At 39.6% G+C, this 58054-nt stretch overlaps 2 protein-coding genes across 2 annotated transcripts; both read right to left on the bottom strand.

Annotated features, from left to right (window-relative positions):
• Nucleotides 1–24207: 24207 nt before the first annotated feature.
• On the bottom strand, nucleotides 24208–50951 carry LOC135465619 (lipid scramblase CLPTM1L-like). Its single transcript, XM_064742897.1, has 18 exons — nucleotides 50844–50951; nucleotides 46403–46615; nucleotides 45340–45437; nucleotides 44554–44740; nucleotides 42794–42924; nucleotides 40952–41024; nucleotides 36928–37045; nucleotides 35512–35606; nucleotides 34056–34140; nucleotides 33174–33277; nucleotides 31994–32059; nucleotides 31614–31664; nucleotides 30783–30865; nucleotides 30365–30399; nucleotides 29610–29665; nucleotides 29082–29126; nucleotides 27686–27801; nucleotides 24208–26282 (listed from the first exon to the last, which is right to left on the bottom strand). The coding sequence occupies exons 2-18, from the start codon at nucleotides 46553–46555 to the stop codon at nucleotides 26174–26176; spliced, it is 1605 nt and encodes a 534-aa protein (XP_064598967.1). The 5' UTR covers nucleotides 46556–46615; nucleotides 50844–50951; the 3' UTR covers nucleotides 24208–26173.
• A 3998-nt stretch (nucleotides 50952–54949) lies between these two features.
• Nucleotides 54950–55372, bottom strand: LOC135465933 (uncharacterized). Its single transcript, XM_064743315.1, has one exon. The coding sequence runs from the start codon at nucleotides 55370–55372 to the stop codon at nucleotides 54950–54952; it is 423 nt and encodes a 140-aa protein (XP_064599385.1).
• Between the last annotated feature and the right edge of the window lie 2682 nt (nucleotides 55373–58054).

The following is a 58054-nucleotide window of genomic DNA, read 5'->3' as shown; positions in this document are numbered from 1 at the left end:
GGGCGGTTTGAATACTCTCAAGGAGTGTTACAGGTAGAAACCACTGTCGAAATCGTTTTCACATGTCACACGGAACACGCTACTCTCAAGGACAGTTGGCCTACACGCATGAAAACTGCAGTCCAGTGGATTAAATGGACATAACAGCATTATTTGCCTGAGATTTCCATGCACAGAACACTGTTACCTCTGAAGCATGCATGCATTCGGCGAGAGCGCTGTAGTTATTTTTGTATGTTGTCAAAACTGACTACCTCGTGCTTTGATGTTATTAGTAAATATTTGAAGTGACGGAAAAGATGAAATACGATTCTGTCTTATTGCAATTAGGATATATGTACTGGCTATACGATCCAGCAATATGAATTGTTGGTCTAGAGGTAGACAATGATCTTATAGGTCGTTAATTCAAATCTCTTCGTTACGTTATGTACGTCATCGAGATTAGTCTCTGCCATGACGTCGAGATGTCCAACTATAGCGTCTGTGAAATGACATCAAGGTGTCCGTTTATAACGTTATGAAATGAATATATATGCATTTGTATCGATGTAGCGCTTAGGACACATTGCACGTAGTATGTTTGGACGTCTGCGTTCTCAATCTTGTAATGCTGTACGTCTGAACGTTGTACGTTTGTTGTACATCTGAACGTCACCGTTTCGCACGTTGCACGTTTGGATGTCTGCGCTCCAAATGTTGTATGTTTTAGATCATTTATGAGTGTTATCGTTTCTGTTGTTAGATGAATATATTATATTCCTTAATAAATGATTAATCCTTGTAGTTTCAATTTTTTTTCATTTTGGTTCTATTCCCTTTTATCACACTCTTTGGGTGTGAAATATAGAGTGATGTTGAGCTGAGCTCAGGACCTGTGATTACAGAGAGTCTGTAGTCCACGTCTAACACTCCAGTCATCTAAACCATGACCAATTAATGAGTCGCTTGTTCAAATCCAGTTTTTTTTCCTTCGGCTGAACAGAGTTGTTGTTAAATTATCCTTAATGCAGTCGATAAAAGGAAAGGTAAGGTCTCAGATTTGTTTGCTCTCTTGACACTAATAAAATCATCGGAAGCATTGTGTGCTACATGATGCAGTCACTGCTTTCCTAAACATTAACATTAACCCGCATAACTGTGGCCGCAGGTAACTTCTGAAGCCCGTTTCTAAAACGTTTCTGTTCCGTGTAAGTTTGGTACATACCTTTGCAAAATACATCATGTCAATTAAGTTGGCTCGTATATGATTATCCGTTATTTTAAATGCCGAAGTTAATCCTCCCAGCTGTTACCTTTCATAATGGTCAAAAATGGTCATCTTGGACAAATAAGCGGCAAAACTTATTTTAGTATGTAATTCCTGTTTAACACCGTGGTAAAGAATCTTTCCCTGATGAAATGACGGTCAGTTTTATGGCTGGCGGAAACCGGAGTGCCTCAAGCAAACATCGAAAAATGCCTAGCTGCTAACGAGCATCCCTATGTGTGACTTACTGGCGGAAGACAAGTGGTCTTCCCTGAATCTTTGAAACTGCAATTAAACGGCCAGACGGGTGTGGTCATGTGCTTATTGTCACAAAGTGTCTACAAATTGCGAAAGTAGGAGAAAGAGATACATATACATTAGGGAAATTCCAATCATTAATTTGAAAACATCTGTAGGCTTACTACTACACTATCGAGCATGGCATGAAAAATATATACGCACTAGGAAGAGTTTCGATGGCGAACGTATAGGTCAAATAACCTGGCATTTAGTGGATTAAGAGGATTCAAAATAGATACCAGATAGACTGTTTGGATTGTATAGATTGCATAGATATATAGAGATCTCAGAGGGAACCGGAATTCCTGGCACTAGAATAACGGGACATTTGTGGCTGCGGGATATCTAGGAAGACTGGAAAGCAATATACCCTCTGTGTTAGCATGAAACTTCGCTAGCTCTCGGAGGTGTTGGGGCGAACGAGCGCAGACTGACAGCAGTGTTTTCGTAATATCACAGCGAGAGAGCGCTATACTTCACTTCTACGGAAGGAAAAGTGTTTAGATAAACCTAACCCTTGTGTTGTTTGCTTTCTTCCAGACACTGATACCCACGCACTCAACACCTTCTCCTCAACGTTACCGCTTTCATCTCGCTTTGTCCCACGCCGTGTTATCTTCAGAAATCTCTTTTCGTAATGCCACATTTAGCCAAGCTTTGGTTAAGACCTCTTTGTGAGAATCAAAGTCTATTTGAACCACATTTGCCTATGCACGGGCTTCGAGAAGATTCCAACAAAAAAGCCGACAAAAGTTGTCTCCCTTCCATAGGTTTCACATTTTTTTTCTCATGAAACTAAATCGAGTGATTTGTTACCTATTCCCGGTTCTGAAATGTTAATAAATCTCTTTCAATGTCGTGTGTCTTGTTCACCCGCCCAATTTAAGGCGGAACAAATGGTTTATTTCAGGTTAAAAAATGAAGTCCTTCTATCAATTTATGGAAAGCACACACGATTCACATATTTGTTTAGAAAAGACGGGAGTCTAATATGTGCAATGCTACAATATCATTGGTGACAAAATTGCCCTTTGTGGTGCACTAAAACATCATTGCTCACTACAGACTTTCAATACGTCAAGGCTACATCTCATTTTTGGGGGGCCTCTGTGGCTCAGTCGGTTAGCGCCCTAGCGCAGCGCAATGACCCAGGAGCCTCTCACCAATGCGGTCGCTGTGAGCTCAAGTCCAGCCCATGCTGGCTTCCTCTCCGGCCGTAAGTGGGAAGGTCTCCCAGCAACCTGCGGATGGCCGTGGGTTTTGCCCCGGGCTGTGCCCGGTTTCCACCCACCATAATGCTGGGCGCCGTCGTATAAGTGAAATATTCTTGAGTACGGCGTAAAACACCAATCAAATAAATAAATAAATAAATCTCATTTTTGGCGGGGAAATACGGAATCTTCATGTTCTCTATGACCTTTAAAAAAGGCGTCCCCCCTGTTCCCTCGTCTCCATTTAAAAGCATGAATCATACCAGACTAAAAAAGCGTTTTAAAATCATAGTGGTTGTAATTTTGCCGTTCAAAAATGCTATTAAACGTATAATCGTTAATAGGATTACACTTTCTGAATATAGCACAAATTCTAGTGCTAAAATGTGGCTAAGACAACTGCAGGTTTCGAACCAGAGACCTCAGAGTCAGACAACAAATCGCCAGTAATAAAAGTCAACCGTCTAGACCACTCGGCCAACAGGCCTCCCACTAAAATAGAACCGCAGAGAGTGTAATCCCTAACCGAAGTCTGTCAGCCTTAGTAATTAGACAATAACCCATTCTGTCTGCCTTAAAAGACAGAAAAATACAGACAATAACCCTTGAATTGTCCAGTATTGTCTCCAGAGACAGACAGAAACACATGAAAAACCTTGGTTGAGTAGTCAAAATCCGTGATTAGTTTGCATTGTCTGTGGAGAGCTATTACCATCTGGATTTTGTCTCTCTCAAAAAATAGAGAAAACATGGCAACACATGAGACCTACATTGCGGTGTTCTTAACTTTCGGGGAGTAAATAATAACCCTCCATTAACTTAACATTGTCTCCAGAGACAAAAATTTAAAAAAAATAATATAAAAAACCACATAGGAAAACATTAATGTCTAGCTCATGAAATATACATCGCAATGCTGTCAACGTTGGTAGAGTAGACAGCAGTCCTTGGTTAATTTACCGTTGTCTAGAGGTATACTGTTTTCTGGATTTTGTCTTTCTGGAAGACGGAAAACACAAAGCAAGATGTTTGATGCCCAATACATAAAACCTAAAACGTAATTCTGTCAACCATGTAATGCACTCAACCTTGGCAGAGTAGACAGTAAAACTAGATTTACCATTTTAACGTTGAGACCTATGTTTGTTAGGTTGTTGTCTCTGAAAAGATAGAAAATTACATTGCAAGGTGTCTAACACATGGAACATACATCGTAATGCTCTCAACCTTCCTAATAACCCTTGAGTTTAGACTTGTCTCCAGGGACCAAATATTTGACTATTTTCTCCCTTTAAAGAGAAAACTACATCGCTATGTGGACATGTTTAACACACGAAACATATATCGAGGATTCTTTTAACCTCCAGTCTCTTTACCTGTTGTTATTTGGATGTTACCTTTAAAGAAAGGTATATAACTAGGTGTTAACATGACGCAAACTTCCTGAATTCCAGTTGGTCTATCTATTACTATCTCCAAACAAAGACAACTTCATATACATTGCGATCTTGAGGTAGAACCTCCTGTTCTTGACACTTGGTTTGAGCGAGTGAAGAAAAGTGTTGCCATATCTACTATATTAATACTAATGTTCATGGAAAAGCCAAACAATTTCTGAAGGATTCTACCGTGTGATGACCTTCAGAGCAAATACATTATTATTCCAGCGGACAAAACTCCTGATAATATAATATTTATCGACAAGAATTATTACAATCAGCTTCTTGTTAGAGGCGCTAAATATGACTACAACTGCTGCAACATTAACATATTCGACAACGAGCTATACTCTGGAGGAACTATTAACAAAAAACATCAGTCCTTTCTCAAACAGAGGAGTATGTCCGTACGCTCCCGTCTCACCGACATAGCACAACTTCACTGGATTTCATAAATGCATAAATCCCCAAACAAAGCTTGATTTATTTCGGGCTCGAGAAGCCGTACTACCAAACTTATGTCTACTCTCTAAACGAAGGCACTGCAAGAAGTCCAATCATTTTGGAAAAAGTACTTTTGTGCAATTGCAAAAATTCAGGCGTGAACTGTATGTGGATTCTTAAAGGCGCCAAGGTCTCACTGAAGAACTAGACGCTCTCTAAAGGCTTACGGTTATCTAGACGCTCTCTAAAGGCGTCAAGGTCTCTCTAAAGACTAGACGCTCTCTAAAGACTTACTGTTATCTAGACGCTCTCTAAAGGCGTCAAGGTCTCTCTAAAGGCTAGACGCTCTCTAAAGACTAACTGTTTTCTAGACGCTCTCTAAAGGCTGGACGCTCTCTATAGACTTACTGTTATCTAGACGCTCTCTAAAGACTTATTGTTATCTGTTTTTGTCTCTCTTTAAAGACAGAAAAATACATAGCAACATATCGATGTGCACCACATGAAACATACATGATAATGCTGTCAGCCTTGTTTTCGTACGTAGATAATATCTTTGGAGTAGATAGGAATTATCTCAAAGAGACCTATTATTATCTGTTCTTTGTCGCTCTATAAAGACAAAAAAATACACAGTATTATGTCTTTGTCGAACACTTGAAACATACATCGCAATGCTTTCAACTTTGGTACAATAGACAATAACCAATGTTTATAGTTTAGCATTGTCTATAGAGCCCTACTGTTACCTGGATTTTGTGTCTCTTAAAAATGAATTCTATTAAAGTAACTTATGCTGGAAACACCATGCTCTCTGACCTCTTTTGGTGGTCATTGATTGGTTACTAGCCACAGTCCACACATGATATCATCCTGTAATGTTTACACCACCCCCAAGGACAGCATTCTTAAAATAAACGAATTACTGCACATTTTCCAGAGCCGACCAAACCTCAACTATACTGTCTCGTCTTCTCACTGATATCTTGATATGTAAAGGCTCAAGTGGTAGACGTATTCTGTACTGCTCACTAGTTTTTCATGTTTTAGACTTTTAATATATCTAACTGTACAAATGACTGTGTTAGGCCACACCACTGAGTTTTCACTTATCCACTGGATGAACCTCATTTTACTTTTTAGCATTTTTTTCACTTCTATATTCTATATATCTTCTACATAACAATCAACATACTAGTATTATTGGAGAAAATATGTCGATGTGAAAATCGTTATGATAGTGAGTGAGTGAGTGCTTGGGGTTTAACGTCGTACTCAACAATTTTTAGTCATATGACGACGAAGGAATCCTTACAGGTTATGGTAGTGACATCACCAAAATGCGTAAGGTCGCTTTTTCAAAAGGCTATCGATTAAAACTCCCGTTACTTAGAGGTTTAGAGAATGTCCGACTCCATAGAGCGAAATGGCTCAAATGAAACGTTTTTCATCTCGTACAAACAGTATTTGTAACTGGATTACTTCTTGCTTCCGTTAAGCCTGTGAATTCAAGCCCAGGCCATGTTCCTTTCTTCTCCGGTCGTACGTTGGAAGGCTCTGCCCGGTTTCCTCCCACCATAATGTTGGCTGCTGTCATATACGTGAAGTATTCTTCAGTATTGCCAAAGACATCAATCAAATAAATGAATAAATTGTTCAATTATTTGCCAAAAAAAAAAAATTCTCTAATGCAAATCAGGCAATTAGAAGAGATTCACCAAACAGCTATAGTGGGAAGGTCTTCTAGTAACCTGCGGATGGTCGTGGGTTTTTTCTGGACTCTGCCCGGTTTCCTCCCACCATATTGCTGGCCGCTGTCGTATAAGTGAAATATTCTTGAGTTCGGCGTAAAACACCAAACAGCTATACATTTGAATATAAACATGTATCCACACAGAACTTCACGACTCTATTGTACAACTATATTGCTCATCGAGATATTATCAAAAGCTATAGTAAGTTTAAATGTTTTGGTGTTTAAAAACACATGACGACTACCGCTTTAAACGTCAGATTTGAATACTGGCATACTGAATGATTCATGACGAGCTATAAAAACGCAATCTAACGTTTGTTGGAAAACACTTAACCACTTCCATCAAATATGATGTGCATCACTAACTCCCCAACGGCTAACGGTTGGCCCCGGGCGCTCCGGTTTCCTGTGGCAGTATCCGTTATATAACATGGAATATATGCTGTATATAGTTGATATGTACTGTATTGTATGGAAAACGGATGCGGCCACTCGCGTTTGACTTTCGGCCTTATAAATAAAAGTTAGAAAACGCGAAAACGCGAAGCGAAAATACGAAAGAAGAAATTGCGAAGCTTACATCACTCTTTCGCCCTTTAATCGAAAAGGTCAAAAACGTTAAGAGCGAAGTTAACTTCCGATTTCCGCTATTTTTATTTCCGGTCTAAGAGTGTGGGCGGCGTGGTGCATCAAGCTGCCACTAACCCTTAGCGTGCCGCTACACAAGCCAGTTCAAGAGGGTAAGACTAAACATAAAAACAAACGAGGGCCAACTCTTAGCAAATTATGCTTCTATCCCTAACCTGGGATGACTTGGGATGTGTATGTCAATGTCTTCCTTTTATACTATAGTTGGTTACTTGAGAAGCAAAAAGGCCACCTTCTTAGGACCTTGAAATAAAGACAGTAGGTCGGCATATGGGACAATCAGTTTTAATGGGTATTACACTCAGTATTACTATAATACAACTAAAATACATTTGACGTTCGAAGCCTTTTTTTTTCATTACCGTACAACTGACCAATTCCCAGCAGAGGTAACCGCGCCCATACGATTTAAGAAGGATTACTTGTGTTATGTGTGACATTTAATGTTCCACCTTAGTAGACAAAGGTCGATTGGCAAACGCTGTCGTTTCTCCCACGTTTTGCCCTATCACTGCTACAAAACACAGTTTATGTTACATTTAAGCATGAATTTGAAGTTTTTGCTGATACTAACAAATATATACCGTTCACAACATACAATATACACAATATCTTGTGAAGTTGTAGTTTTAATTCATTTTATTCACAAGTACAGAAGACATTAACAATTCATCTCTGCAAAAGCTAAATGATTGTTTTATATAATCCGACCAGGACTATACCAGGTAAAAAAACAAAAAAAAAACAAACAAACAAACAAACAAACAAAAAAAAACAAACAAACAAACAAAAAAAAAACGGAAAACCTGGATATATGCGGTTTGTTAGCCCGGTATACGTAACTTTAAACTATGTATACATGTAATACAAGTATGTACTATCAGTCACCCCACCCCCCAGCCGAGTCAACGTAACTCAATTAAGCTGGGCGGAGAGACTTAGGAAAATGGCACTTGTTGCCTCGCTTGGCGCTCTGCACGGAGAGGTTAGGAGCAAGGACTGGTGTCAGTATAATGTAACTAGGTGGGGTGTCATGTCTGGTGACGTTGGCATGATACTTCAGTGGCCACGCCATAAGAAGACACAGACACTGTACACAGACCTAATGACTCCTCGTCGTCATATGACTGAAAATTGTTAAGTACGACGTTAAACCCCAAGCATTCATTCATTCATTCATTCATTCATTCGCATTGAAACCGCAGGATACCTTCAGAAGATTCATTTTATACAACTTCCCACAGTCCTGTCTATACAACTTACACAACTTTCCACAGTCCTGTCTGGTTTTGGGACTGAGTCAAATGCTGACCCACAGGTTAAACTGCTTGGCTACACTAGTGATTCAACGTTGCACTCTGCACAAGTGTATACACACAATTCTGCTATATTTGAGAATAGAAGCCGTGGAACTGGATAGAGCCTGGGGGAAATCCACGACCATCCGCTGGTTGCCGACAGATCTTCTCACGTACGTCCGGAGAGGAAATCATCATGAGCTCGGGTTAAGAATATAAATGAACTCATATATAATTCTATCATTTATTATGGGATATGCAAAAACTATGTAAACTCAAAAACTACACCATTTATTTTTAATTTCGATCAGTTATACAACAATGAAATAGAAAGGATTTGAATTTCCCACGTGTTTTTGTTGTATTACGCTAAAAATGAAAACATCTTTTATCGAGCTTAATTTCTTAATCAGTCTCAAAAAGGTGGCCCTTTTTATATCTTATGTAACGAACCATAGACTTAACGGAAATCGGGGACAACATGCTTAGGCTTAAACTGTTATGTAGGTATAACATGATACGAGTTGGTCCTCGTTCGTTTTTTATTTTTAGTTCTACACTCATGATTTTGCTTCTGCAATGACGCCCAAAAGGGTTAGTAGTAGTTTGATGCAGCACGCTGACACCACACTCAGACCAAAAAAATGAACAGCAGAAACCGGGAGACTCTTTCGCGTTTTTGACCTTTCTAAAAGGGCGAAAGAGCGAAGTCACATCTTCGTATTTTCGATTTGGGAAAGGTCGAAAATCCGAACGTGCGGGGCAAAAACCCAAAAATGCGGAGGGAAAATTGGAAAGTGCGATGCTGAACCAACTTCCCACTTTGGTTTTTGTCCTCGTATTTTCTTACTTTCGCATCGCATTTTCGTGTTTTCAACATTCGCACATTCGCGTTTTCGCCCTTTGTTCGTTTTTTCGCGTTTTCGACCTTCTCCCTTTCGAGTTTTCGACTTTTCATTTATAAGGTCGAAAGTAAGATAACGTGAGTGGCCGCACCCGGCTTCCATAGCACTGTGTGTTACGACTGATGCATGGCGCCTGGTTGTTGTTTTTAGACTATAGTTTCAGCGATTGAATAAGCTCAATGAAAGAACGCACTTAATTTCCACGGGTATTATGCCCAATATGAGTGCTACGTTGCTGTTTTGCCCCTACAGTCCATTAGAAACGCTGAACCCGTCCGTATCGCAGCAGAAAATCACTACACGAGGATTGAATATTAATAAAGAATCTGACTGCGATGACTTCCATTGTGTCGGCCAATTAGCTTCAATTTTGTTTCGCACTGTTATGAATGTTTTAGAGTTTCATACACTCCATCAGGCTAAGAGCTATATGTGATGAAAATTTAACGATGATTTTTCCAGGCAGAATTTCTTCGTTCGTCACTCTTGTATACTGAACTTGGATTCAGTTGTACGGTTGGATGCCAATTCGCACACATGGATTTTCCGTGGATTGTCCTCGCGCTGTGTGGCGAAATCGTAGCCTCCATGACGAGTCTTGTGCAGATTGAAGGCCACTCGAGACTCAACTGTGCGCGTGAGAGCCTGACCGCCCGCTTGGATCTAACCCGGACCATTTGGTGCCCGGAGAGGAAGGCTTGCTACACTTACACCGGGGACACCCCGCCTGAGTTGTTTGCACCCAGCTCCGGCTGCAACCACTTCCATCGGCCCGTGAGTATCCTGTATGAGTTTTTGGTGAGGTTTGGTTGTTACAAAATCTAATGCATACTTGTAAGTATTAGATGCATACGAATTTTTATAGTTATATGCAAAGGGTTAAAACAACTTGATAGGAAATGCATAACTCGCGTGCGCCCTCAAAAGTAAAAGAGAACGAAAATTAAGTGAAACGCATACAAAAGAAAAATTGCGATAAATTATGAAATAAACGTACATAAATGACTACAAACCTATGTTGTATCTTGTGAACGATACGTAACTGTTAGTATCAGCAAACATTTCCAATTCATGCTTAAATGTGATATAAGTAAAACCAGTTGAGGAACGCGTCACTCTGTGTTTCGTGGCAGTGGTGGATTATGTGGAGAAATGCCACTTTGCAGCTCTGCCAATCTGACTGTGCCTATCAGTGTGGCACAATCGGTGTCAGACATAAGTAATAATCCTTGTTTCGTGTGGGCGCGGTTAGCTCGGACCGCCAGAACAGTATAAGTGAAATATTCTTGACTACGGCATAAAACACCAATCAGATGAATAAATAAATAAATAAATAATACTGAGTGTATGGTAAAACTGATTGTGTGATATGCCAATCTGTTGTCTTTTTTGTAAGGTCCTAAGAAGATGGCCTTTTTTGCTTCTCAAGTAACGAACGTATAGTCTAAAGGGAAAACAGTGACATGGACTTTTTAAAGCCATCCAAGGTTATAGATATATGAATAATTTGTAATTTAGTCCTCGTTCGTTTTTCATACTTAGTCCGCGGGTCGGATCATACCAAATATTTTAAAAATAGTACTTGTTTTTGGCGCTTGGCTCTCAGCACTGAGAGGTTAGGGCAAGGGAAGAGGATTCGTTGCCCTTGTGTCAGTATAATGTGACTAGGTGGGGTGTCATGTCTGGTGTCTTCGCCATGGTTCTTCAGTGGCGGCAGCATTTTGACTCGCCCTGCCATAAGAAGACACAGTATATGTGCACACACCTAATGACTGCCCGTCGTCCTATGACTGAAAAATTGCCAAGTACGACGCATACATACAGTGTAAATATATGCATACGTTAATTCCAATGAATCAGACGTGATACCTAATAGTTGCTACTGCCATTTATCGAGATCAAAATATTTAGTTTTGGCTTTCTCAAATATATAAGCCTATATACAGTTGAAGGCGCAATTTTTAGAAAACGCTGCTTTCTCCTTTTTTATTTCCCACAGATCTGCATGAATCCGGGAATTATGGTAGGTATGTAGAACTTTTATAACAAAGAGAATTAACAGATTAATGTTTAGTAGATTAATGTTTTCTGATATATCAATAAAATGTGTAATCTGCCTTATTTTAATTATGGTCCTATATGACAAGTTGCCCTCGCACCCATGTTGGATCTGGAAAGACGCCGTATATCAAGGACTAACGTGCAGGTGCAGTTGTGCATTAATGGGCATGCGCAAACTGAAAATCGGTCGATTTTGAAAATTTCATAAAAGGGGTCAACCAGATTTTTCAACGGCAATTCTTTATTTCATCACAAAATTCGTGTTACTAGTCCTGAAATATTCGTGCGAGTGAGCATTAAGGACATGACACACACCACAAGAAATTCATGCGGTTAAACATAACCAGCATCAGGTCCGAGATGGTCAATAAAAGTTTCTCGGGCCTGAATCGCCCACATTACTGTCTACAAGTCTTGGATTATGCAATACGGACAGAGCCATTGCAATTGGCCGTTTGGAGGCTAACACTATTGGGAATGTAGAGCGAAGTTTCTCGCATCAGGAGATGTTAAGAACCTATCAAGAAGTGGAAGGCCCAGGGCAACCACACAAGATCGGCGAACCGCAAACGTCGCATTAAGGAACAGAACGACATTAGGTATAACGGTCTGGGTGTGCCAGAAAAAAAAAAAAACGAATGCCATTTTCGACTCTAGCGCGTCGTTCGTCATGTCACTTAACATCCATTCTGAATTTCAGCACCAGAGGTTCGAGATCATCTTAGAGCAGATGCTGTGTCGAGGCGAGACGGTTGAATGCCCAAACAACCAGGAGACACCTAAAAGCCGTGGGAATACGTCCCAGACGGCTGGTGAAGAAAGCCTTGTTGCTCCACCGTCATAAGATAGCGTGTCTGCAGTGGGCGACAAATCACACTCGATGGACGAGACGGCAATGGGACAACGTTCTTTTCACCGACAAAACGCGTGGGTGCTTCCGTTAAGTTGAGTTTGGGAGACGTGTGTGGCGTCCGCAGAGTGAACAGCATGCAGAGTATTGAATGCAGCCAGTAACAGCCTTTGGTGGTGGGACCGTAATGGTCTAAACAGGCATCAGTTTGACAGGCAAGACCGATCTGGTTCCTACTGAGGGAAACTTGAACCCTGCTGGCTACGTTGCTCAAGTTCTCAGACCCCATGTTTTGCTCTACGTAGCCGCCGTTGGAGATGGATTTGTCTTTATGGACGACAATGCGCGTCCACATAGTGCAGGGATTGTGAATGACTTCTTCCAGGCTGAAGGCATTGACCGGATCCAATGGCCCGCGTGTTCTCCGGATCTCAACCCCATCGAACATCTTTGGGATCAGTGAAAACAATCAGTCTATTGTAGAGCTGGGATGTAGTCCACTCTTGACGATGTGAGACGCCTCCTTCAAAAAGAGTGGTTAGCCACTCCGCAACGTCGGATCGCACGCCTCATCAACACAATGCGAGCGCGTAGTGGAAATTTGATGAAATAAAAAAGAATTGCCGTTGAAAAATCTGGTTGACTCCTTTCATGAAATTTTCAAAATCGACCGATTTTCAGTTTGTGCATGCCCATTAATGCACAACTGCACCTGCACGTTAATCCTTGATATACCGCGTCCGCCTGATTACTGGAATAGTGTGTGCAAAATTTCATTGCGATCTGGTACATATCACGGGAGAACACCAAACAACATTTTGGGGAAAAATTACTTTTGTTGCACTATTTATATCCCACTGTCGTCACTGTTCCATGTTTAGGCCCGCTCTCCATGTTGTAGTCATGTATACTGATCAACCTCTTTTATGCAATACCATAACATTAAGAGTCATGCTAATGACAGAGCTTTTCTTGGCTTGACAACATAACAGCATACGCCATGTACTGAAGCTGACCAATATAATATATATAGATGGTATCATCAAACATTTATTACCAGTCAAAGTCCCCACGTAGAAAGTCCCATCGATCGCTTATTACCAGCCAAGTCCCGCACGGAAAGAGTCCCACCGAACGTGTATTACCAACCAAAGTCCAGCGTAGGGAGTCCCATCGAACGCTTATTAGATGCCAAGGCCCTCACCGACAGATTCCCACCGAACGCGTATTACCAGCCAAGGTCCCAACAGAGAGAGTCCCATCGAACAAGTATTGCCAGCCAAGTCCCCAACGAACAAGTCTCATCGAACGCTTATTACTAGTAAAAGGTCCAAGAACAATGGAAGCTGAGCAATTCACCGTCCGAAAATGATAGTGAACTCCAACCCAATGTGACCTACAAGTAGACATCTTAACCACGTGGATATAACCCACTTCACACACTGTCCTTTGGGGAGTGAACGGTATATCCGCTAGGCTAGAGCTATACTAGACATCCAATGAGGTGATGTCATGCGATGACCAGGTCTTGCGAGCATCATAAACACGGTATAGATTTGCTTGATGTTTTGCGCGGTACTTAAGAATAGAATAAAGCGGCAATCAGCATCATAGGTATGGTATTGACTTTATGATTTCCAGAATTCGTTGTTACCGGAAACCCAAGTGGAACAGCAGATGATACCATTTCCTCTGTCACATGCACCGATGGAAGTGTTGTGGTTGACTGTATATGCAGCATTTCGGACAAGACCTGCGATGGTGTCCGTGTTGACGGGCGAACTTGTATAGCTCAGAAAAGTCATTATGATTCAACGGCTAGAATCCAGGTGAGATATCTTTGAACAAACTGTAAGTTCGCTCTTACGTGATACGTAATTGTTTAACTGATATTTATTTATTTATTGACGGTCAATTTCAAGAGGTTAAGGAAACCAGAATGCCTAGCGTAAACCACCGGCTTTTGGTACAGATATGCAAAGCATATAGGTAGAAGACAAGTGGTCTTCTATAAACGTTAGATTGTGCAAATAGCGAAAGTGTCTTCCTCGGTATTGAGACACGGAGGTGTGAAAGTCTTGACATTGAACGATTGTGGAAGTGTCTCCCTCGGTATTGAGACACGGGAGTGTAAGTCTTGTCGGTGAACGATTGTGGAAGTGTCTCCCTCGGTATTGAGACACGGGAGTGTAAGTCTTGACGGTGAACGATTGTGGAAGTGTCTCCCTCGGTATTGAGACACGGGAGTGTAAGTCTTGACGGTGAACGATCGTGGAAGTATCTCCCCCGGTACTGAGACACGGGGGTGTGAAAGTCTTGACAATGAACGATTGTGGAAGTGTCTCCCTCGGTATTGAGACACTGGAGTGTAAGTCTTGAAGGTGAACGATCGTGGAAGTATCTCCCCCGGTACTGAGACACGGGGGTGTGAGTCTTGACAGTGAACAGTGGTCAATGTACACTTCTATTCCATTATGCGTCTAAATGAAATATATCTTACTCTAACTAAAAGAAATATCTGAATCCTGTCCTACCTAAAGGAAATATGTACTACACTACCTAAATGAAATACTTGAATCTTGTCATTTATCAGTTTGAACTGTTCTGCCTAAATGTAATAAGTACTACTCTACCTAAATAGAATAAGTACTATTCTAATTCAATGAAATATCTGAATCCTATCATTTACAATCTTGTCCTACCTAAATGAAGTAAGTACTATTTACTGCACCCCTCAACATTATTCACTACTTCCCTACAGCCGAAGCAGTGTAACATATACTGTATATAAGTATCATGCGTTGATGTAAACTCGATAGATCACACAAATGTTTTTCTCTTGCTGGCTTTTTTCTTTATTTCTTGGTTTATTTATTTATTCATTTTTTGTGAGTATCTTCTTGTCTTTCGTGTGCGCATGGTATAAATAGGCTTATATCTGTATGGATATATGTGTATATTTACATGTGTATACATTTGCCCTAAACTGTGTGATAGGACTAAGTTTAATCATGTAACTTTCACTGATCGTGTAGAGGACTTTTCATTGCAACATAATCAGTTGTAACAATAATTGTCACATAAGATGCATTATTGTAGGTTGATTTTTAACCATGGTGATCGACTATTTGTCAGTCTGTTCATGTTATCTGCGATTATATTAAATAATTGCTGTGTAGAATATGAAATTACAAACCGATCAAATGAGCAGCGTCAATGATGATATTCCCTTCCCGAGTCTAGTATCAGCACTTCCATTTCATGATGATAACACACTACATAAAGATCAAGTGTCACATAAGATGCATTATATTGAAGAATTGAATATTCTTTTAACAGAGAAGAATTAGAAAATAATAGTTTCGAAGCCGTAGAACTATTTGATATTGTTAAGAATCATACTCCTTTGGATGATAATGGATATGAAATATCTTATTGGAATGACATTAGTTCTCAGCAATCCAGTTATTCCACATCCAGTGCTTTCAACACTGAAACACTTCTACAAAACTGTAGGGAGGGAGGAGGGGCGGTGGATTGGCTTTATATATTAAGAACACCATAGAGTCATGCACGGTAAGGGAAGACCTAAGTTTTTTAAAAGATGATGGCAGCTGTGAGACACTTTTTTCGTGGAAAATGAACTTTCTGGCAAGGTCTACCACTTTGGAGTCGTGTATCGCCCTCCTGGTAAGGATTTAGCTGAATTTAATGCCCATCTATTATCAACCGTACAAATCTGCCAAAGAGAAACGAAAAAATGCGTAATCATGGGCGACTAACATTAATCTTCTTAAAACTGACCACCAACAGTTTAAAAATTTCCTAGAAATCATGACCTCACACTTTTTCTTTCGTCAAATAACCAAGCCGACAAAGGTCCAATCCCTCTCTGCCACTTTAATCGACAATATTTTTACTAATTTTCACACTGATCACTTTCTTTCTGGCATTCTCCTAACTGACATCACAGAGCATTTTCCCATATTCCATATTCTAAAAGTCAAATATAAACAAAAATCACACGTACATGAAACCAGCTTTCGCAAATTCTCCATTGCTAACAAAGACACATTTTTCCGGTGAATTCAATATGTAAACTGGGATTTTGTTCATCAAGAAACTACTGATGTAAACATAGCAATGGATGTATTCTTTGAGAAGTTTAGTTCACTGTATAATGAACGTTTCCCATTAACTACGATTAGCGTAAATAAACAAAAAATAATCAAACCGTGGGTAACCAACAGCATCCTGATATCGATCAATGAGAAAAATAGACTCTACCGTCAGCAGCTAATAAATAAAACTGATCGAACGCGAAAACAATATAGAATGTACAGAAATCGGCTAAATTCCACTCTTAGCGTGGCCAGAAAAAGTACAACAATGATATCAAGAACACGTGAAAAACATTAAAGGAATTGAAAAACAAGGATCACTTACCCTCGTGTTTTGAAATTGATGGGCGCCAGTCAACAGATAAAGCTGAAATAGCTAAGGGTTTAAACGAATATTTTAGCTTTTTGTCCTCAAATCTTGAGTCTAATATACCTTCAGAGGAGAAAATTTTTTCAGATTATCTTGGAAATCCTGATGACAGTAATTTTTCCTCCCCATACATTTCACCAACAGACATCTTTAATGCCCTAACATCTTTGAAATGTAATGCTGCTGTTGGACTAGATGGTATCCATATGTCTACTGTGAAACTTGTTTTTGACTTTATATCGACTCTTCCAGCTCACATTATTAATCTGTCGTTCTCATCAGGCGTCGTCCCCGATATTCTAAAAAGAGCAAAAGTGTTTCCGGTTTACAAAGCTGGTAGACATGACCTATTAGAAAACTATAGACCAATATCTATTCTTCCATGTTTAAGCAAAATATTAGAAAATCTTGCTACTTATTCTATGACTGATTATCTCGAGTCATATAACATAATTGACATTAACCAGTGTGGTTTCAGAAGGAACCATTCCACTCAGTACGCCGCCTGCTCATTATATGACAAACTTATAACCGCTAGGGAGAACAAGCATTATACTGTGGCTACCTTCCTTGACTTATCAAAGGCTTTTGACACTGTCAGTCATAACTTTCCTCTTTCAAAACTAGATCACTATGGCTTCCGGGACCTTTCACTAAATGTTAACAAAACAAAGTATATGTTAATCTCGCCCTCGAGTAGACATAGACCACAAATTACTGTTCCCTTGACTGTTTCTGGGACAGAGGTTAAACGAGTCAGGGAGTTCAAATTTCTTGGTTTTATGTTTAACGAAAAGCTAAATTGGACGTCACACATAGATTGTATTCGTAAAAAAATCTCGAGGAATCTAGGTATATTAAACAACATTAAGGACTCGGTGAATAAAAAAACACTTTTTATCCTTTATTATTCTTTGATCTACCCTTATTTTTCATACGGGAGCATTTTGTAGGCAAACACATACAAGTCTCACATGCAACCTCTGCAAATATTGCAAAAACGCGTGACATAGTCACAATTTGAATTGTGACTATGTCTAGGCCTCTAGAACACACAAATCCACTTTTTTGTCTCATGAAATTCTGCCTTTATCTGAATTGAACATTTTTTCTACTAATATGATAATGCATAAATTTTGTTATCACCCCGAAGTATTACCACCTAGCTTTAATAATTACATTATTAAAAACATTGACGTACGTCACTATCGCACAACACGTCGGCCATTAGATCTGCAATCGGTCCTATCGTTCACTTATAGTAGCTGGCCCTCGGGAATGGAACAAACTCCCTTTGTACTTACGCATTATCCAGTGAATTTCCTTATTCAAATCTAAACTGAAATCGTATATGCTGCAGCACTTATTCTCCATTTAGTCTAATACACAATAATATACTTGATAGTCGTTACTATAAACACCTGTATAACCTGCGGATCGTCGTGGGTTTCCCCCGGGCTGTGCCCGTCTTCCACCCACCATAATGCTGGCCACCGTCGTATAAGTGAAATATTCTTGAGTACGGCGTAAAACACCAATCAAATAAATAAACAAATCAAATAAACACCTGTATATATTATTTATTTATTTCCTTTTTTTCACAGGAACAGATAATCAAGATGTTTATAATCACCATAGTTCACATGCCTGTGTTATATACAAATTGTATGTTAATGGGATAGAGCAAGCTCCATGGAGCTTTATTCCCGCCAGTATGTTTCTGTATGTTTATATGAATCTTATGTTTTGTACATTATATTGGTGAATAAACAAAAAACAATAACAACAACAACTGTGGAAGTGTCTCCCCCGGTATTATGACACGGGAGTGTGAGAGTCTTGACCGGCGAACCATTGTGGAAGTACCTCCCCCGGTATTAAGACACAGGAGTGTGAAAGTCTTGACGGTGAACGATTGTGGAAGTGGGTCCCCTGGTATTAAGACACGCGTATGTGAGAGTCTTGACAGTGAACTATTGTGGAAGTGTCTTCCCCGGTATTGAGACAAGGGAGTGTGAAAGTCTTGACATTGACGCGATTGTGGAAGTCTCTCCCCCGGTAGTAAGACACGTGAATGTGAAAGTCTAGACGTTGAACGATTGTGAGTCAGTTCTTAGGGTTTAACGTCGTACTCAACAATTTTTGAGTCTTATGACGACAAACGAGTCCTTAGAGTGTATGTACGTGTAACGTGTCTCCTTGTAGGACGGATTTCCATTGCTCTTTTATCTAGTATTGCTTTACTGAGACGACTAAGCGAAGGCGAGTAAGCAACCTCATCCAAGAAATTTTACTGATACGGGTCAACCAGTCGTTGCACTATGCCAAGCGAAGAAGCTACACCTTCCTCTGTTAGGGTCTTAGGTGTGATCTGACCCAGGAATGACCCTGGGTCTACGGCCCCGAAGCGGACGCGCTACCGAGCCATCTGATCCGGTGAACGATTGTGGAAGTATCTCTCCCGGTATTAAGACACGGGAATGTGATAGTCTTGACAATGAACGATTGTGAAAGTATCTCTCCCCGTATTAAGACACGGGAATGTGATAGTCTTGACAATGAACGATTGTGAAAGTATCTCTCCCCGTATTAAGACACGGGAATGTGATAGTCTTGACAATGAACGATTGTGGAAGTATCTCTCCCCGTATTAAGACACGGGAATGTGATAGTCTTGGCGGTGAACGATTGTGAAAGTATCTCTCCCCGTATTAAGACACGGGAATGTGATAGTCTTGACACTGAATGATTGTGGAAGTATCTCAGAATGTTATGCTTCTTAACCCCATGGTTGTAGGGTACAAGTGACACGACATCGCCTTTCTCAAACATGATGGATCTCATGGTCGAGTAAGAATTCCAAATTAAAAGTTGATTATTACAGTTACTAAACACGTAAGAATAAAATGAATGTTGCGGTATAGGTCTGTTTTCACCCATCTTCCGAAGCAATTAAGTTACCGTACATTACTTGTTTTTCTTTTCTTTTAAGTATATTTGTGTGTTGTATAGGCTATTGCTACGTGTAGAGAGGCTGATCCTGGAGGCTTTACCGTCATCAGTTCCGTGTCAACATACCCAGAGGCTTCATGTCCAGCAGGAACCAGAGTGACGGCCTGCTGGTTCTTATACCGGTCAGTGTTTCTCACTTACAGTGAATGGCAAACCATTTTATAAACAATTTCTGTCAATAACTGCGTCATTGTTGTATTCCTATAACCCCACGTCCCGAGTCCCAACCCAAAACATCGAAACTGCAAATTGGTTATAAACAAAGCCCTCTTTAATTTCACACAAATGAGATCAGGCGATTTCAGACCATCATTCATCATAATTAATAGAATAGAACAGTGTAATCCCATCGTCAAAATGTCACTGAAAATTTCATCTCCAACAGCACGTCGGAAATTCTGGGTGGTTTGTCGTTGGAAAATGTGGGCAGTTTGGAGTGAGGAATTGTGAGTGGTCTGTCATGCTGATTTCTTGGCAGTCTGTCGTTGGGAATTCTGGCGGTCTGTCGTAGGTAAATGTGGATGGTCTGTCACGCCGATTTTTGGGCAGTCTGTGGTGAGGAATTCTGGGAGGTCTGTCGAAGGGAATTCTGGGTTGTCTGCCGCCCTATTCTGGACAGTCTGATATGGTTAATTCTAGGCGGTCTGTAGCGGGTAATTCCTTTGGTCTGTTGAGGAGAATTCTGGATTGCCTGTGCTGGGTGATTACTTTGGTCTGTTGTGGAGAATTCTGGGTGCCCTGTAGTGGGTAGTTCGTTTGGTCTGTTGTAGAGAAATCTGGGTGGCCTGTGGTGGGTAATTCGTTTGGTCTGTGGTGGGGGATTCATTTGGTCTGTTGTGGAGAATTCTGGGTGGCCTGTGGTGGGGAATTCGTTTGGTCTGTGGTGGGGGATTCATTTGGTCTGTTGTGGAGAATTCTGGGTGGCCTGTAGTGGGTAGTTCGTTTGGTCTGTTGTGGAGAATTTTGGGTGGCCTGTGGTGGGTAATTCGTTTGGTGTGTTGTGGAGAATTCTGGGTGGCCTGTAGTGGGTAGTTCGTTTGGTCTGTTGCGGAGAATTCTGGGTGGCCTGTGGTGGGTAATTCGTTTGGTCTGTTGTGGAGAATCCTGGGTGGCCTGTGGTAGGGAATTCTGGGTGATCTTTCGTAGGGAATTCTTGTCAATCTGTCGAGGAGAGTTCTGGGCGGTCTGATGTAGAGAATTATGGGTGGTTTGTTGTGGGCAATTCTGGCTGATCTATTGTGGGAAATTCTGGGTCGTCTGTTATGGGGAATTCTGGTCGGTCTGTTGTAGGGAACTCTGGACGGTCTGTCGTGGGGAACTCTGGGACATCTGTGATGGGAATGTCTGGTCGGTCTGTCGTGGGGACGTCTGGTCGGTATGTCGTAGGCAACTCTGGGACGTCTGTGATGGGTAATTCTAGGCGGTCTGTCGTGGATAATTCTGGGCGGTCTTTGTGGGAATTCTGTACGGTATGTCGCGAAAAATTCTGGGTGGTTTGTCGCACACCCTAAGTTTTATTTACACAGTCAGCATTAAGGTGGGAAGACAACGGGCTCGGGGGAAAAACAGGACCATCCGCAGATTGCTGTCAAACCTTCCCACGATGGGAGAGTATACCGAAATATGTTTAACCTAATTTTGCTGGAGTAGCGATGTTGTAGCGATCTCTAATCTTATGTGAAGATATCATTCATGCTTACTTCTGAAGTCTGAATTTAACATCTTATACTCAGCTTCGCGTATTATCTTTCTTCAGAATTGACAATTTTTCACCAGTGTTTTATAATTGAAGACAAACTTAAATTTAACAGGTGTGTTGGAGGATACTTAAAGTGAGCAAATTTAGCAGTCACACATTTCCACACAAGTCCTAGCCAGTAGATATCTGCTGTCAAAGAAAAGCTATAATCGTCAACAAACTTACGTCATGCCTCCACTCGAACCTCACCTGCAAGCATTCTGTTTTTACTTTCAGCCGCATGCACGATCAGCTGATACGAGGGACTGCTGACGAAGCCAGCAATTCCTGCAAGCCATCGACTACATGTCCGCATCCATGCGATATGCTAGCCCTTTGCATGTCGCTGTAGAACGGCAAATCAACGAAGTCACATCGCGGATTGGCCCATTAGAGGATACCCGATATCGCGCAGGGTTGGGCGTCATTTCGAACCACGCGTCTTTTGGTGGGCATAAGTTGAAATATTGGCGGATGCACACACTTAGAAACGTTGTGAGAAGACTGGGTCACTCTTGTCAAGGTTACACCACCAGATTTTCACACCGAGCACAGTTCACCGAATTCTTTACAACTGCTAAAATAACTGCAGCCTGCAAGTCGGGTGGGATGCAGTTCATATGATCAAAATCTCGCTTTTCAACATGAAAGTAAAAACGATGGGACTGACATGTTAACATGATTCTATCGGATGAGAAGGAAATATGGCTTTTAAGCATCTCTACATTATCCGTCTTCACTTACAGAAGTACAGCAGCCAGATTCTCCAGGTGTGGACATGCAGCAAACATGAACGTCACAGAATATCAGCGAAAAGTGACAACAGTACACGAGGAAACAGAATTCATGTACAGATGTTAATTAAAATAAGTCTGAAGAATCCGGCCACGGCCAGAACTGTATCTTTATATCTTATGTTATGTTAAGTTATGTTTATACTTGTACAAGGACGGTCATTATACTGTATCCTACCTTTCTTCTACTGCTTATGAAGCAGACATTCTAACCTTTCTTCTAGTGTTTATGGGGCAGACATTTTAACCTTTCTTCTACCGCTTATGAGGCAGACATTTTAACCTTTCTTCTACCGTTTATGAGGCAGACATTTTAATCTTTCTTCTACCGTTTATGAGGCAGACATTTTAACCTTTATTCTACTGTTTATGAGGCAGACAGTCTAACCTTCCTGTTAGCGTTTATGAGGCAGACATTCTGATCTTTCTTCTACCGTTTATGAGGCAGACATTCTAACCTTTCTTCTACCGTTTGTGAGGCAGACATTCTAACCTTTCTTCTACCGCTTATGAGGCAGACATTCTAACCTTTCATTCTTCCGTTTATGAGGCAGACATTCTAACCTTTCTTCTACTGTTGATGAGGCAGACATTCTAACCTTTCTACCGTTTATGTGGCAGACATTCTAACCTTTCTTCTACCGCTTATGAGGCAGACATTCTAACCTTTCTTCTACTGTTTATGAGGCAGACATTCTAACCTTTTTTCTACCGTTTATGAGGCAGACATTCTAACCTTCCTTCTACCGCTTATGAGGCAGACATTCTAACCTTTCTTCTGCCGTTTATGATGCGGACATTCTAACCTTTCTTCTACTGTTTATGAGGCAGACATTCTAACCTTTCTTCTACTGTTGATGAGGCAGACATTTTAACCTTTCTTCTACTGTTTATGAGGCAGACATTCTAACCTTTCTTCTACCGTTCATCAGGCAAACATTCTAACCTTTCTTCTACCACTTATGAGGCAGACATTCTAACCTTTCTTCTGCCGTTTATGAGACGGACATTCTAACCTTTCTTCTACTGTTTATGAGGCAGACATTCTAACCTTTCTTTTACCGTTGATGAGGCAGGCATTCTAACCTTTCTTCTACCGTTTATGAGGCAGACATTCTAACCTTTCTTCTACCCCTTATGAGGCAGACATTCTAACCTTTCTTCTACTGTTTATGAGGCAGACATTCTAACCTTTTTTCTACCGTTTATGAGGCAGACATTCTAACCTTTCTTCTACCGCTTATGAGGCAGACATTCTAACCTTTCTTCTACCGCTTATGAGGCAGACATTTTAACCTTTCTTCTACCCCTTATGAGACAGACATTCTAACCTTTCTTCTACCGTTTATGAGGCAGACATTCCAACCTTCCTTCTACCCCTTATGAGGCAGACATTCTAACCTTTCATTCTTCCGTTTATGAGGCAGACATTCTAACCTTTCTTCTACTGTTTATGAGGCAGACATTCTAACCTTTCTTCTGCCGTTTATGAGGCAGACATTCTAACCTTTCTTCTACTGTTTATGACGCAGACATTCTAACCTTTCTTCTACCGCTTATGAGGCAGACATTTTAACCTTTCTTCTACAGCTTATGAAGCAGGCATTTTAACATTTCTTCTACCGCTTATGAGGCAGGCATTTTAACCTTTCTTTTACCGTTGATGAGACAGACATTCTAACCTTTCTTCTACCACTTATGAGGCAGACTAGCCTTTCTTCCACCCCTTTCATATGTGGCTGACACTCTAACCTTTTTTCCACCGCTTATGAGGAGGGATATCTTAACTCTTCATAATTTTAAGAAGTGCAGTGAGCAAAGCCAACATTTCATACAATATGAGAAAAAAAAATACAAGGATGAATCCAGAGCCCAGAAATGTTCACTACATGTGATTACAATAATTAAATAATAAAAATGAATTTAAGTTAACTTATTTTTTACATATCGTTAATACAGACTATTTTATTCCTTTTTTAGAAACATGGGTTTGATATATGAAACAATTTAAAGAGTATGAGAATTCAGTAGTAAAATTCCAAAAATTCAATATCTTCACTTCTGGCAAAAAAATGACACAAACCATTCTGAAAATTGGTCAAATTTTATTTTTGTGCTTGCCCTGAACAACTGAATATTTAGATTTCATTAAAAGCATCTCATGACGTATTACTGACAAAGAAATAATAAGACAGTTTGTCCTCTTGCAGGTTACAAATGTCCAATTCACTGAATTTGGTCGAAGATTTGACTTCAAACTGATAAGAGCCAGGGAGTGAGTAAGTGCTTGGGGTTTAACGTCGTACTCAACAATTTTTCAGTCATATGACGACGAAGGAATCATTAGGGTGCATGTACGCGTAATGTGCCTCCTTGTTGCAGGACGGATTTCCACCGCTCTTTTATTTAGTGCTGCTTCACTGAGACGACTTACCGAAGGCAAGTAAGCCGCCCCGCCCGAGCCATTATACTGATACGGGTCAACCAGTCGTTGCACTATCCCCTTCATGCTGAACGCCAAGCGAGGAAGTTACAACTTCCTCTTTTAAAGTCTTAGGTGTGACTCGATCAAGGATTGATCCTGGATCTACCGGCCCCGAAGCGGACGCTCTACCAACTGTGCTATCCGGGCCGGTGATAAGAGCCAGGGCACTGACTGGATAATACTATCACACATACATTATAAATTGGTATTAATGTATATTTTCTTCTCTTAAACCTGACCCCTAATAAATTTGTATTTGGTCTGGACAGAAGCATGCCCTGTATTACAACCCACCCCCTGGAGGTTCCCGTGTTGACAAAATGCCAAGACTTCACATAATGCTGAGAAGCGATACAGCAAAGTGCAAACTTCGTGTGTTGGTATGTCATAGTACTACTTGAATGTTTGTAAATATAATTTTTGAGCTGAAGTTTGACAAATTTACTACACATATTACCATGGCGACGGAGCCTTAGCCTAAAGCTAGTTTGAATTTTGACAGATGATACAGCAAAGTGCAAACTGTGTGTGTTGGTATGTCACAGTACTACATGAATGTTTGTAAATATAATTTTTGAGCTGAAGTTTGACAAATTTACTACACATATTACCATGGCGACAGAGCCTTAGCCTAATGCTAGTTTGAATTTTGACACGTGATACTGCAAAGTGCAAACTGTGTGTGCTGGTATGTCATAGTACTGCACACAAGTTTGCAAACATAACGGTTGAGCTGATGTTTGACAAACTTACTACATGCATTAAATGGTCAGGAAAATCACTGTGCCTGTGAAAATCTCTTAACTCATCATGAAAGTGTGATGAAAAGCAGGGTGCAGGCAAATGTAATTTATTTATTTATTTGATTGGTGTTTTACGCCATACTCAACAATATTTCACTTGTACGATGGCGGCCAGCATTATGGTGGGAGGACACCTGACAGAGCCTGGTGAACCAACAACCATCCGCAGGTTGATGCCAGACTTTCCCATGTACGGCCGGCGAGGAAGCCAGCATGAGCTGAACTTGAACTCACAGCGACAGCATTGGTGAGAGGCTCCTGGGTCATTACGCTAAGGGCAAATGTAATAAATGATAGATGATAACTTCTTCCTCTGATATAACAAAGTATGTGACAAATCTCTCTGAAGGTTTGCTGACCATCATGAATGTTAACCCATGCAAATCAAAAATGCTCAGTCAACATTAGAAATGCTGTTGAGATATTCAAAGTGACATCTGTCGTAAAAAGCGTTCAAAAATTAAGCAATTATACGAAGAACTGAAACCCTTGATCTCCCCATGACCAGCACTGTCATCTAGGCATTTATTTAGCTTCTCATACAAAAAAGTAGTCGTATGGATACTAACAGTATGATGTATACAGCACTCTCATGATGTGACCAACTCATTCGCCCCTTGAAGGCCCACAATGCATAGATGACACCACTTCACAATCTGTTGCTAAATCAGCTGTTTTTTGAGATGTCTTTAATCTTTCTTTGATTTTGACGGATTTGCTTTTGATTGCTCGTTTAAATCCTCGTCACCATAGGATACGCCATACTCATTCACTCTCTTCTTGTCTACAGGGTACAACCTGAAATGATAACATATAAACATTTTAATACAGGATGAGCAGAGACACATTTCTAGTAATGCACACGAAATTCAGGATTCATAGTGCCTTTGGGATCTGCATTTCTAGAAGAATGTGTATGTTGTCATAATCCCCAGGATGCTCTGGGATAAAGATGGCTGAGGCACATTTTGCACTTACATGTGTACCTAGTCATAACCACCAGGATGCACTGGGATGAAGATGGCTGAGGCACACTTTTTAGTTACATGTGTACCTAGTCATAACCACCAGGATGCACTGGGATGAAGATGGCTGAGGCACATTTTGCACTTACATGTGTACCTAGTCATTACCCCCAGGATGCTCTGGGATGAAGATGGCTGAGGCACACTTTGCACTTACATGTGTACCTAGTCATAACCACCAGGATGCACTGGGATGAAGATGGCTGAGGCACACTTTTTAGTTACATGTGTACCTAGTCATAACCACCAGGATGCACTGGGATGAAGATGGCTGAGGCACACTTTTTAGTTACATGTGTACCTAGTCATTACCCCCAGGATGCTCTGGGATGAAGATGGCTGAGGCACATTTTGCACTTACATGTGTACCTAGTCATTACCCCCAGGATGCTCTGGGATGAAGATGGCTGAGGCACATTTTGCACTTACATGTGTACCTAGTCATTACCCCCAGGATGCTCTGGGATGAAGATGGCTGAGGCACATTTTGCACTTACATGTGTACCTAGTCATAATCACCAGGATTCTCTGGGATGAAGATGGCTGAGGCACACTTTTTAGTTACATGTGTACCTAGTCATAACCACCAGGATTCTCTGGGATGAAGATGGCTGAGGCACATTTTGCACTTACATGTGTACCTAGTCATAATCACCAGGATTCTCTGGGACAAAGATGGTTGGCACACTTTTCAGTTACATGTGTACCTAGTCATAACCACCAGGATTCTCTGGGACAAAGATGGTTGGCACACTTTTCAGTTACATGTGTACCTAGTCATTACCCCCAAGATGCTCTGGGATGAAGATGGCTGAGGCACACTTTTCAGTTACATGTGTACCTAGTCAAAACCACCAAAACTTTACAGAATTTTAAAAAAATATTATTCTGTGATACCTGTGCCATATTTCCTTTCTTTCTATATGTATACAGTGGCAGACTTTATGTCCACTTTAAAGGAGAAGAATATTTGTAGTAAAATCAAACACAGATGATGACTTCTAAATCTTAAAAACTGATCCAGACTGCCCAAACTCACTGACCATGTTTTTTGATAATCAGCAAACAAACTGTTTATTTACTATTAAACTATGACCATGTGTGTTCACAGCAGCTACATACGTCCACATATCAATGACCAACTGATATTACTAGAATACAAAGGTACAATCTTACCAGCGCTGGTATAAGTACACAAGGAAAACAATGTCGTCACGGAAACAAGCCAGGCGATGGGCCGTCGGCATGGTGATGATAAAGGCAAAGATGTCATCAATAAATGTATTAAAGGCCTGAAAAGATAATCACATATTACTTACAATGAAGGCAGTTGTTTAAACAGGGAACTGTAACTGACCTTATGGACAGGACAACACAAAAGGTCCCCAACTTCCCACCATACAAGCACATGTACTTAGACAAATCTGGTCACATGTCATCAATTCTACCCCTTGAACACACTGTATTACATGAGAATTTCTTTGCAACACAAGTCTGACAGAAATCAACTTTGCGTGTAATTGGCGGGTCAGGTTGAGTAGGGATTACATAAGGGATTGTTGTGTCTATACTGACAAGCGAAATGTTGGATCCGACAAACGATAATGGGTCAGGCATTTTTCCTGAACACTGGATTTTCTGCCCTGCTACTGCACCCTATCCTCGGCCATGGGAAGATTCAGTATTGTTACTCAGGGATTATTGGTGTCTTGCTGCACTACCACACACCTATTCAATTTTCGAACTTACACTATATTATGGGGCCTCCATGGCTCATTTGGTTAGCACAGCGTAATGACCCAGGAGCCTCTCACCAATGTGGTCGCTCTGTGTTCAAGTCCAGCTCATGCTACCTTCCTCTCCGGCCGTACGTGGGAAGGTCTGCCAGCAACCTGCTGATGGTCATGGGTATCCCCCGGGCTCTGCCCGGTTTCCTCTCACCATATGTGAAATATTCTTGAGTACGGCGTAAAACACCAATCAAATAAATGAATAAATAAATAAATAAATACACTATATTTTAATAGGTTGTTTCATTTTCTAGTGGTTTAATTCTTATGTGGGTTAATTCTTAGCAGAGTCCCATATATGCCTGTTTATAAGGGACAGTATCTGTATAATTCCAGGTTTTTTGAAGGTTACATTGATGGGTTGGTTGTTAGGTAAAACAGGGACAAAAAGTCCTGAGGTCTGCACATTTTCTGACAAATGTCACATAGTACCTTTAAGAATGCTCTATGATATTTTCCTTAGGAAATGTAAGTTTTAGGTGTGGAGGAAACCATGGGGCACTGGCAAGAGGGTGATGAAACTTTGGCAAGCTGTCTTCTGTAAAGTTGCACAGTCTACATGTAGGATCTGTCAGTGCTGCCCACGCCTTATTGCTACCAAGTCCTGATACAGGGATTCTAAGTCCTACATTGCCAGTCCTACATGGCCAGTCCTACATGGCCAGTCCTACATTGCCAGTCTTACAAGGCCAGTCCTACATGGCCAGTCCTACATTGCAGGCTGGCACTGAACCACCTTATACAGCCTTACATAGAGCTGTACACAGACATCAGTTACTTACCTTATACATGAATGCTCTCCAGGGCAGGTGTGCCACAGATTTTAACTGAAATCAAAATATACATTAAAGTTAAGTTTATTTACCTTTTATATTTATCCAGATATACCAGTGTCTGAATTTCTCTGAACACTATAGAAAATTAGCCCTCTCTTAAACACAGTCAGCTTTGATGGTGAGAGATCCCAGGTAAACTCTGGCACTTTGGTATGTGCACTATAACTTTCCTAGCCAATGAAATTAGTCCAGTGCCAAGGCACAAGCATCGTATTGCGCTTTATACTATTTTAGACCTCCGTCAACTTACATCAGTCCACAATGTTATTATAAAACAGCGAACTGCACAATCCATGTCTATGAGCCATCATAAAGTGTCAGTCTTCTGTAATTTTTGTCTTTGGCATTTCACATAAAGAATCTGAATGATGAAGTTCCCTTATGCTTCTATGCATCCAAATTAAATGTACAAATTTACAGGTCACATTTAAGTTAAAAGCGTATTGCCACTTTTGCCCCGCTTATTTTCCATACCTTATAATTTACAAACAGCTGTGGCAGCATGAACAAAAATCCAAATGCATAAACACCTGAAAAGTAAACAAAGACCAGAACATAAAATAACTCTGTATTCATATCTTTTTTCTGTTATACTGATAATTATACTTATAAATGTCAGAGCCAAAAAAATCAGGTCAATAGAATATTACTGCTTATGCAAAAAATTACACTTGCTCCTCCATAGTTGTTATTTACTGTTTGTTTACAATTATTCACTGATAATTTGCCATCACAATTGTGCTTAGTTCAGGAAATGGAATGGCACCTTTTTGATACTTTAAAACGCATACAAAGTTCATTTTTATTTTATTGCTCCATCACCACTCCAATTTTCTAGTCCATGGCCCACTTTAACAGTTTCAACGCAATCCATCACCGTTTTCAAGAATATTTTCGGGGCAAAACTAAACTACCAGGAAATGATGGCTGCAGTGCACATTTTATTTTATGCAAAAATATATGAGATGTCTGAATGCATGTGAAAAAGTCCAAGTTATTGTCCAGACAAATGACCTTATTCTTCGTTGTGTGACATGTAACATGAAGGTGGATGTCTGGTACATGTATGACAATGACACAAGCATTCATATCATAAACACGACCAGGTAATATTGTCACCGCCATGTTTCCTGTCATCTTCTAAACTTGATATGTTTCACTTTTTATGTCTTCGGGCAAAAGTGAGATATTTCTGTAGCTAATATCTTTGATCAGTATGCAGGACTCACCGTTAACTAGACTGTTTATACACCATGAATACCAGCTACAAGAAAACAAAAACTACACATCAGCTTAGATTACATTATCAGAGCTAAAGATGAGAAATTGATACATTAAAATGAGTGGACTGTTGTACTCATACTTTAGTCTTTAACCTTGCAAGCTAAATAACTCACAGGTGTAATGCGACCGCTGTTCAGTGAATGGCATAAAGAATAGATATAACATTTTCTGATGTCACATGAAGTATGAAAGACTAAAAAACCACATGATGAACTAAACTATTCAAACGTTTACTTTCAATGCTAGGATTTCAAGTGATTAAAGTTTTGTACATTCATTTCAGCTCCTTACATATACTTACTTCATTCACTGCTAACAACCAAAAGGCCTAAAATACTGGAATAGCTAAGACAGTAAACCAACCTTTTGTACTGAAGGTATAATAGGGAATAGACTGCTCCTGCTAGGCACAGTGGATACAGCACATAGGACAGGTATTTCATGGCCTGTGAAGAGACGAAGAGCATTGACAGGTCAGACAAGTGAGTACTCGAGGCATAACAGAGAATAGACTGCTCCAGCTAGGCACAGTGGATACAGCACATTGGACAGGTATTTCATGGCCTGTGAAAAGATGAAGAGCACTGACAGGTCAGACAAGCGTGTACTGGAGGTATAACAGAGAACAGACTGCTCCAGATTAGGCACAGCGAATGCAGCACACAGTTCAGGTGCTTTATGGCCTGTGAAGAGATGAATAGCACTGACAGTGTGCATGTGAAGAAGCAATGCTGGTCAGTATTATGAATGGGGGAAACAGTAGTGTTCAGGGTAAACCACTGACCTTTGGCAAGTTATGACACAGTTTCTCACATACAGATATGACATACAGATATGTACACCCTACAAGCGGAGGAGAAGTCGTCTTCAACAACAGTTTTATTCTGCAAACGATCCCACAAGCATTATCCCCAGGGCCAAGAGGAACCTACACCTTATGTGTCCAAGGATGGGTTTGAACCCACACCTTATTTGTTCAATGGGTTTGAACCTACACCTTATGTGTCCAAGGAAGGGTTTGAACCTACACCTTATGTGTTCAAGGATGGGTTTGAACCCACACCTTATGTGTCCAAGGAACTAAAGGCAAGCACTTTAACTACTTTGCTACCACCCACTCCTGCGGCCCTTTAGTTCACGTATTGAGTGAAAAGATGGTATAATTATGTATTTAAATTTTAGTTGATCACCAACCTGAGAATCAAACTGGTTTGTCTCCTTCTCTTTATCTGAAGTCCCACCAAACTGGAAACGAAAACAAACTGTATTAGCACATTCTCCAGGTAATCATAAGGTATGGTTTAATACCCTGTAGCTATTTTTAAAACCAAAATGTTTATTAGTTATCTGAACACAGACTTGATTCAAATTGATTAATGGATTAATGACCTCAATAAATATCTTTAAATGCATGTTATAGTCATTTTTACTGCACATCCAATACAAAATGTATGTACATGTACCTGTTAGAACTTTATAACATAGACAGGAATGAAAACATATTTGTCTGCTCAACACTCACGAAGCAGTACTTTTTTAACATATTGTAATGAACATTTTCACACAACACTTACTTCTATTGAAGGCTTTGATCCGGTCCAGTGTACCTTCACCTTAAATGCTTTCTTTACTTTCCACATCTAAATGTTTTTAAAGAGATTGGATGTAAACATTTCTCTGAATATTAATGCAAAACACAAAGCTGAACCAGACAATATTGACATATACATGTAGAAATATGAACTGTGATCAAACAATACATGTATGTTTCTCTAAAACGTTGATGGACACTCAACCCAATAAATGATGGATATTTGGGGAAATGGAACAAATGTAATTCTAAGTATGAACATGCCTATCTTTTCAATATACCACATAATAGGGAAAAAACTTCACAGAGAGTTATTCAGTAACCATCAACCACATCATTATCATTAAAAAGAGTCACTGCAAATTTTTCATTCTGTCCAAATGTGAGACGGCTGCTACATGTATACCAATAATATGTGAACAAAATATTTACAGACCCCAAGCTATATCCTATATCTGTGGAAGCCAATAATCTTGGTATTAGCAACACATTCAACACATTACATGTAAGCCAATAACCTTGGTATTAGCAACACATTCAACACATTACATGTAAGTGTAAAATAAAGTAATCAAAGACAACCATGAGCAGATACATACATTGTAGTACATTCATAGCTCTGAAAATTACGCAGCAGGTACTCTCAACATTTACAAGAGGCAAGTTAACCACTGTGTTAATTGACTATCACTGGGAATTAGAGCCACCAGCAAGCTAATTCAGAGGATGTATTTATTTATTTCATTGATGTTTAAAGCTATACTTAAGAATTTTTCACTTATAAAATGACAGTCAGTTTTATGGGTGGAGGAAACTGTATTGCTCAGCTAAAACCATCAACCTTTGGCGAGTTACTGACCAACATTCTCACCTACGACGCATCATATTGGTGGAAGACAAGTGGTCTTCAACAAATGCTGACTGCTTATTGTCACTAAGGCCTCACAAATAGTGGGAGCTGGGGAATATGTGTTCAAAATATCTGCTAAAGGACTGAATCCATACCTTGTACATTAAAAGGCAAGCACATTTTACCACTCTGCTCCGACCTGCTCCTAGAGAATTTATATCCCACTATAAATACATACAAAGCTTATGTATGGATCAAGCTGGTTTTACGATTCTGGTTGTGGTTTATATGACACACAAAACACTGCTCTCACCTCAATCAGTGTGCCTATACCAGCTGGTATTAACACTAACAAACTCGTCTCTTCATCCATCAGGTAGACAAAGATGATCAGTGTGCTCACACAACGCCATATAACTGTAAAACACACGATACCCACAAATACATTGTACACTTTTGCCTATTGAACAAAGATCACTCTTTAGCAAGTTTCTGCCTCATGAACAAAGACCACTCTTTAGCAAAGTTTCCGGCTCATGAACAAAGACCACTCTTTAGCAATACTTCTGCCTCATGAACAAAAACCACTCTTTAGCAAAGTTTCTGCCACATGAACAAAGAGCACTCTTTAGCAATGTTTCTGCCTCATGAGAGAAGAACACTTTTCAGCAATATTTCTGCCTCATGAACCTGGAGCACTCTTTAGCAATGTTTCTGCCTCATGAGAGAAGAACACTTTTTAGCAATATTTCTGCCTCATGAACCAAGAGCACTCTTTAGCAATGCTTCTGCCTCATGAACAAAGACCACTCTTTAGCAATGCTTCTGCCTCATGAACAAAGAACACTCTTTAGCAATGCTTTTGCCCCATAAACAAAAAACGCTTTTTGGCAATGCCTCTGCCTCATGAACAATGAATGCTCTTTACCAACGCTTCTGCCTCATAAACAAAGATCACTTTTTAACAATGTTTCTGCCTCATGAACAAAGAATGCTCTTTGCCAATGTTTCTGCCTCATGAACAACAAATACTCTTTAGCAATGCTTCTGCCTCAGATATGTGTAAAAAGTTACATACTCCATCATCAGAATGATTCAAGATATGGTGATGCTTTACGAAAGACCTTGGGCAATTCTTTTGGCTGTTAATTTTCTGTCAAAAAGCGATCATATTACAACTGACACCGCTTCATACCTGCTCGGGTAGACAGTCCAACCATGGTCTCTCGATTCTTCCAATAACTAATGTCATTTTTGAAGGCCAAAAAGTCAAAAAGCAACTGAAAGAAAAATTGCAATCCATATATCCACTTGACTTCCCCTACATTATTTTCTGCAAAACTAGCCTGATACAATGTACTTGTGCGTATCGCTTTATGAAATTTCTGAGTTTTCCATTTGAGACAAAGGTGATTTTTACAAAAGCTGAATTGCACTATAATTTTTTTTATTATGCATACCCAAAGTATGAAGAGTTAGTCACCTGCTTCCCTGTTGCCTAATTTTTAATCGTTTGTAAAACGCAAACTGCATGTGCCATTTGTCAGGCACTATTTGATCTGAGTGAAGCTACATACTGTCTTTGCGTACGTTTATTACAATATGCTTAATAAGGCCAGAATGGCGGATATTTTACAGATTGATCCCATACCCGTGTCTTATAATAGTCTTAGTGTATCTTTTCTCAACAATATATGTATACATGATCCCCCATGTAGTTCAAAATGTATTTATTATATATAAATTATATGTATATGTATTTATTATAGAAAAATAATATGTATATGTATTTATTATATAGTAATTATATGTATATGTATTTATATATAAATTTTATGTATATGTATTTATTATATATAAATTTTATGTATTTATTATATAGGGGAGCCTCCGTGGCTCAGTTGGTTAGCGCGCTGGCACAGCGTAATGACCCAGGAGTCTCTCACCAATGCGGTCGCTGTGAGTTCAAGGGTTTCAGCTCTCCATACAACTGCTTAACTTTTGAATGCTTTTTATGACAGATGTCACTTTGAATATCTCAACAGCATTTCTAATGTTAACTGAGCATTTTTGATTTCCATGGGATAACGTTCATGAAGGTCAGCAAACCTTCAGAGAGATTTGTCACATACTTTGTTATATCAGAGGAAGAAGTTATCATCTATCATTTATTACATTTGCCCGTAGCGTAATGACCCAGGAGCCTCTCACCAATGCGGTCGCTGTGAGTTCAAGTTCAGCTCATGCTGGCTTCCTCGCCGGCCGTACATGGGAAGGTCTGGCATCAACCTGCGGATGGTCGTGGGTTTCCCCCGGGCTGTGCCCGGTTTCCACCCACCATAATGCTGGCTGCCATCGTATAAGTGAAATATTCTTGAGTACAGCGTAAAACACAAATCAAATAAATAAATATTTATTATATAATTGATATATGTACATGTCTGAATGCTTTGCTTTTTCACATCATACTTAATAATATCTGGCACCAACAAGTACCATTATTAAATTCTTTTGTTACAGTCTGAACCAGGTTTGATCCATGATCTCCTGTTATATCAAATGCATGTTGTATGTTTCTACTGACATATATCCTTTGATTATCTGCTAGCTTTGCTGGTTTCATTAGATATTATATTACACAATAGACTTACATGAACAGCAGCCACAATGAATGTCAGAATTAGGAAATAAAAGTTTGTATCTGCAAATATCCCTTTGATTTCATCTGTATCCTTCTCTGAAAACCCTGCACAGAAAAAATACAAATTTTGTGTTAACTGGCTGCTCTTGTTATATATTTGTGAAACAAGGCCTAACACTTTTAGCAAACAACATGTGTAAACACATCTACAATCTACCGCCACAATTATAAAATTTTCTCCACCATCGTGTCTGTTTAACTAGAGGTACTCTACAAGAAGGCGTGTTAAATTTGAAAACAGGGTTTAACTTTTTGTTATTTATAAAAAGGTGAAATGTCAGGATTCCTACACTGATAAAAAAGTGATTTCTCACTGGCTAGAGTTAGATATCACTTTTGTTATTACACACCCCGATGCCATGACGTCAAAAAGAAACATTTTGTTCTATGACGTTTTAATCCGAGAATGACATCATAATACAAGTTCAGTCAACTTTTAACATTTCTTACGTCACGCAACCAGACATGAAAAGACGTACAAGATGTCATGTGTGATGTCATGCTACATACACAAGTCTGTGAAGATGAACAGCTAAAAACATTGCTTAACCTTGTTCAAATACACAAAATCATGAAAGTGTCAAAATAGAAATAATACACAGACTGCTGCACAGTGTAGGTTGAATATCATAAATATCTTCTTGTGAAAGGTGGAAATGATGGAAATGATAACCCCCGAATCACCATATTTATGATATTCACCATTCAGTGTGCAATATCCTATAATAGGGCGCAAATTGTTGGCAAATCCCTTGGCTCTCATATGACTTTTCCATGTTTGTACAAGGTCAGATCAATCCAAACTGCTCAGCCACATATCCTGACTGAGAACCAATTAAGGTCAATCAGGTACATGTATAACACATGCAGAATCTGAGTTAGAGAATTCCCTTACAATAAAACAGTCCTCTATCTCAGAAACTGTAAACACAGTATAACACATGCAGAATCTGAGTTAGAGAATTCCCTTACAATAAAACAGTCCTCTATCTCAGAAACTGTAAACAGTATAACACATGCAGAATCTGAGTTAGAGAATTCCCTTACAATAAAACAGTCCTCTATCTCAGAAACTGTAAACAGTATAACACATGCAGAATCTGAGTTAGAGAATTCCCTTACAATAAAACAGTCCTCTATTTCAGAAACTGTAAACACAGTATAACACATGCAGAATCTGAGTTAGAGAATTCCCTTACATTAAAACAGTCCTCTATCTCAGAAACTGTAAACACAACAACGATACAATGGAGATACATGTAGTTCATGGAAATGCAACCACGTTCGCACTACTGTACTTTTTCTTTCCACTTGTTAACAGACCTTACCAAAGGGGGTTCTGAAATACATGCACTTTCACACTGACCCAGTGATTGAAGAATTTTGATGGACTCCTCCATATTCCTCCATAATCGCAGTTTCCCGAATGATATAGGGGTGTAACTGATCTCCAAAGGCAACTTCTGGGAAGTTTTATTCACCGGCTGAAAATGGAAACACATCAGTACATCTAAGTAATGTAATCCAAATATCTCATTAAAATTATAATTTGACAGTTGTGTAAGTCAGCAGGCATTTATTTACTTACTTTTACATTTTCGTAAATTTGTAATTATATATTCGACCAGCTTTTAACAATACTGGTCTCTGAGCTTTTCATATTGGACTATAGTTGATATTTTACATGTCAAAGCAAAACAGCACTAAAATATACATGTGCAAATACCAAGCATGCCAAGTACTTGTACATGGTCTAATTTTTCAATTATTTTCCCTCCAGTATTTGATAAACCGATTTTGGCCTATTCATACATCCTTACTTTTCTGCTGCTTCGCAACTCAGGTACTTACTGCATGTCTCCTGGTACTGATATCATATATACTGGTAGCTACATCTACACCATCATTCCTTAGCAACCTGCCAACTTTGATGCGAACACAAAAACTAACCCGTGATAGCGGCCAAGGCGCGCTTAAACCATGTTACCTCCATCTTGTCACTAGGCTGCATATCTGCCAATCCAAGATAGCTCATTTTGATTTATTTACTTGATTGGTGTTTTACGCCATACTCAAAATATTTCACTTATGCGACCGCAGCCAGCATTATGGTGGGAGGAAACCGGGCAGAGCCCAGGGCAAACCCACAACATTCTGCAGGTTGGCAGCAGACCTTCCCACGTACGGCCGGAGGGGAAGCCAGCATGAGCTGGACTTGAACTCACAGTGACCGCTATTACTCTGTGCTAGCGCGCTAACCAAGTGAGCCAAGGAGGCCTCAGCTCATTTTGAATGCTAACCCTACCACAAGATTTATCAACACAGATATCAGCTTTGAGTCAACAATAACTCACTAATTCCAGTCTACAAAATACACAGGGCTAAACACATGTTCCATCAAAAGCACAGATGTCACATGACACTATTTTCAAATGGCATATTGTTGTCATTACATAGGATTCAAATTTTTTTTTTTTTTTGACGTTCTTTATTCGGTGATGATCTTAGGGGTTAGCAGGCTACTAAAGAATGAAGGTGAGGTCTCCTAAATTCTAGCACGCATATTTACGCAGCTCTGTACTTTCGCAGGAGACATGTAGGATTAGATGTGTGTAGTCCTGCAAGTCTGTACTTTCGCAGGAGACAGGTTAAATTTGTCCATATCTTCAGCTGTTTTTTTTGCAAAGATAATGATGCGATATACCTAAGTTTGCATATGTACATGTATATGCTGAGGGTAAACCATAATTCAGCGGTTATAGAATATTGTTTAATTTACAGATAAATACTGGGTTGGATATCTTCCATCTGATATAGAATGTTGCCTTAATGATACATGTAGCGGACGGTTATAGATATCTTCTGTCTGATATAGAATGTTGCCTTAATGATACATGTAGCGGACGGTTATGGATGTCTTCCATCTGATATAGAATGTTGCCTTAATGATACATGTAGCGGACGGTTATAGATATCTTCTGTCTGATATAGAATATTGCCTTAATGATACATGATAGCTAAAGATGGTTAGGGATATCTTCCATCAGATATGGTTATGGGCGCCTGTGGAATTTGCCATAACTTGTAGCTGATGTCTGATATAGTTAAGTTTTGTTCAATGTTTTGCGAAATGTTTGTGCATATGTTTCATTTTCTTTTTTTCTTTCTGTAATAAAAGCTTTGGAAACTAGGCTCAGGATTATCACAAGTTAAACCTATAAAATACCTTAAGCAAAATGTTTGCCCACTTGCAGATACTTGTATGTGAAGTGACATACTCATTATGGCTTTCTGTGGAGGTGGAAATGTGAGAAGCAAGGTGGATATGTGAGAAGCAACAAGTTCATTATGGCTTTCTGTGGAGGTGGAAATGTGAGAAGCAACAAGTTCATTATGGCTTTCTGTATGAGTATGCATGCAGGTGGAAATGTGAGAAGCAACAAGTTCATTATGGTTTTCTGTAGGAGTGTGCATGCAGGTGGAAATGTGAGAAGCAACAAGTTCATTATGGTTTTCTGTAGGAGTGTGAATGCAGGTGGAAATGTGAGAAGCAACAAGTTCATTATGGTTTTCTGTATGAGTATGCATGCAGGTGGAAATGTGAGAAGTAATAAGTACTTTATGGCTTTTTGTAGGAGTGTGCATGCAGGTGGAAATGTGAGAAGCAACAAGTTCATTATGGTTTTCTGTAAGGGTATGCATGCAGGTGGAAATGTGAGAAGCAACAAGTTCATTATGGTTTTCTGTATGAGTATGCATGCAGGTGGAAATGTGAGAAGCAACAAGTTCATTATGGTTTTCTGTAGGAGTGTGCATGTAGGTGGAAATGTGAGAAGCAACAAGTTCATTATGGTTTTCTGTAAGGGTATGCATGCAGGTGGAAATGTGAGAAGCAACAAGTTCATTATGGTTTTCTGTAGGAGTGTGCATGCAGGTGGAAATGTGAGAAGCAACAAGTTCATTATGGTTTTCTGTAGGAGTGTGAATGCAGGTGGAAATGTGAGAAGCAACAAGTTCATTATGGTTTTCTGTATGAGTATGCATGCAGGTGGAAATGTGAGAAGTAATAAGTACTTTATGGCTTTTTGTAGGAGTGTGCATGCAGGTGGAAATGTGAGAAGCAACAAGTTCATTATGGTTTTCTGTAAGGGTATGCATGCAGGTGGGAATGTGAGAAGCAACAAGTTCATTATGGTTTTCTGTATGAGTATGCATGCAGGTGGAAATGTGAGAAGCAACAAGTTCATTATGGTTTTCTGTAGGAGTGTGCATGTAGGTGGAAATGTGAGAAGCAACAAGTTCATTATGGTTTTCTGTAAGGGTATGCATGCAGGTGGAAATGTGAGAAGTAATAAGTACTTTATGGCTTTTTGTAGGAGTGTGCATGCAGGTGGAAATGTGAGAAGCAACAAGTTCATTATGGTTTTCTGTAGGAGTGTGAATGCAGGTGGAAATGTGAGAAGCAACAAGTTCATTATGGTTTTCTGTAGGAGTGTGAATGCAGGTGGAAATGTGAGAAGCAACAAGTTCATTATGGTTTTCTGTAGGGGGTATGCATGCAGGTGAAAATGTGTGTAGCAAGGAGTTTGTTATGGCTTTCTGTAGGAGTATGCATGCAGGTGAAAATGTAGCAAGGAGTTCGTTATGGCTTTCTGTAGGAGTATGCATGCAGGTGAAAATGTAGCAAAAAGTTCGTTACGGTTTCTGTAGGAGTATGCATGCAGGAGAAAATGTAGCATGGAGTTCATTACGCCTTTCTGTAGGAGTATGCATGCAGGTGAAAATGTAGCATGGAGTTTGTTACGGCTTTCTGTAGGAGTATGCATGCAGGTGAAAATGTAGCATGGAGTTCGTTACGGCTTTCTGTAGGGGTATGCATGCAGGTGAGAATGTGTGTAGCAAGGAGTTTGTTACGGCTTTCTGTACGAGTATGCATGCAGGTGAGAATGTGTGTAGCAAGGAGTTTGTTATGACTATCTGTCTGAGTCCAAATGTAAGTAGGCTTTCCATAGTTCCCAAATAGTAAATTAATGGAAAACTCTATCTTAAAATAAAAGACAGCACCTGACTAATTTTTATATCCACTGAAAGATCATCACTGAAAATGTATTCGGTGAGATGAATGCGGTTTGGGCTGATAAGGTATGCTATCGCTGAATATATGTTAGTCACAACACCTTGTGAAAGGGCCCTTTGGCTACATGTACATTGGCCATTTGTGCAGTATTATCATTTTCTTCCACATGTTATTCAGTGAAATGTCATGAAAATAATAAAGTATGATACTTTTTAGAAAGCTTGAGTATCCTGCTTTCGATTGAAATATGTTTTAGCCGGGTGCTGTCTTGTCCTTTAACAAAACAAAAATACTTTCAAATATAACCACTTACAGTTAAATCTCGTACCCTATTACTCAGCACATCAATGTAGAGTACAGGCAAGTAGCTGCCATCTCGAGACATACTGAAACAAGATACATGATCATGACAATGTGTTCCTAAATATTCTCTTTTTATATCAGTGATCTGCCTTTCAACTTCATTTAACTTATGTTTCTGATTGTTGCTTAAACCTCGCCGGACTCTTTCATTTTCATTTATATGCTGGCAGTCAGCTTTATGTATAAAGGAAACAGCAGTGCGTGCAGTAAAGTTACTGACCAAGTTTTACTGAACTTTAGACAATGCAATCGTTGATTTAAGCTTCCAACAAGCACATCATGTGTGATAGAAATTAATGGTATACATATTCTGTACAAACTTAGGGTGAAACATTGCAACAATTGCATTCTTATATTTATATATTTATTTGATTGGTGTTTTATGCCATACTCAAGAATATTTCACTTATATGACGACAGCCAGCAAAATGGTGGGAGGAAACCGGGCACACCGGTTGCTGACAGACCTTCCCACGTTCACCTGGAGTGGAAACCAGCATGGGCTGGACTTGAACTCACAGCAACCGCATTGGTGAGAGGCTCCTGGTCATTATGCTGCGCTAGCATGGTAACCACCTGAGCCACGGAGGCCCCCCTGATAGAAATTGAGAAGCAAGCACCCTTAACGATGTGTCTGCGCCCTTTCAGCATCACAGTGTACCTCATTTTGTCAAGTTATCATCTAACATGTTTAAGCACAAGATGATTTCAATATCAAGTTCTGTTTAAAAGTAGCATAACAATCCATAAATAACTTTACAATACAACCGTAACATTTATGACTTCTTACTGAAGGGTGGGTTCCACCATAAACATTACCTCAATGATAATATACATCTATATATCGATTCCGGTAAATCTGCCTTATGAGAATCACCTCACATTTGTGGCTTCAAGTCAAGGTTTTAATACAAATAAAATACATTTTGGTGATTTCCTGTTCATAACTTCAATAATCTTGAGCAAGGTATATTCTATTAAAATAAAAATATTAATTTCAATGTGGTTTTTTCTGCAGGGATACAAGTGGATTTCATTAGTTTTGGTAACTTTACAGTTTTTAGTTTTGGGTCAGGAAGAGAATGCGATTCCCGAACTAGCTATCACACTTCCACTAGAACAGTACTTGATACTCTCCTCTTGTACAGAACAATAGTCATCCATCTACTACCACTGGTGAAACGACACACAAATTTGACACAGATCACCAATTAACATAATCCAGAAAGACCAATGGAAATGACTGTACCATCGTAAGACGAAACACATTGTTACTGTGACAGTACAGGACAGCCGCAGCTCTAAACGAAGCAAGAAAGTGAATATGTGGCCAGTTTTAAGGAATTCTTTGATGGAGATTGGGTTTGGAGATTATTTATGGTTAACTTGTGAGCAATCAATGGTGCCAGTTTTCGGGGACGTGCGAGGGACAGAAGTCGACACTGTGTGTAAAGTTGTGGGAATAATGATTAAGACACACCTGCACTTTAACCAATAAAAATCTGTACCTGTTTCCGAAAGTACTTTTTTCACTAATATCAGAAAACCGGGTATCATTCGGCAGAGCATTGAATCAAGACATTTGAATGGTCTGCCAAGGAGAAAGTACGAACATGTACTTTATAAAACATCCTTGATAATGGCAAGACCATGTCAGAGAGAATCTGATTCAAATGCCCGCAGCACACGCTGTCAGCCGATGCTAGCAGTCTGATTTGAAGGCACATGCACACAGGTATATGATGTTTTAGAGCTGTCAGTTGTTAGTAGCAGACGTCAGCTTGTAACACACCTGAGGAGTGGGTAAATCTCTCCTGGTATGGCAGTCTGATCTATTGACACTTCTTCATCCAGTACAGAGATTGCAAGCTTCTGTCTCCAGTGAGTCACCGGCCTCATCTTCACAGGTTCTGTTACATTTACCTAAAAGCATTCAAATACAGACAGGATGAGAACAATATGAAAACCAACAAAAAAAAAAATACAGAAGTACTCATTTATAGACTCTCACATACAAATTTTGCGGTTAACAACCAGATTTGTCTTACTTTCTGATACTTACATTGAGCAAGAACACAAGATACTGACATAAAGTTAATCCAAATTTCATACTGAAAACTGATAATTAGAAAATTATGATCAACGAGTCATGCATTCACAAACTGTCTCAGTCACTGACACATTGATGATTTATCATCAGTGAAGGCACCTGAGGTTTTAGGGCTAAGCTAAAGCATGTGTATCACTGACACACTGGTATTGATCCTCACTGAGGAGGTCAAGTTTCGGAACTGAGGGTGTGTACAGACTTAACCCAGATTGATCCTCACTGAGGAGGTCAAGTTTTGGGACTGAGGGTGTGTATAGACTTACCCCACATTGATCCTCACTGAGGAGGTTAAGTTTGGGGACTGAGGGTGTGTATAGACTTACCCCAGATTGATCCTCACTGAGGAGGTCAAGTTTTGGGACTGAGGGTGTGTATAGACTTATCCCATATTGATCCTCACTGAGGAGGTCAAGTTTTGGGGCTGAGGGTATACAGACTTACTGCAGATTGATCCTCACTGAGAAGGTCAAGTTTGGGGACTGAGGGTGTATAGACTTACCCCAGATTGATCCTCACTGAGGAGGTTAAGTTTCATGAGGGTGTATAGACTTACCCCAGATTGATCCTCACTGAGAAGGTCAAGTTTTGGGACTGAGCGTATATACAGACTTACCCCAGATTGATCCTCACTGAGAAGGTTAGGTTTTGGGACTGAGGGTGTGTATAGACTTACCCCACATTGATCCTCACTGAGAAGGTTAAGTTTTGGGACTGAGGGTGTGTATAGGCTTACCCCAGATTGATCCTCACTGAGGAGGTCAAGTTCTGGGACTGAGGGCGTGTATAGACTTACCCCACATTGATCCTCACTGAGGAGGTCAAGTTTTGGGACTGAGGGTGTGTATAGACTTATCCCAGATTGATCCTTACTGAGGAGGTCAAGTTTGGGGACTGAGGGTGTATAGACTTACCCCAGATTGATCCTCACTGAGGAGGTCAAGTTTGGGGACTGAGGGTGTATAGACTTACCCCAGATTGATCCTCACTGAGGAGGTCAAGTTTGGGGACTGAGGGTGTATAGACTTACTGCAGATTGATCCTCACTGAGGAGGTCAAGTTTGGGGACTGAGGGTGTGTATAGACTTACCCCAGATTGATCCTCACTGAGGAGGTCAAGTTTGGGGACTGAGGGTGTATAGACTTACCCCAGATTGATCCTCACTGAGGAGGTCAGGTTTGGGGACTGAGGGTGTGTATAGATTACCCCAGATTGATCCTCACTGAGGAGGTCAAGTTTTGGGACTGAGGGTGTATAGACTTACCCCAGATTGATCCTCACTGAGGAGGTCAAGTTTTGGGACTGAGGGTGTGTATAGACTTACCCCAGATTGATCCTCACTGAGGAGGTCAAGTTTTGGGACTGAGGGTTTGTATAGACTTACCCCAGAATGATCCTCACTGAGAAGGTCAAGTTTTGGGACGGAGGGTGTGTATAGACTTACTGCAGATTGATCCTCAGTAAGAAGGTTGAAGGTTTGAGACCGTGGATATGTATATGTTGTCAGAGCTGATGACTGATAAGATCGATGAACAGAGCTAAGTGGATTTTCTCCGCGAGGAAACACAAACACATGGGCAAATAAGGTTCCATTCTGGCGAGTCTTCACAGGAATACTAACATTGAATGTTCTGTAAACAAGAGGCAGAAAATTTTTTGACAAATATGACAGATAAAAATGTTCTGTACATAATACTGTCAAAAATTTATGATATGGTACATAAGAAATAAAATTACTCTGGAATTTACATACAATACAGTTTAAAACCAAAATCTATCCCTAGCCAGCAAAAGACAAGGAAGGCCTTAAAAAGGACTTTGTTCCCTCAAAATTATACTGCAAACTTTACAGAGTAAAACGTTCAAAATGGAAAGCATTTGCTTGATGTGATGGAGTATACATATTCTGTACAAACTTAGGGTGAAACATTGCAACACATGCATTCTTATATTTATATATTTATTTGATTGGTGTTTTACGCCGTACTCAAGAATATTTCACTTATACAACGGTGGCCAGCATTATGGTGGGAGGAAACTGGGCAGAGCCCGGGGGAAAACCCACGACCATCCGTAGGTTGCTGGAGACCTTCCCATGTACGGCCAGAGAGGAAAACAGCATGAGCTGGACTTGAACTCGCAGCGTCCGCACTGGTGAGACTTCTGGGTCATTATGCTGCGTTAACATGCTAACCAACTATGCATTCTCATAACTCACATGTACAATTACCTGGTCTCTGGTACAGCAATGGAAAAGTTGTCATATTGCCAGACGAGATTCAATTTACCCTCTCTAATGTTCTTAGTCTGAGATGTGTAAACATGCATCTACAAAATCAATAAAACCAGTCTGAAGGTAACATATTAAAACTGCACAATGTCTGATGAAACATTTCTGATATTTCTTATTGTCACTGCAGAGTCAACAAAAGCCACAAGCAAGAAGCAGATTCAACCTGAATGCATCCTTGTAGCTGTTTTACATTCACAACAACATGTGAACTGTGAAATCACCTGTCATTGTCAGATCACCTATTTCTTTACAGGGATGCCAAGTTACAAAGCAATCATCTCTCTCAGGCTTTTCAAAGAAAGTTGTCATTCAAAAGCAATGTTTTCAACATGATTGGATTTTAACAGTACCTTGAAACACAGATACACAAACCAATATCCATGCATCATGGCTTTCAATTGCTCTTGTTGGCAAACTTTCAAACTGAAAACTAACAACTGGAAATAATTCACTGATCCCCTCATCTCACTTAAGCAGAGAAATGTTTCATCCTTGCAAACATTGCTTAGACATGACCCTCGTTAAATGGATGCAAACACTGTACTCATCTATTCATGATAAATGTGTACAAACATTGCTTAAGCAATTCCCTTTTGAAAAGGATGCAATCATTGCTTTCAACTAACCATGATAAATGGATGCAAACATTGCTTAGATATTCCCATTCTAACTTAATGCACACATTGCTCGGATATTTCAGTGATAAATGGATGCAAACATTTCTTGGACCTTTCCAAGACAAAAGGATGCAAACTGACTATGGTTACACTTTTTTGTGGATGCAAGCTATGCTTAAACTTTAGGTTTTTCAACGGTAAATGTTAACAAAAGTTGCTCAGACATTTCCATGATCAATGAGTGCAAACAAATTCCAGACAGAATGATGAGATACTAGTATGTGGTAAATGGCTCAATTCTATGGTTCTTTCATGGTATAACATTTTCCAGTATTATACTTTTGAAATGAACAGATATACATGTATATGTCTTAGTTATTCACCTTCAATGCTGGTTTGCTTGCAATGAATGGCTGCAGACAAGGCTTTGGACTTGTGCACTGGGATGGGTGGAACAAGGTGTACATAGTCCAAATAGAATGTGTTAAATAGGCAGCGAACAACCCCGATATAATCAGAGTAAATGATGGCTTCATGGTAAACTGTCTGTAACCTATCCTTCAGTCCAATACACAGTCATATATGTACTCTCATATCTGAAAAGGAAAAGAAAAAAACATTTAATATGACTAACGTGGCTCAGTTGGTTAGCGCACTAGCGCAGCGTAATGACCCAGGAGTCTCTCACCAATGCGGTCGCTGTGAGTTCAAGTCCAGCTCATGCTGGCTTCCTCTCCGGCTGTAAGTGGGAAGGTCTCCAGCAACCTGCGGATGGTCGTGAGTTTCCCCTGGGCTCTGTCCGGTTTCCTCCCACCATAATGCTGGCCGCCGTCATATAAGTGAAATATTCTTGAGTACGGTGTAAAACACCAATCAAATAAATATTTTTGGACACTTATTTTACTCTGTGATTAGCACTTTAAAAATTAATTGTTTATTTATTTATTTATTCTGTTATTTACTTATTTCTCCAAAATTCACTTATGTGACCGCATTCAGGTTGATTGATGGGGGAAACTGAAGAGCCCAAAGTATAGCATCACGCTTCATGAGGTACCTGAGTGATCTTCTCACTGAAAGCCGAGGCAGCGAAACCTGGAGTCGAACATGCAGCCACGTTGTTCAAGAATACTTGCAGTGAGCAATATTTTTAACTGTCTAAGACAACGAGGGCCCCTTTCTAATATTAATACAGGCATATTTTGACATCTTCAACCATTTCACAAAGTAGAAACACCATATTACATACAGATATCATATTTTGGGGGCTGTTATGCGTGCATACTGTTACACCTGGCTTTTGAAAGGGACATGGGTTTGTTTTGCTGATTAGCTCATGCCATTTGCTGGCTCATTCAGTTAAAGTGTCACACTCAACAAAGCTCTTGATCAATGTTGTGTCTTCAAATCTTGTTCAGGCGCGACTTAAAAATCTAGAATATAATTGAGGTTTTGTAACTGCTACTGTAAATCTTCAACCTTTTTAACCACTACAGCACTTTTTTTCAGTGGTATTTATGCGTATAATTATTATGAAAATGATGCTAAACATGACTTGTTTCTGTCATTAAAGGTGTAAGCTTCATGAAACTGTTTGAATTATTTCTCTACTCCGCACAGTTCTCTTACAACATTTCAAAATATTGGTTGCACTCAGGCGGTTGAAAAAGTTGAGGAATTAGGGTGATTTCTGATTTTAATTACATCATTTTTTATTTTCAGTGCATTTGTTAAGTCATTTATACCTGTTGTGCAATGCTGTAATTCACAGATAAACATTGTGCTTCCTTTGATCTAACATTTGCCCACTGTGTTTCACCTCCTCCAACAAATTATAGCCACAGTGACATACTTATCATAAGACATCCAGCCCTGTCATGATCACTGAAATTAGCTGAGAAGCACTGTAACAGCATTTGAATTGTGGGAAATAAATAATGGAGGCCAGGCAAACCAAAGAATTTATCTATTTATTTATTTGATTGGTATTTTACACCGTACCCAAGACTATTTCCCTTACACAATGGCTGCAACATTATGGTGGGAAGAATCTGGGCAGAGCACAAGGGGAAACAAACCAAAGTTAATACGGTATTCAGCTGCAAATCATGTCATGGCATGTCAGTAACGCAACAATACATTGGTTTCTTTGTCACACTTATACTATTTACGCCAAACCAATTTCATATTTGCTTGAAGGGCAGAATCATAACTATTTTTCATAGAAATTATTAAAAAATTATACAAATGTGGATTTTCAGATTTATTTTTATTCCATTTTCGATGTTTTAATTATTTTTATTATTAACATAATATAAAACTGGTGTTGCCCAATTGTCAAGAAAATTTCTGACCAGTTAAATTTTTACGTCTTCTCATTCTTCTACCATTTTTAAAAGAGGAAGTTGTAACTTCCCCGCTTGGCATTCAGCATGAAGGGGATAGTGCAACGACTGGTTGACCCGTATCAGTATAATGGCTCGGGCGGGGCGGCTTACTTGACTTTGGTAAGTCGTCTCAGTGAAGCAGCACTAAATAAAAGAGCGGTGGAAATCTGTCCTGCAACAAGGAGGCACATTACACGTATATGCACCCTAAGGATGCCTTCGTCGTCATATGACTGAAAAATTGCTGAGTACGACGTTAAACCCCAAGCACTCACTCACTAACTCTTTTACCATTTAAACAACCCAAAACCTCTTGCTCATGAAGACAAAACAGGGCAGTTCTTTTGTGTGTGTAAATAGCATACATATAAGAAGGAGAGAAGTAAATAGGAAATAAGAAAATGCAAACTTGTTGGCAGGATTTGTTGGGACGGTATAAAGTACTGTTACTCTCTGACTCAGTCTTTCTGGAATCAACAAGAATTACAATTCTCTCCTAGTTTTTTGGAAAAGTGAAGATTTGAATATATTCTTCATTTGGTGGACTAACCATGTGGAAAAAAACTAGAAAGAGACTAGTTATTCCAGGTACAATTAAATGTGTACTGGCTAAAAAAAATTGGCAGGCCAGGTGTTTCAAAAATTAGAAGAATTCAAGCACTCGTGTATACTGAGAGGGCTCAGGTGTATGTATTTGCTGTTATAAACGTGCTCAAATTCTCGTCCTGTCATATGGTATTATGTGCGACGATCATGATGTTTTCTAACTTCCGCACCGGCCGTCTGTGTTCAACAAACAAGCCTAACATATGAACATGGGTCTAAAAATATAATAAAATTATTCCCTATAAAAACAGGTGACTACATACTATATGTTATTTGGCCCATCCAGAGTAACTCCAACACAAATTTTCAGCTTAAGTCTGATTAATCATATTATGCAAGTGATATCTGCCTGAAATCTGTTGTTTTTTGTGTGCACTAAAGACAAGTTTAGCATAAAAAATGAAAAATATACCTTTTAGGTAAGTAATTCATTCTGGAAAAGTAATGTAGGGCATTCCACCTTTCCTTTTTGAAAGATCATATTTTATATCATTAAACACTTATAGAAATGTAAGTACCCGACACAAAATGTACACTTTGGATGATTAATTTGACACTGAAATTGTCCGAAATTTTCAAAAATGTGGATGAGCCATAGAGGGATGTACAAGGCTTGTTTTGTGTCATAGTGTGCATCATTTGGTTAAGAATTTGTATGCTTACGGAGTGTAACTCCCACACTGAGCAGCACAAAGTGTTGGGAGAGTTACAGAGAGAAACTGCTTCTAATGTTTTGGATCGATGGTAGAGAACATTTTTGTATCTTCACACGTGCATTAAAATTTCCCTTGCGCAAATCGATGTCAACAGAGTGGTCTCCATAATCAAATAACCTGTTCTGAGTCTCTCCCAACCAAAAACCATGACAACTGCACAAATTCACAAAATAAATACATTTTAAGATATCACACCCATTACGACTGGAAGCCATCTGTTACCATGTTGATCACTTGCGAGAACGAATGAGACTGAAGTGATTAGCGCCATCTGCGGTCGGGAATCAGCCAAATGGGTGAGTACATTTATCTAGTGTTGCTATAATGCTTGCCATAGGTATTATCTCCCTTGAACGACCATATTTTTTTCTACGCTCACACTGATTACGTGACTTGTATACATGACTATCAGAACAAGATGGCGGTTTTTGTAAATGTATTTACTTTGTGAATTTGTGTGGTTGTCATGGATTGTTTTTGGTTCAGCGAGATTTAGAACAGGTTAGTTGATTATGGGAACCACTTGTTTGATGCTGATTTATGTCCAGGAAGTCTGAAAGTGCGCGTCTGAAGATGCGGTAAATGTTCCTTACTATCGATCCGACACATTAGAAGCAGTTTCTCTCCGTAAATCTCCCAACACTTTGTGTTGCTCAGTGCGAGAGTTACATTCAGGAACTAAAATTTATAAAGATCTGCATATTCTTGTTGGTTCCATTGTCTTACAAGATAATGCCATATAAACAGAATGGGTTTAATTAGTGTATAGTCTGAACTGTATACTCTATGTGCTCTGGGTCTTATTTTAAGGAGTTGGTTGTTGTGCTGTGTGAAATAGGGACAGAGACACAGTCAAATACACATATGTACATTTTCTGACAAATGCCTCATCGGGAAAGCCTTAAACTTAAGGAATCGGCAAAAATCAACTGCTCGAAATTATGAATGTATTGAGAAACCAAATGGGCTAACGCCACGGATAGATAAGATTAGAGCTCCTGTGTAAGTAACAAACATGACGTGTATGATGATGTCACCAATGTTTACAGTATTAAAACCATGTTAGCGCCTATTTCTTGAACCTTAAAGTACACAACACTGATGAAGCGCCATACCTGCCTTAGTAACAGAAACAAACAGAGAGCTTTAACTGTGTAGAGGTTTTGAAACACGTACGTTACACCACGCAGATGTGCGACTTCAACAACAACCTTTCGGAGTCGATTCTGACCTCCACACAAAAGATCACTTCATCGTCAAACCGGGAAGTTCAAGGAGGCATGTTATACGTACATGCACTCTAAGCTATCCTTTGTTGTCATGGGACTGAAAAATTGTTAAGTACCATGTTAAACCCTAAGCACTCACTCACTTACTCGTACAATGGACAATAAAGACTTCCTCTCAGGGCAACAGATGCCATACAACAGCTTGAGAATGCAAGTATGCCATATGAGACAAGTCAACCTGCACCACACAAGGCGACAGCTGGATAAAACAACTAGAAAAACTTACTACTTGCTATTGACAGCTCTGCTGATTGACAACATGATAGTTTGACAAACAACAAGTTTTCACTTATTCGCTTCCAATGTTTGCTTTCTTTCAGCTAGGGTGTTTTTTTCTGTAATTTGTGTATGACTTTTGTTGTATGCTACAGATTTTTTGATTCGTTCAACAGGATGACTACACTCATGTGAAATACTCTATTTTATCATTAGTTCAGCTTTTTGACACAATTTTCTTGATTCTGAGTTATTCTTCAGCCTAGTGAAATATTCTTGACTGTGGCATAAACACTTATCAAATAAATGAACCTTTTAGGGCCACTTGAAAAGTTTTGATTAATTTCTCATTAGAAAAAACTGAAGTGTTGCCACCAAAAGTATAATTTTATGGTCTTTTGTGCTTCTGAGGACAAACTTTGGATGAAATGCATTATGTCCCCAAATCCGTGTCATGGTTGATGTGTCGTATCGTATTGTGTCATCTTTGGCTTATACATGTACATGGAGCAAATTTCATTGTCAGGCCAGTCAATGACTCAACAAGCTGTCAAGTTAAGAGCATCATGGGAATGGATTGTGGCCAAGTGGTTAACATGCTTATTTTTCTTTAACATGTGAGGAGCATGTCGAGTCTCGGCCTTGGATAGGGAATATGTTTATTGCCTTGACAGCATAACCATGTGACCGTTCACGCAGACGTAAAATAAAATGCGTTGAAAAACACTTGTCAATGACAAAACCTGTCAGTATTCTGTTATTGAGGAAAAGGCGATCACACCTGACAGGTGTCTTTCTGATCAAATGGCCTTTCAGTGAGGACATGTAGCATTATAAGTTGATTTGTTTGATTGGTGTTTTACACGTACACAATAGCAGCCAGCATTACATGTATGGTTGCAGGAAAGGATCATCCACATTTTGATGGCAAATCTTCCAATGTACAGCCAGAGAAGAAGCCAGCATGAGGTGGACTTGAATTCACAGCTACTACCCAGATGAGAGAGCTCCAGCCATGGAGGCCTTTGTTCCCCCATTTTTAGTAAAAGATGTCGGCTTTCAAACCAGCCTGCAAAAAGGGGACAGTTTTGATATAACCCAACAACGAAAACATTTCCTTCAAGTTTATGGCCCCTCACTGGATCAATCATCACTTAAAAACAAAACGAAACACTTTCAAAGTTTTCGAAAGTTAACAAGAAATTGTAAAGGGGTGTGGAATTCTTTTTTCTGAAAAACTTCATCCAGTATTTTTAATATCAATTTTTACACGTATCCAATGTATGGAATTTATATGTGTTTGTCTTTATTTACACATTGAACGTCATCGGTGGTGCCCGTCTTTCATGTTTTAATAGATTTCAGCAGTCTTTGTTGAACGAGGGCAACGCTAGTCACAGCGTTCCAAAATCCACATGGAACAACCCATGGTGTTGGAGGGTATTTTGTGCTGTCCGGATTTCTGCCGCTTATTTCTGGCCAGATACACATGTCAAAGAATACATGTACCATCCACTGAATAAGAGAGGAATGTAACACAACAATCATCATGTATTTCCTTTGATAGTTCCTTCCACTTTCAGTCTCACATGAGAAACACTTGCAGTTCATTTTTAAGCACTGTTGAGTACTTAATGAGGTTGCCTGTTTAACTCAAGCTACCCCAACTACTACAAAATTTTGAAAGCTGCTTTAATTATATTTTGATTTCATTGGTGTTTTACACCGTACTCAAGAATATTTCACTTATTTCACGGCGGCCAGCGTTATGGTGGGAGGAAAGCGGGCAGACCATCCGCAGGTTGCTGGCAGGCCGATGCTGCTTTGATTTATTTATTTATTTGATTGGTGTTTTACGCCGTACTCAAGAATATTTCACTTATACGACGGCGGCCAGCATTATGGTGGGTGGAAACCAGGCAGAGCCCGGGGGAAACTTGAACTCGCAGCGACCGCATTGGTGAGAGATTCCTGGGTCATTACGCTGCGCTAGCGCGCTAACCGACTGAGCCACGGAGGCCCCATGCTGCTTTGAGATGTATTTGTCAAGCTATGTACTTCTATGCTCCGTTTACAAGATACATGAAACGCTTGATTCCATTCCTTAATATGCAGTTTAAGATCTGCCCTTATGCATAAAAGCAGAAAAACGCTTCTTGGGTTTCTTGTTTAGGCGTAAAAATGGTTTTAAACTACCCATGTCCTCATTCCCATGTGGTCAGTCTGAAAGTTTAGTAGCCTGCATGTCAAGGAGGGTAGCTGTCCAGACAACTATGTAGAGAAAGATCCCCAGGCAAAGGTGGTCCTGCTTTTCCAGTCAGTTAATCATTTCTGACCATTTACACAAGATATGCATAAACTCAAGGGGGAGACAGGATATGTAAAATATGTCGTAAAAACTCAACTTCAAAAAAATTTTTTTTTGCATAATTCCTTCATAATCTTTGTTTCTAAGTGTGTTTTCATGTATCCTTTTAAGGTCTTCACCCCACAAAACTGACCAGCTGACCATCCTATAAATGAAAATCTGAGTACGGTGTTCAACTCCAATCAAGTTAATAATTCTGGCAGCTTCCTAAAACTGTTCAATATTTTCAGTCCGACATATGACTATATCCAACACGCTGCTTGATAGTCTAGACAGCATAGTTACACATTACACTATATGTCTAACTAATGTTAAACTTTAAGTAAAGGTTTGCAATGCAACATACAAAAGTCAAGCCAACAATCAAGCTACTGGAAAACAATAACCGTTATATTTCTGTTAACACTTTCATACAGCATTTTCATATTGCACAAAACTACTGTAAAAAAAAAAAAAAAAATTGGTTCATTTGAGAGCTTAACCATTATTACAAAAACAACATGTCTTATCACAATGAAGGCAGTGCATGGCTGTCTCCTTACTCATTGACGATCTCATCTGTAGGTCTATATTAACATTCCCTTCATATTTCCCTATTTTTTTTTTTTTTGTTTCACACAGGAAATACCTTGTGCATTAATAAACCTTAATAAACAGCTTCTCGGTGAATTGAATGAAAACAAAACTCAGCTATCTGCAGGTAAATCTACTGAATGAACCTATGAATTCGTTAACGATGCAAAAATGGCGTTTTCATTACAATAAATGTAAATTAACACTATCATGATACACAATAATAACCATGTAACGACTCGTGAACAAAAAAATGAGATTTGCTGACATTTCACATTGGTCATAAACACAAATAGGTCTCCTGACCTCACACTGAGTGCAGTCAAAATAAAACTAGTTATGCTTCAGCAGCTCCCAAAACAATCGCCAACTGTCCAAGATATGCACTGCTAATCATCTGTGTACAGTAACTCAAAACAGAGGTTGGTTCCTTCACTTGGGTATTTGTACTGGACTGCGAAAAAAACAGACTGTAGCGCCTTGCCTCTGCTCGAATAATGTAGGTCATGTTGGTCGCTCGTTCGCGTTAGTAGATCAGTTGTCTGTAGCAATGCCGTAAACACCAAGCTGTGTGGTTTGTGGGTCAAATACACCTACTGTCCGGGACATACAACCGCCCTGGGATAGCATTTCTGTTTACAGCCTCATCGATCTCTCCACCAACTGCTTGTAGGTCCCTCCACATTTCTCCACCTCAAGCTGGACGATTCTTCCAACAATGTAACAGAGATATGCCTGCACTTTGATGAAAACAAGCACTTTTTCAAGCTGATAATCAGCTCTCTTTACTCACACGGGTTGTATTACTGTTCAACTCCATCTCACAATCGCTTGACTCGTGCTCATAGTCGGAGTAATCGTTCAGTTCACACGACGATGTTCGCTCTTGAAGTCTCTTCACAGCTTCTTGAATCAGAGTTTGTTCTTTGAGCAATTTTTGTAAAAGTTTGTGCGGTTCGAGATCAATCTTGTTTGTGCGTTTCATAATTCTTCGACACCTCGGCTTAAACACCATTTCTAAATGCCCTGAGGAACTCCGACTCTGTTTACTACCAAAACAGGGAAACGAATATGGCGTCGTACTGGCATGACGATACGTGTGCTGTTTCTCCTTCGCTTTAAGTCTCAGTCCTTGCTGAATTTTCATGATTAAACCGTCCATTTCGGCTGCCAAGACACATGCATTTGAAGATACCATATTGCTTTGGTCCACTCTGATAGGCATGGCTGTAGTTTTAGGTGAAAATTTCCCCCACCGCTTGCTGTACAACACGCCTTCACTCTCGCCACATACCAAAACAACTTCCTTCCCAAGGTGCACTGTTTTGAATGGACCACATAACTATGCCGGTGTTTTCATGCGCGTCAAAAAGTAGTTTCAACAATTTTCAACCATTTCTGAATCTTGTGTTCAAATTCTTCAATAAATTCATACTAAAATATAATTTATATGTATTTTGTTTCCGGAACGAGGAAAAGTAGTCCTTATTACTTATTAGCTTTTGTATTTTGGCAGTGTTACAAAACGTAAACATAGTGTATGAATATGTTACACGCACTGACCGCATGGAATTGTTTACCGGGGTAGTGCGCATGTGAATGAGACACTGACACACTCCAAGCGGGTCTGGAACCGTCACATTCTGATCTCTGCAGCTTTGTATTTTGGGAAAATAGAGCTGATATTTGCCGACAAACCTCTTTCTTTACTTTGGAACATTTAAAGGTGGCTTAACGCATTCATAACATTTTATCATCAGTAAAGACATTGTTATTCGATTATACTCTAAATTTCTGATGCTAAATGGCCGAATAATGCGTTTTAGTCCGTTAGAAATTATAATTGTAGCAGTAAGCAGATTGCTTCTCTCCCGCCCTCCGAGAAGAGGACGTGATGACCCCAGTGACCCGTCTACAACCGGCAGAGTGTTTGTAAACACACACCAAACTGCGGTATGTGTGACCTCGCTCAAAGTCTTCTGAGAAACTCTTCAGAGGCCCTCATTTTTTAATTTCATCTCGGTCAACAACTTAAAGTTAGAGTGGTATTATTAATACTGAGGAGACCTGACAAAGTCTGGTTATTCGGTGTGTATCAATAGCTTATTTAGGCCATCTTTTGTCTTGCGAAATCGAGTTCGAATAAATAGTGTTTTAACCTACAGATCAAACGCATGCAGCCGGATTTGGTTGAGTCAGAACTATATTTAGAACATATTTATACTAGAAGTACTTAAAGTTACTAAAACAACATGTTAAACTATGTGAAGTGTTATGTTTTACGTGGTTCAAGTCCAAGTCAAGGTTCGTCGTCATATGACTGAAAAATTGTTGAGTACGACGTTAAACCCCAAGCACTCACTCACTCACTCACTCCAAGTCAAGGTTCAGACATATAGGCCTAAACATGCAGGCCTATGTATTTTGTTATATAAGCTGTGACGGCAGCGGGGTATGTTTTGTTTTGATTTACATACTAGAAAGTTGACGTCATTGTCATTGGTTGCCGTGAGACCGCTTAATTATTGTCGACTATACGCCTACCACTCTTTCCGTTCAATTCCGCCACTGATCGATCACTTGAAAGTGTCGCGTTGTATCAATTCATTTGAAATACAGTTGCTTGCAGGCATATTTTTTCATTTGTCATAATAAAGAAGAAACGCAAATTACATTCTTCAAAGTACCTATAATATCAAAAATGTTATTACTCGCAACGTTTCCATTAAGATGGCAATTAAGTTAGAACAAGGAGATAATTCACCTTATCGGCCTATATGGGGCATAGAAATATAGACCTGTATAAATATGTATTGTACGAAAACATGTAAGAACATCTTAACTGGAGCTATTAAAGACAAACAAAACACTCCCTAGCAATAATTATTAATTTATTTAAGATTGTGAGAATTATATAAAATTTCAATGCAACCGGATTTCATATATTCGCATTTTCATCAGAAATGTATAGTAGGCCTAGGGCTGTTAATTGGTTTGATTACTGCATTTATGAGTTGAATGTAAGCGCCTTGATAGTGATTTGTACGTGTGACGGACAAACGAACTGCGTGGCCCATCGGGTAAGCCCAGTCATCCCAGGCAAGAATGTGAGAAAAACCTGTCAAGTTCAAAAGTATTGATCGCCAGATGTTGGAAACATATAGCTCTTTTCCGCATCGTTGTGTTTCCTATGTATTTGTGGTCTCCTTGTTCGTGTAAACAAACAGTTCAAAACGGAACGGCCTTCGTTTAAGTCAGCTTATCTGTAAGAAAAGGAGAGCAATCGATGTGATAAGCTGGAGGAATGTCCGACTGGATCAACATCAACACACAGACATATATAGCCCGGAAGTGCGTTTTAGGAATATGACGGACTTTACACTCAGTGACATGTACATTCTATACAATACAGTTTGGTTTAAAAAAAGATACGCTGACCATTTCAAGTAGGGTTTGCTTTTTTCTGCGAGCACATCATTTTACAAAGACATTGTATGTATGTGAGTGTGTGTTATTTTTTGTGATGAAAACTTTTAAAAGTGGTCTTATATTGAACCCCTTATTCATTGGATGTCCAGAACACGTTGCGATTTCCTTATAAATGAATAAAAAAAGTATAAAAACATTTAACAGAAACGATGTCTTGTAAGAACGAAAAATTTGAATCTGAAGATTCTAAACATGTTACCGGAATCTGACGAAGTTTGATGTCCTGCTTACGAATCAGGTCTTGTTTTTTTTCTTACGATGTATGCTTTCGTCGCAAATTGCTATCAAATGGCGAAAAAACGCATTTTTCCCAATATTTGCAGATCACGTGACAGAAAATTGTTACAGCTGTGACGCTGAAAATCGCTGTGTGAAAAGGGCTATCTATGTA

This window comes from Liolophura sinensis, chromosome 5 (genome assembly GCF_032854445.1).
Source record: "Liolophura sinensis isolate JHLJ2023 chromosome 5, CUHK_Ljap_v2, whole genome shotgun sequence".
Taxonomy (NCBI): Eukaryota; Metazoa; Mollusca; class Polyplacophora; order Chitonida; family Chitonidae; genus Liolophura; species Liolophura sinensis.
Note: the sequence above shows the minus strand (reverse complement) of the source record. Positions and strands in the feature narration are given on the sequence as shown.

Coding starts and splice junctions, on each gene's coding strand:
- LOC135465619 (XM_064742897.1), bottom strand. CDS start 46,555: ATGAAGCCATCATTTACTCTGATTATATCGGGGTTGTTCGCTGCCTAT. Junction 37,046..40,951: donor ATAGGGTACGAGATTTAACT/GTAAGTGGTTAT, acceptor TTCCATTTTCAG/CCGGTGAATAAAACTTCCCA. Junction 34,141..35,511: donor TCATTGTGGCTGCTGTTCAT/GTAAGTCTATTG, acceptor TTTTTCTTTCAG/TTGCTTTTTGACTTTTTGGC.
- LOC135465933 (XM_064743315.1), bottom strand. CDS start 55,372: ATGGTATCTTCAAATGCATGTGTCTTGGCAGCCGAAATGGACGGTTTA.